The sequence below is a fragment of the Haemaphysalis longicornis genome, unplaced genomic scaffold, assembly GCF_048455015.1.
Source record: "Haemaphysalis longicornis isolate Haplotype H1 unplaced genomic scaffold, Haemaphysalis longicornis Haplotype H1 scaffold_4, whole genome shotgun sequence".
Taxonomy (NCBI): domain Eukaryota; kingdom Metazoa; phylum Arthropoda; class Arachnida; order Ixodida; family Ixodidae; genus Haemaphysalis; species Haemaphysalis longicornis.
In genome coordinates this window covers 40097304-40152156 of record NW_027526361.1, presented here as the reverse complement: position 1 = coordinate 40152156, position 54853 = coordinate 40097304, and the positions used below count along the sequence as shown (strand labels likewise).

Sequence of the window (54853 nt, the reverse complement as noted above, 5' to 3'; positions counted from 1 at the left end):
AATTTATTATACCACAAAGCTGGGAGAGGAGCTCTTTGGAGAGCCACTCATACAATTATTCCCATCTTCCTCCCGTATGATCTGGATTTATTTAGTGACCTTAGCTTCTGCGAGGAGGTCGTCCTCTGGATAATTAGCCTGGACGTGGCGCCTTCCCTATTAGACACCTGCAGCTAGCGCACAGAATACCACGCCTCCTTTTCAGACACCTATCCGGCTTCTGTTGCCCATTCCACGACTGAACAGTTGTTATAGACCAGTCCGGATGTGTGAAACCCTGACAACAAATGAGGCATTTTTTTTTTCGAATTGAGCCAGATCCGGAAGCCGAAACTAAATCGAATAAAACTGCAGAGACAAGAAAAACTGCGCAACTTTCCCCTAAAAAGGGGGTGGTAAGAAAATAGCGCAAATAATGCCCTGAAAACGTGTACGCATATCGTAGTTCGTATGGAAAATGAGCCAGATCCTGCTGTTTCACGGATCAAAATGAGCCAAATCCATTTGCCCAATGGGAGTTCGCTCTTGGCTTGACTGTTCAGACTGTTTTGTGGGTGTTTTCGGAAGTTTCTTTTTTCTGCTCTTCGGAGCTGGCTTATTACGAATTCAGCGGCAATTACATGAGCGAAAGATCTGCCCCCAGATGTCAACGACGAAGTGAACGGAAGCCGAAGTGAATGAAATGAAACTGAGACGGAAATGAAAAGAAACAATGACTTCATTTCGTCTTAGCCGTCCCTACGGAATAATTCTGTTTACCTAACTCCCTTTTTTATTGTTTCAGTACTTCACTAAATAGCTGCCGCTTACAAGCCCTCGCAAATCTCTCTCCCGCTCCCCCTTTCTGAGAGTACGAACCACTTCATTGAGGTGAAGAGGTGAAGAAGAAGATATGCGCTGTATATATGTTTTTCACGCAGTAAAAGTCACCATGTCGAAGTTCTTCGCCAGGTACAGACTTAGCACAATAACTGCAGGCGTTCAAAGTAGCTCCGAGCTGACGGCATTTGCCCCTGGAGGGGAGTCACCGAAACACGTTCTGAATGGCCAGTGACGGAGAAGGGAACCTGCCCGTGGAGCTCGCGCTTCTCCGGAACCTGAGGTCGAACTAAAGCTTGCTCTCTCTCTCTCTCTCTCTCTCTCTCTCTCTCTCTCTCTCTCTCTCTCTCTCTCTCTCTCTCTCTCTCTCTCTCTCCGACTTGCACGGCGCGCTAACGTGCGCAGGACTGCGTTCGCTGTGGATTTGTCTGCTACGCCCCCGCGCTGTCCCGCCATAAGCATAACGTGTTTTAAAACTAACCGCATAGGTATAGCAATACCCACAATTTTTTTAGAAGCTAACAAACTATGTGCGTGCTTGTGATGTTTCTGGAGTTAGCAAAATCTTTTTAGTTGAAAATACTGTTTTTACTCATAAAAATAGCGCGAAAGGACCACTTGCCTGTCCATTTATCATTCATATCGCATCTGCCACAAACAATCTTTTATAAATTCTTGACCACTTGCACTCCCGCGGGAAATATTCGCCGTATCTAGACGGGCCCGGCGCCACTTAAAGCATTTAGACACTCCCAAAAGCTAAACGGCCTAACTTGAGTTGTTCTACGCGCCGGTATAAACATTTAGTGCCACCTTTTCGTTCCTCGCTAAGAGAACTGAAACCAGCCTTGCTCATGTTAGCAAATATATCCGCACAAAGACCGGCCGTCGTCATCGCGAATTGCGAAAGCTAGCAAACTTCTCCTCTATTAAATAATAAAGTACATTATTTTTTTCATTAGGGAAATAACGTACTCACTTTTGTAGGGTTAAATTTAGTTTACCTGAAATTAAAATGTTATCAAGTGCACATGTTCCTGTTGAAACTACAAAATTGTAGTAGATAGGTATCTATTTCGTGTTTCAGTGCCTCATCTAGTTTCAGAAGCTACCATACGGTTGCAAATCGATTTTATTTCGATCCTTGATAAGCAGCAAAGTGATAGTAACTGAACAAATTCTCATAGCTGTCTGCCCATAAAAGCTAAGCAAAAGCCGTTTATGATTGATCGCTATCCACCTGTGCGCGGTTAGTTCCCGCCAAAAAGAAAAAAAAAAACGGGCTAACGGACAAGGCACCGGCTAACCAAAGCCGATTTTCAATATCACACAAGCAAACAGTTTTGTAAATCTGAACCTGCTTTTTTTTTTTTACTGGCCATGCCAAGGATTCCTACTCCAGGAGGCATTCTCAGGCAACAATAACTGACGACAGTCCATTTAATCTCGGCTGATAGCACCGCGAAGTCGGAATTGCACCTAACTTCATTAGCCTCGGCAGAATGTTAGTGGAAGTTATTCTGTTAAAATAACAGCGCAAAACGTGACCATACCCCGCACTTGAGGCTGCTGCAAGCGGCCGCCGACAGGGGTACGCCCGCTTCCGTTCCACCACCTACGTCACATCCGGCAGCCGGTAATGGCCGCCTTTTCTGTTACTTTAGGTTCCAAAAACACCAATGTTCACGAGCCGTTTGCGTCGCCCGCGTTCCCGTTTGAAACGCGGTGGCTTCCATTGCGCACTCTTTTTAATGTTTACTAATCGCTGACACTATTTTTGCGTCGGCGAAAATTTGAGTGAAGTTAGCCTTCCCTTAACAACCGTAATCCCAGGGGCGCCACGAGACTACTTTGGGTAAGCTGGTAGTCCTAAATGCCTCGTTTCAGGAGAAACAAAATCCCGCGCTTATCTGTGCCATTATTAAAGCGAGGCTTTCACTGCGTCACGTATGGCGTCGCAAAAGAGGGAACGCACTGCAGAAAAGCCAACTTTACACATTGGGCTTCACAAAAGAACGATGATGGGGATAAGCAAGGCCACGTCAAGCTCCCCAAGAAAAAGAAAACCTTTCGCGCGGTCGCAATCGAATCCGAGTGTTCAGCGTTATGAAGCCGACTTTTGGTGGTGTTACGAATCGGCCAGCGCCGCCTTACCTTCCCGCATCACTCCTCGGCTGTGCGGCGAAGCCATTGCGTGCGCCTTTCAGCCGTCAGGCGCCAGCATGTTCATTTAAGTTTCGACAAGCCGGGCCAGACGCCTCGCTTTCAACGCGCTTCAAACTTCGACGGTTGCCGGCCCGGTGGGGCACGTTTCAACGCGCTTCAAACTCCGGCGGTTGCCAGCGGCACGTCGAGACTTGTTCAAGGACACAGAGGCCCCGCGATCTCAGCGGAGTCCTCCTCTCTCCCCTCTCTCGGACTCAACGTGCGCCGAGGCTACCGACTGTCACGAACTTTGGAAAGAGCGTTGTGTGTGTCTGTGACGTTCGTGGCGTGTTGCCACTTGTTGGCGTTTTGACCGTTACGGCTTTTGGGTATAAATAGAAGCCGCCCAAGCGCTGTAATTCATTCCTGTTTGAGCAGCGAATCCATGCTGTCGCTCTGCTCGAGTCCTGTATTGTAACCTCGCCCGTCGGGGCATTGTTTTTTTTTTTTTTTTTGGCTTCGGCTCACCTCTCGCTATGAAGTAAACAGTTACGTTAGCCTACGGCTTTGGACTTCTTCACGGCTGCAACAGCGGCTGGCCGCTCGCATCAAACACGCTACCACTCGTATGTTGGAGGCCACGGAGCTCGGATCGGGGCCCGGTCGCAACAACTGGTGTCAGCGCTGGGATGACACGGTTCGCAACAGTGGAGAGAGCAGAAGACGCCGCCCGTGCCAATGGACTCCTGGAATGAAAGAGCCAGCCTGAAGACTCTTTTCTAGAAAACAATAAAAATGTTTCCCCTCTCTCTCTCTAACTATCTCCGATTGCGCCATTTCGTAATGGTCGAAGCAGTTTGAATTACAGACTTTGACTTCCATTCAGGTTGCATGAAAGAAAGCTTCGCGTTTTAATCCTTGTTCGCTTAAGAAAGGGGCTTTGATTTTTTCCTATGTGTAAAAAAAAGAAACGTGTCTGACACCGAGAAAAGTAGCTTACCCCGAGTTTTTTTTTTCGAATATGTCTAACATATTTGACTCCAGAGCTGCTGGACTAGACTATGGGAGCAATAATGAGAAGCGTCATTAGCTATACAAACATCTGAATAACGCTGCACGTACTTTCGCCTTATTGATGTGCTGGGTATAGAGATTCCTTGAGCGTCGACAACGGGTACGTGCGGCTGCATCCGGAGGTCTGCCATCTTGTGTTGTTTTGTAGGGGCATTTCGCTTTTAAGATATTTGCCTCATAACATGCTTCCAATACCAGCCATCGGGTGGTTTCGATAATCATCATTACAGTGACAACAGTCGTAAAATCCAGAAAACTGGTGCTGACTGCATATCGACTTTATAGACTTTTACGGTAAAAGTCGTTTGGCTAACATATCATGGAGATGTGTCCCGAAAAAGCCAGAGCGGGGGGGGGGGGGGGGGCGCACACGCTTGTGAGAAAGAGACGTCCTTCACACCTCATACGAAACCTCGAGTGCACTCCTGGCATTGGAATACGGAATCGTGAAAGGCATGGAAGTCGAAGAAAATTCTCATGCTCGCGGATTACAGGCGGTTTCATTGCCGACTCGTGAGGCTACGAGCAGGATTCGCCAGCAGGGGAGTGAATTCATATGTACGTTTGTACGTACTAGTTCTTCGCGAGGACATGTTATAATGCAAACTCGGCAAACAGGCGTACAAGTAGGAGTCCACACTGGCGGCGACACGTGCTAGAACTCGTCACAGACTCCGCCGAATAAAGCTTACGAACGTTTTACAAGAGGATGGCAGACCTTGATTTTTAAAGACGATAGTCTTTCTTGGGCTACTTAAACCCAGAAATTTTGGTCTGTCTGTATGTCTGTCTGCCTGTCCGTCTGTCTGTCTGTGACTCGATTCAGCCACCCGGCCAAAGTAAAACAATGCCTGCGCAATAGTCTTATATAGTCACAGATAAATGCACCCGTCTAAGTCCGGTGTAATGTTCATACTTGTCAATATTGTTGAAGAACAACAAGGCATTACGCATATATAAGACAAAAAATTAATACAGAAGTGATATTTGCAGCGTTCCTTTATAAAAAATCGTACAAGTTTGATTTTGGCGAGAGAAAATACTTCATCAAATGAAGAAAAAAATAACACTCCGCCGTCGCCTGCTGTCGCCCGCACCATATAGCTTCTGGCGGCATTTGAAGAAATCAAGTGGCAAGAGTTACGAAAGGTTCCACTAGATAGGTTCCACGTTCTGCTTGGAACGCACGTGGACTAGGGAAACACGGTTCTATAAACGTTGAAGTAGGGCGCCTCGATTCACACGCGTCATCGCCGTACGGCAGCGTTGGCATCGAGACACTCGGTTTGGAGCAGTGTAACGCGGGAAATTTAAAATGATTTAAGCAAACCTTTGGCGTCTTTACCTTGGGAGGAGCGCGACGCAACAGGAACAACATGAGAGGTGAGCGGGAAAGCGAAGGGAGGCAGTTACTTGGCAAAAGTCGATAAAGATATCGTCTTTTGACGACATTTGCAACGAAAGGAGCAGATACGCGGCCAATTTTTTCACTTCCCCTCCACGTTTCAAAGTTATGTGCAAGCATGTGTAACATACTTCACGAAACAAAAATGAATGTCAAAGTTTCGCTTCTTTGTTTCGTGGCATCGAACGTACTTTATCCTGTACTCATATGGCACTCGTTAGATTTGTCAACTGATGCGCATATTTTATTTCTAATTACGCATGAAAAAATAAAATCAATGCACCGAAGAATGTTCGGTTAGAGAGAGAGAGAGGGGAGGAAGCCTTTATTAGAAGAAAGGCGGGCTCTCAGACGGTTGTGGGGAGCGGGTTTAAGGATGCACAAAGATAACTGGTAAATAGTATGGATACCGCATTTAATTGTCGTGAAGCTGCTTAGAATTTCAGTTTCTTAGTGTTTCATATTATTGTGTATAATTGTGAGTCAATACACTATTTACAGGAGAGTTTCAGAAACATGAGTAAATATCTTTGTTCGGTGCCCATGGAAGACCCCATCAATCTACGTATTTCCACAAAAGCAGGGCTTGTCATAGAAGGTCAGACGATCGAATGAAACAACAGCAAGAACAAAAGGCTAAAGGGAGGATTCGTGTCAAACATTTATTCACAACATGCTTACACGCGCACACTCTTATGTATATTCTACTTTACACAGGCGCTTCTGAACTCGAAATATAAAAGTAAAAACACTGTATACCCGGGTACCCAGAGGCCTAGAGTGGTCTTACAAGAAGGAACGTATTTATAACAGTGCTCAGCAGGAACGGCAAGACAATGATAACACACATGCGCAAGTTTGAAAATCGGCCGCTCGGACGGTGGTAATTACATTGCCTAAAAGGAAACTCCGCTATTATTTCTTCCCCATATGTATCGAAGCGCAGGTTTTCACAAAGGATAAAAGTATGTACACTTGAATGATAACGTATCTTTAATCTTACAAATACATATGAATTCATTGTTCATGGTCTTATTTGAAATGGAAAGATAGCGGCGAGGCTGAAGGGACCAGAGACAATCTACTGGAACAGTTTTTTTTTACTTTCGAGAGATAAATAGGGAGAGCTCGAATAAACGGGTGTAAATTCCCTGTTCTTGCATACGTTTGTTGGTGTGGGGGTATAAATAAAAGCTGTGTTATGGTCCACTGGAATTGTGGCCGGTAAATACTTTGCCTTTTAATTATTTTATGTTCGTGCATGCAGGTTGAATTGATACACACTAAGATTTTTGTCAGACGAGAGTGAGGGAGAGATGTGGAGATAGAAGGGCGGAGAAAAATAAGGCTGACACATTGAAAGGCATCGTAATGAATTTTTAAACCTGATGACTGAAGAGGTATTAGTTTCATATTTTCATAGACAGTGCGACGCATGCGAGATGTGCCGCTTGGCGAAGGAAGTTATGCTCAATGCCAGTCGCATAAACCGCAGACAACACCAATTAATATAGTATTTTTGCGCGAATCGGGTAGAAAAACAAGTGGGCTCCGTCATTTATGCATACGGTTTTGTTCGCCCTCATTACTTTATTCCGCTGTTGCCATGAAGGCTGTACCTCGCCGAGTGGAAATGTTTGTTGCCCACCGCAAATAATCCAGGAAACCTTCCTCATTACTGCCCTCATCTTCCTCATCTCTTGTACGCTGCCAGGGCTAGATGCTCGGCCCTCATTGCTTTCTACACTGGTTTATCTCCTCCCAGTTATAAGCTGTCACCGACGGACTTCGCTAGTGTTGCGGAAAAGGCAGTTAAAAATTAGCCGTATCTCATTTATAGCTTCGAGATATATGTAACTTCAAGATATGTTAGCTTATTTGTACCTTCAAGATACCTATGAAGTGGGGATACCCATGAAAAGACCAGGATTGCTCATAGCATGCGAGCAAACTGTGCAAAGTGCCATTTTTAGGATTGAGACGTCTTCTTATGATATGTTCTTGAGACAATATCGTTACGTGGGTAATGCTAGTTTCGAGATATTTCCGACATACTGAGTTCTACAGAGAAACAATTTCGTTTGTACACCTCTTCCCCCTTCTCCCCTCACGCTCTCTCTCCTATCCAAAAAAAAATATCTGCCTCGCAGCGGAAGCTTCCTTAGGGACTTTTCTTTACAGTGGAAAGGAAATGTTAGGGAAAAAAATAGCGGAGCTCCTGTATGAGGGCGCAAGGGGGCAATGAAGTATGTACAAGTTGGCCTCGAGCCAGTGCATTGAATTGAAGAACAGTGCCCTGTAAAAATATTCTGCTTAGTGATCGGGGTCGAGGGTGTCGCAGAAGAGACGACTTGGCAACTGTTTAGTGTTGTGGCACTTCTTGACATTTCATGATAACGTTGGGAGCTGTGCTTACATACATACACCGTCGAGGTAAGTTTCACTACTCGGTCCTCTTTCACGTAGTTAGCTTCTTACTGCTCATATATGCAACTTATAGCTCAGAGAGTTATGCGCTGTTCTAACAACTTTAGAATTCGCATTTGATAGTAACGTGAGAAAAAAAGAGAAAACAAACCGGGTGAGAGATCGGTAAACCTTTACCAATAGGAGCTTCAATGCTGCAATGCAAACTTACGCAGCTAGTGTGGGTTACATTTTTGACTCTTGTACACAACTTGAAAAACTAAGTTCATGAAAAATACAAAAGCATACGTCATGCATGCCTAGATAAATTTGAGCGTTCTTTTTTCTTGTATTTTTGGAAGGCCGAATAAGATCGGATAGAACGTTCTAAAGGTTAAAAGCTGTCTTAAATGCTCCCAAAATTTTCGCGAAACTGCAGCCGATAGAGTTTATCGCTGGAGACAGTTCAAATCGTGCTGCGTTCCCCACATATTGGTGTTTAAAGTTCAAACATCAGCATCGAGCGGTGAAATAATCTGATTGTTTGCAGACAAGCTCATTTCTACACCCTTCTAGGCCTTTTTTCTTTCTGCAGCTGCCGCAGTGGTACCGGTGAGTGAGGTCATTTCCCATAATGCCGTTACGATCGAGCCGTTCCGAACATTTCCAAGCATCCATTCGGCCACAGGTCACGAAACTGTGCACGTTGACGATCCCTTTGTACGACCGGTGTCGTCAAAACCTGCAAATGAAATGAACAAGAAATGTGCAGTCAACAATAATACTTAAAATATGGCGTATACAGTTCTGCTGTTCTCAAGGCAATATTTGGATTGCGGCGGCAGGCGTCATTTAGAGAATTTCATTGCTTCGGTAAACAAGCTGACTTTCAGGACGAAATACAGCAGCAAGTTGGGTTAAAAGGAAGTGCTGTAAACAGTTTTATCCCCCCGAGAATCGGATTCTGTGCGAATAACCTGGATATAGCGAAATATTCCCTCACGATCTCTATTTTCTGTGTTTGGAAGAAGAAAGATGTTAGTCGCTTTTCTCTCCAAGTTTTACGCTTAAGTGGCTGGAAATAAGCTTTCAAATATACTCACGTCGTCTTCATGGCAATTTTGAACTTCACGAAGTTCGCACACTTGAGTATAGTGTGCCGGTGCTTACAACTATTCGCCGAACGCTAATACCACCAATAAGAGAACTACGTTGAGTGTAGCTCTTCTTAAGGCGTTTTTACAGCTTTAGAGCAACATGTTCAGTGTTATACACTCATAATTGCTTGCAAGTCCACCCTCAGGTGGCCGTCCATCAGGTGCGCATATTCAACCTTAGCGATGGGTTAAAAGTTCCTTCGTGGCATACTTTTTTGGTGAAGGAACGCAGATGACCGAGTGTTACGAATGTGAACACAAGAATACTTGCATAAAAATGACCATTTCTGGAAATTTGTAGCTGAACTTGGTCGCAGGCAAATAAACCCGCAGTTATCCGCACCGGATATGCCAGTTTCACAGAGAACTGAAAGCTTCTAATGCAAGGTGATCTGTGCTTTACGCATAACATTATGAAAGCTATCACGTCAACTTCAGCATACCCCAACTGTCGACGCAATATTTGCAATTATAAGGTTTTTGAATGGCACAAGGTTATTCCCCGAATGATGATATGAAGCCAAATATTTCTCTGGTTTTCGCGATTTGTTAATCAATCAGTGTATACTTTTGAGCAGAGATTATTAAGTGGTTCTGCCTTGCCTCTAAATCTCAGTCACTGTGGGGTCTTTAAAAGCTGAGGCGTAATGAACGAGTGCAACTGATGTCTCAGTAACGGCGGCAGCGAAAACCGAAACTGCGTCTAGGTTATTCACACGCCTCACCTTCCAGCTTGGAGATTATCTTTTCCCCCGCTTCTGCAGAGGAAACCAGGAGCAGGTCTTTGACAACGCTCACAGGCACGCGCTTCTGGTGATGTGCCTCCGCCGACTCAACCAGCCGCCTCAGGTTTTCCTGCAAAACCAAGTCACGCTCTTATACACATTTTGTTCTTATACGTCCCCTCTTTCTTTACTTATATGGGATCCTGACACTACAGGTAGTTTTGGCTGCAAAGTTTTTGTCGGTCGATTATTGGTCGTTGGTGAGCGTTCAGCAAATAGTAACAAACCATTGTCAACCCGATTCGGAAAAGTCGAGAAAATTTTATCTAAAGATGTTTACAACGAATTCATAGTGCTGCCTAACTTTGCTAAGAATTTGATGCGCCCTTATGCATAGAGTTTCATACTAATATATACTAAAGGAAAATCTGGCGCCACTGTCTGGGGGATCCGCGCTTTAGCGAGCGTTCCGTGAGAGTGTCAGGCACGTTCCACGTGTCCTTGGCATGGTTCACGAACAGGCTGAAAAGTTGCCTTTGGCTGCAGAAAAGCGACAATGTCACTGTAGAAGATAATTCAAATTTGTTTTGTTACTATAAAATTGAACCTCCAAAAAAGTTTATTTGTCAGGGATTGTTTAGAAGCTTCATGCAAGATGAACAAAAAAAAACGTTCTTTTTTGTTGATTTTGGCTTCGAAAGAAAAAAGAAGCCATATGCCTAGCTAAGCCAAGTAGGCGAGGAACGTCGCTATCTGCAATGGCGCCGCCCACGGCGGCCCGCGATGGCAGTGTCAGATTTCTTTCTAGTATCTGCTAGCATGAAACTTTATGTCGTCATGTACTTTCACACATTTTATGCTGCATTAAATAACCCAACAAGCACAGGAGATTTCGGGAGATTTTCTGGGAAAGTTGTGAGGAGTTTCCTTTAAAACGTGAATGTGGTTTCAATTGCAGATCCTCTTTGTTGCAGATCCTCTTTGAATTTGCACAGAGTGCAAATTCAAATTTAACCTTCCGCTTTTTCTGAAATCGAGAGTAATGAACGCAGCCTACAATTTGCGGGTGTTCAAGATTCGTTGACCGTACCAGTTTCTGGTTCTGGCGAGCCTGTTGTTTCTTCATGAGGAGTAGCTCGACGATGATGCTTTGCTTGTTCGGGTCGACGTTCTGTGCACATGAAAGAACGGAGGACAGTATTACTCCGGAGAAGAACCACCTTACACTCATTACATTCTCGCTACACGCTTAAGCCTGTAAGCTGGGCTAGTTTGTTGTTAGTACTGTAAATATAGGAAGCTCAAAATAAACAAGGACCAAGCGCAGAGAAGACACAGGACGACCGCTAAGAAGGATTAGCCCATATAATTGTACAGGTCAAAATGCACCAAAAAGCGTAACTTTAAAGGCGGAAAGCTGGGCTCGTTAGTTGCTAATTGTACTGCGAGGCAACGCCAACGGAGAGCAGGCCGGGTGCATCATACTCCCTTTTTTAATAATTGTGCTTCTTGTTCAAACAAAGGAGTAGGGTGCCACCGGTACAGAATTATTGCGTGATACAGCATCATTGCACAATACAGCAGTATTCCGCACGCACCACAATGATGCGCGATACGACGCAGCGTTCCCGATAGGGCATTTACAATGCGGTGTTTTTTCTACTAGTACGAACATAGTTTAGTTTTTGTGTGTAGTGAAGGGCTTCAAGACATTGCGGACGTGATGACAGATGCAAGTCCTCTCCTAAGCCTGACAGAGATGCGGGAAGAAGAGAGAAAAGTGTCCCAGCATCTATTACGTTCTGTTCTTTTGAAGTTGTTTTCTGATATTTGATAGATGGAAGTCCAACAGGCAATGCAGCCGGTCACTTAGCGCCCGATTAGCTTATCATTCCCCTTCGTCGAGGAGCGTTCCGAGATGGGCGCTTGTATATAGAGCGGTATGAAGCGTTACTAGCAACAGTGCTTATTCACCCATTATGCTGGGAGTGCGCCTAGAGGAGCGGGTTCTGCTAGGAATGCGCCCCCACCCTTCCGTTGATACGGAATCCATTCATGAGCACGTTGGTCTGGTTGAGGAGGTCCTCCTGGAAATTCTGCTTCAGCATCCTGCCCTTGGGGCGGATTCCCTCCGCAGGCACGGGCTCCACCTGGACGCCCCACACCGAGATGGCCACGTACGAATCCGACAGGTACTCCACCAGCTGGGCGTCGTGGAGGAGTAGAAAAGGAAAAGACTCCATTAACAAAGAAACAACGACTGCAACAACAACAACAACGACGATGACACCGACAACGACAACCATAACAACAACAATAACAACAGCAACAGCCATAACAAGAACCATGACAACAACAACCATAAAAACCATAATAAGAAAGACAGAAACAACAGCAACGACAACAACCATAACAACAACAGCAACAACAACAAACATAAATGTAATTGGAAAAGTATATTTATCAACAAAAAAAGGTGAACCTTATTGCAACCACGTTTATGCAAAGCACCCGTTTTTATCATTTAGTTTGCTTACCATTTAGTTGTTTATGCGGGTAAGTTACCATTTAGTTTGGTGATGCGGGTCAGATGTATCCAGTTTTATCTTCGGATCGTTCTTATTTCAAGAACGACGCTTTCATTTTGTGCGCTGTTTATATTTATCACATTATGTTAAAGCTCCCACAGCGGTAAAAGTGATCAGCAACATTCGGGGAACATTCAAAATGCAACAAGTAGAATTGAATTCATTATATAAAACTGTGTCAATGTCGCTTCCTTCACGGGGCCAAAACGTAGTGAGCAGGCTGTCGGGGTATGCTGGAGGACAGATGCCTTTCCATAAGGAATATTTATAAACACCGTTTAACTACTTCAGCTCCTTGAGGTCTTTATACCCCATGTAATGAATGTGGACTTCAACATGCATGCAATTAACACCTATGAGTAATCCTGCGCGTTGAGTGCACCCGTCTTCCCACCAACAAACTTTTCCATCACTACAGAGCGATAGGAGAGAAAGTTGGGCAGTTGCCAGCTCGAAGACAAAGAAGCCGTGGCCGCACACCGCTCGTAGTTCTTTGTCATCCCTCAGCCCCAATTTTTTTTTCTGAATAAACCTTTAAAATTACAATTGGCACACAGTAACCATTCGAACATAACTCATTTTTCGTTCTTGTCGCGAATCCAGGTGCGTGTTACATCTCACGACACTTAATCCAGTGAAGCCTAAGGGCGACGGGGACGAAAGATCGCACCCCAAATTTTTCTGCCATTCTTATTATTCAGCTATTGATTGTAGAGTGCGGCATGCACAACCTCCAAGAAAGGCAAAGGTTTTGAAGAAAGTTCCGTTGATCTCCGGGCCTACACTCAAGTTCTAGGTAATCGTAAAGGTGTCAACAAGCGATGGAATCTTTCATTAGCTTGCATACACTGCTGAATCAGTTGAATCAGCTTGAATCAGTGGAATCAGTGCTGAAATCAGAGCTTAGGCATGCGCAAAGCTCATTCTTCCGCGTCGTGCGACACACTGAGAGCTGCCCTTGGACGAAGCCGGTGTCTCGTGTTCCTCTGCCGCCAACCAGTCGAAAAATGCACGACACACCAAAATTCCCGCAGCTAAAGAGCTTGCGAACCATGTGCACAAATACAAACCAGATTGGACTACAGAAAAGAGACGACATTCACGCTCCTCTTATCCCTTTCGTAGCTCGCAGTCAAGCAGGGAAAAATTTAGGCCGATATATGGCGGAAGGATATTCCTTTCTCAGCAAAAATAAACTTGAATAAGACGACAAAAATAGCGCCTAATGTTATTATGAACCCATGTGGAGTCGCTGCTGTATACTATAGATAGTGCGTTTAGCGCTAAATACGCCCCGTATTGTTTTGTCTTTTCAACTCGAGCAATATACCATGGCTGTAAGCTTCTAATGCTTAATGAATTGACATTGATATACATAATTTTATTTGCACACCGTATCCGTTAAATAAACTTCAGTAAATTCCCTTTAGTACCCCTTTAACCTATATTTCGGGCCCTTCAGCGCATTCGTTTTCGTCATATTATCGAAAGAACAATGACTAGACCTTTCAGAATTTTTTTCTATAAATAACTACCTTGTCATAGCTACCTCAATAGTTTGTTTCTATTATTGTAGTGCGTACTTAAGACTTTGGCCTTACCTCAACAGTTGCCGGACGATAGGAAAATGTCTTTGTGTGATTGAAATCGGGGTCCGAGGTACCAGAAACAGCCTCTGTGACAGTGTCTTCTTTGTCCTTGAACATGCGATATTTGCACCTAATATCCTGAATAGGAAAGAAAATTGAAAAAGATTTAAAAAAATGCACCATTGCAAGAAGTCATGATACTAAATGCCAATAATCTGCTTGCAGAAAGCTGCAGCTTGAGGTCTCCCCTATGAAGACGTGTGAAATTATACATAAAGTCTCAACGAGTGACGATCTCACCGAACTTTACTTCAGAAGAATACAACTATACAGGAAAAAAACTTCCTAGTTTGTTATATTGTATGACACAAATATAAAACTGTTTATGTTTGGTACCTTAAGCCTGCTACCACAACATCAGAGCACTACGGCAATTATGAGAGAAAGACACGCGTGCTTGCATGTCTGCAGTACATCTGTCATTGACGTAAGGGAAAGCGTTTCGGTATCTTATTAACGGTATATTGTTATATTTACAGAATTTTATTCACCCTTCTCAACAGCATTAAAACTTTCCGTAAGAACAAACCCGATATGTGTAATGTCTCCGTTACACGTGCTCTAATGGATGAACGGAAAATAGAATGTAGCCTTATCTTCATAAATTCCGTGGCTAATTTGGTCATCCATCTAGGGGCCTCAAGAAACAACAATGTTGCTTCAGCTCATTAACCAAGTCAAGACCAGATATGTTTTGATTTGACCAATACTCTCGGGAAAACGGGTTTGGTAAAAACATCGTAACTTTAATTTTTGCCTAAACGTAATTGCAATTCTTAGTTTTTTCGGTTATGCCAAGTTGAGACAAAATGATAATTTATGACGCAAGCACGGTGCTTGAAGGGGTAAAGCGCTTCGGAATCGCCTGGTTAGATTCGTTAGCGCTGACCATCGTAGCTCACCGTAAATCTTTTTGGCAGAGAACGGCAGTGAAGGATGCGCACAACGAAGTTAAGGTCTCGTCCCACAAGTTCTCCGGGACTGTCTAAATAAACATTGTCTTCCTCCGTGTATTCACGTCCGGAATCCGAGCAGGGTATCATTTCAACCTGCGAACAAAACAAATGAAGAAAGAGGGTGGCGCCATTTTAAACGAGAAAAAGTATAGGCTGGTGTTGTGTAGCGATGTAACGGACACTATAAATAACATTTCAACTCGGTAACTGCCACTGTCCCACTTTGTCGACACAAGAGCTTAGCTGCATGATCTTCAGTAATTTCCTCCTATAATGTAATTCTCTTGCGTTTGTGTGTGTTCGGCTCGTTTCCCCCTTTTCAATAGTGCATCGCCACGTGACCCAACATTCAAAATTTTGCTCCTTACAAAACATAGCTTAGAGAAGCGAATGTGTCGCCAACAGAAGAAGGAAGCCACTGATAAGCACCAGTCTGCTTCGAAATGTCTGAAGCGTCTGAAAGAATACTCAGCCACGAAGTGTTCTTTTGCTGTAAACAGTTGTTTGCCCACTTGGCATGATCTATACAGTGTTGTTAGTCTGAACCATTGCTGGCGCTAAGCGTGGCATAGACGGGGAAGTACACAAACGATTGAAAAGCACTCTACCAACTGTTTTTTTCACTCACAACAACATAGCTTATATGGAAACATTCAGATGATGTGACAGAAAAGGGTAATCATCCTCGAAGAATAAAAAAAGCGGATATACAATATTCATCATTGCGCGTGCGTTGGTCTACGTACCGTCTAGTAATGCTATTTCCGTTGTCGTCAACGCAATCGATGACTCACTAGCACAGTCTTTTTCTTTTCGAATTGCCACCGATTGCATTGACGACAACGGAAATAGCATTGCTAGATGGTTTGTAGGCCAACGCACAGGCAATAATGAATATTCTATTTCTTTTATTTTGTTCTTCTAGAATAATTACCCCTTCCTGTCCGAATTTTTCGGTATAAGCTATGATGTTTATGTGAATAAAAAACCAGTTGGTTGTGTGCGCTTCACTCATTTGTGTACTTCTTCTCTGACCATATGTCCCGCTTAAAGCCAGCAATGGTTCAAGATAAAAACAAACTAGCCCCATTCCAAGCCCGTGTTGTTAGTGAGTGACATGTCGTCCTAGGCTCCAGTGTAATTACAAATATTTAACTTCGCGTAGGTTTCCATGCTTTATCACACTTCACGTGTCCAGGTTACTTCCTTTGGTAGTACAAAAAGAGCCCACTAGAAGTATTAGGTTCAGAAAATTACTCCAACCTAAAGAGAAAGGAGAACGTGCAAGAACTCAGCGCAACCCATCTTCAACCATAAAAGAAGAAAGACAAGCTCACGTTAAGGATTCCAGCTTCTTGTCCTTTGAAGTTGATGATTTCTAGCTGCTCCTTTAGATCCACCTGCGTTAAGTGCGGACTTGACTCGAAACAGTGCTTTCATTTTTACAAGCAGCCGCTGTAAGGTACAACGCTGCCGTACAAGAGGAAAGAAAGAAATTCTGCAAAAAATTGTATTGCTTACCATGTAAGCTAATGGCTGTAGGTAGACCTGAACTGTTCCTATTCTGACTTCGGAATTCGGATCTTCAAGGAAAGGGTCCCGATCCTGCAAGCATGTTGGTGTTAGTCTCAACAGGCATGACGTACGGTTTGCCCTTAGAACAAAGAATGGCGCAAAACGTATTTAATTCGATTTACCTCGTCAACTTCCCACTCTTCGCCGTTCTCGTGCTTGTTGTACATTTCCTTCATGGCGTATACGCGGCTCAGGAACTTTTCTTTCGTCCAGTCGAACTCCTGCTCTGACTTGAGGTTTCTGACTCTGACGTAAACCTTGAACAGTGTCACGAATGTACGTGAGGGTTAGGTGTCATTGCCCCATTAACGCCAACACGAATAAATACGTGAGGGGGGAACTACTTTAGAGCCGAGGGGCGGAAGCAGAGGGAAAATCAAGGAAAACTTAGAACTTCATGTTGGTGAACAAACAGACGCGAAAGGTGCAAATTTGAAATGTGAAAAAAAAAGCAGTGGAATTACGGGGAAGAGCGAGGAAACGAAGCTGGTGAAGTTGACAGCTTAAATTTTTTTTTTTTTTTGGGGGGGGGGGGGGGGGGGGGACTAGAGGCTGTATTATAATTGCGAAAAACCTTCCCCTTCCCGCCTTCCCCACCGAATGAATATATCCTTCTGACAGCTGCCCAGAAAGAGTGATCAACAACATCAATTATTATTTCTGCAAACGTATCTTTTACTTGCATTTAAGAAGGAGAAGCTCTGGAGATAATAACCGCCCTCCTCCACCAAAAAAAAAAAAAAAACAACCATTTCCAGCCTCCTCCCCGAAAAAAAGACTCTCGAAGTTCACTAAGAAAAGCGTGGAATACAAAGCAAGTGCTACCACAAGGCTTGCGTTTAAGACTTCCGCACAATCAAACGCATCCCTCGTTTCTGCCAAAAGGTATTACAGCCTACCTACAGTGGAATCTAGTTAAACCGCGCCCGCATAAGCCGTAGTTCCTTTTTATATGTAGTTAAGCCGAATACCTTCAGGTTTCCTTTTAACCTAATACGTTCGGATAAACCGTAGTGCCGGTTAGTGGGCACTTTCTTCGCGTCCCCGTCAGGAACGGTTTAACGAGGTTCCACTGAATATGCTATAAAAGATATTCGAAGCTGCCCCCCGACTTACCTCGGTCCTCCCGAGCTGCTTTCCAAGTAGCTGAGGGGAAACGAGCAAGACCTCAAAGTGTACTCCCCTGTCTAGTTCCGAACTCATTGCGTTTGCTTCGTCGATTTTCGGCAACACCTCGATCAGGTCCCGATTTAACAGTGCAGTTTCTGCGGGTGGGAAGAAAAAAAAAACATCGTCGACAGCGAACAACTGGAAACTGGCAAGATTTATGATGGCTGTGTTTTAAATTAATCAATCACATCGGGTTGTGTTACGTCAATTTATCTTTGGAACAGATCACACCGTACTGTTTACTAATAACACAGCTCAACAGTCTCCTACCTAGGGAGTCGTCCTCCTGTAGCTTGATTCCAGCCCTCAGAGCGATTTCTTCCTGGGCCATTTCGTATGTGACCTCAGGGTACTTCGAAGTGTCGCCTTTGTCGTGCTGCCTCGGGTTGACAAAGAGAAAAAGTTGGGTCTGGCCGAAAACTATCCTGAGTCAAGGAATAAAATGACAGCACCAACGATCATGTGTCACGTGATAGCATCAGTACGACAAATACCTATCTAGCGAAAAGATTTTCTTCTTGCTCAGTTTGGTGCCATGGGAAAAAAATAGGGAGAATAAATAACTGACCTGTCATTGTGATGGAGTGTGACCGGGGACGTAATTCTTGTGCCGTTAACGAGAATCTTCGCCTCCGGACAGCCTCTGTCAAGAGTGACTTCCGTGTCCGTCCTTCTGATGACAGCGTGCTTGTCTTGCATTCTGGTGAGTCAATTTACCAGCACAAAAGCACCAAATAAATCTTACGAAATAAAAATGGCAGCATCTCCACTCCGTGGATGATGGCGAGGGTGCGGAGTACAGGCACTCGAAATGGCATCCGATTGGCGCCCCGACCGTAATTCGGTTTGAGCCGTGAGTTGCACCTTGATTATTCCTTAAATGAAACTGCAACTCACGGCTCAAATCAAATCTCGCTTGATTTTCGCTTCGTGGTGGTCTGCGCACGGATGGATGCGGACGGACATTGTGAGGTCCTAAGGTACTCCGCACCGTTACAGGCGAGGAAGTAAGCCATTTGACTCTCGGGTGGTGCTAACTCATGGTCGTAGCCCAATGAGTAAGACGACTACTCTATGTCCGGTCTTCCAGGCGCAGGCTCGAATCCTGCCGGCGCCTGCGTGATTTTTTTCGATTGTAAATGCTATGCGCACGGACGCGGACGGACATTGGGCTGTCCTAAGGTACTCCGCCCCTAATATAACCGATACATCAGACCTTAAAAAGTGAAGTGCGCACAACGTGAATGAGTAAAAAGAATATATGAAAGTCTAGTAATACAAAACACTGAAATTAAAAAATAAAAACAAAATCATGAAGCCGCGACGGGTGTTTCGTTACTAGTTTAACTGCATTGCCTAAGTTCCGTTGCTCCATATTCTTCTTATTTAGAGTTGCAAAAGTGCAACTAAAACATGCGCTGAACGACATTTACAAAACAGGAAACACCCACGTGCAGAGCAAAGATATTTCAATACTTGAATAGAAGACGGATGGATGGTGGCAGAAAACAAACTTAGTTCACTTTTGTTGCGAGAAATGATATAAATCTTCCAGGAGATAACGTTATAGAGATCAATAGGGAGTGTTAATTTGTTGAAGTCCAAACTGTGTAACATGTTCTGGTCACCCGTAGTGGCGAGGGGGGGTTGCATATTGGGGTTTTTCACAACCACCGTATGGCGATGAGGATAGAATGAGCACCGAGTCACGAGGCAGGCCACATAAGTAATTTACACTAGTTTATTTATTATAAATGGTTGGCTAGACATGCCATATTTTACCTCGGTGTGCTGATATTTTCGAAAGCGATAGCTGTTAGTGTTAGTTTCTGAAGGAAAACCCTAATCAAATCATTTGCCCCTTTAAAAGACCAAAAATATTTAAGTTACATCAATTTAAAATAATAGAACACACACACGTGTTAGTGTATGTGCATGCGTGCGTGCGCGCGTCCCAGAGAGAGAGAGAGAAATAGAGAGAGAGAGATAAGGGGTATGCTCACCCTACTCCGAGCATAATGATGTCGGCATCGGCCTTGCCCACAGTCGCTGTGCCTTTCTGCAAGATGTGCACAATTCTGCCAGAGAGCAGCGGGTCGAGGTTCAAGTTGCTCAGATGCGGCGTTGTGTGCTTCTCTTCATCTGTTATCAATTTGTCAACGCCCTGTTCGCAGGAAGAAAACGAACACTTAAGCATGACCTCTAATGCGCTATGATATCCCGAAGAATCGTGTCATTCTGCCTGTTGACACGTCAGGTCAGCATATACGTTAGTCAATGCATTAATGCGGGGTAGTGGGTACTTGAACTGCAAAACATTTAAAAACAGCGTAGTACGGAGTGAAGTAAAGGCAGAGAAGACACAAGACCGCCGCTCGTCCGCTACATCCTCATATATTTAAGATCAGGGAATTAAGGACTGTACTAAAGGTAGCATCACAAATTTTGAATATATTCTTGCCGGAAACGGTGACTGCACGGACTTTCCGTAAGAACGGCAAGTGACTGCGCGTTTAGGATCAAAATCCAGTGCCCACTTTTGTCATCATTGTTGCGTTATCTGAAAAGTTCAATGTACTTAGAGAAACGTGGTAGTGGCATGTACTCGGTACTACAAGATAATTTTTTGCGTGGTATTTACTAGAGTAGCAATTAGGTGACTGGCAAAAACATGCTCCTGGTAATAGCGCATATGCAGGGCTGAAAAGGGCGATTTTCCAAGTCTCTCACTCATACTAACCGAAAGAGGAAAAAAACTTCATAAAGGGATAAGTACGATGATGATAATGTGAGGACGCATGCGTACTACTGTAGGAACCACGCCATTACTGGGCATAGAATGGACACGCTGCCTTCTATGCGACACTTGCTCTACCAACTTCATCGGCGCGCTGTATATGGCAATCTACTCTGAACCCTACACGTCAGTAGCAGCAGCAGCATCTGTGAAATATGGCGGCCCACATAATCCCTGGATATCCCTTCCTCAATTTAGCACTAATGCTTTCGCGCTCCCTACATCATACAGAGTGTTCAGGTACCCGAGAATGTTTACTAAAGGCACAGAAAAATGGCACAAAAGCATTCCGTAGTGCTAAAATACTCTCAATGTTTTGAAACTCTTTTTTTTTTTAACTGAACAATCACGCGTTTAGTAGCACTATGCGTTTTTGTTCCACAGCTATGAGGCCTTTTTGCTGAGAAGTTATTTAGGCGGGTATTTATTTCTGCTGTTTCTTTTAAATTTTTTTCGTGACGTTGAAGGCCTGCGACAAAGCAGCTAGAGCTAGCCGTGGCCTGGCTTTACTAAATCGTTGTCATCTTGGGGAAAGCCTGGTTTCAGTAGCATTCACTTGTTTCGAAAAGATTTAAAGCCAAACAGGAAAGGTCCTTTAAAAGTATTTTAGTATGGTAGGGTGCAGGTAAGCAGGTTATCTACATGCCTCTATATCTACATCTACATAAGTAGGCCTCTGCATGCCGCCCATGCCAGGGTGGGCTACCGCCTTTAGGGAAGTGTACAAAATACGCACAAAATTGGCCAGCAATGAAGTTTGCGGCCGCCTCTTCTCGTTAGCTAGATAATCCCTGAATTATGCCACTAAATGAATGCATATATGCCTAGGCTCTCGCGTTGCGTGTGCCTTCCGGCTCCGTTGTAAGGCGAAGAGAAACATTTCGCCGAAATTGAAATTGAAACAAAACCTTCCACTTGCGATGAGGCATCCTGTTTTATAATGTTTGCTAGCCGAAGTTTGTGTCTTCTGAAGTGCACGGTCTTCGCAAAAGTTCCCGCATACATTTAGTTTGCGTTTATTGTCCTTGTTTCAGTCCTGTTGTCAGGGAAACGCTTCGACACGCTTCGCCAGCCCGTTTCACAGTACATTCGCGATTCGTGATGTCACGATGTGTACATCACGTCGACACTGGCTGTTTCCATGCTTTTTGGCATTTTTTTGCAATAATAAGCAACGGCTGCTGGTGCTGCCATTGCAAGTTGTATATTTCTGTTCAGAACAATTAAACTTATCAAGATAGGCTACCTTGCTTTTTTACTTTAGTGTGCCCTTAAAAATGGGTAATGAAATGTGTTAAGAGCTTTCTTCGCGTACCATAGCTGCTCCTTCTGGCTCCCTACAGCGAGCACGCGGCCTGTATCTGTAAGTGAACAAATACAGAAATAACGATATTCTAAAATGAACTTGCGATCCTAAAATTGTTTTTACCAATTGACCTTTCCTATAACGACCACAATAGCATTTAGGAGAAAACTGACCATCTTTATCGCTCTTCTGATCCTATTTTTTTTTCAAATGTTTTTGTGTTGTCTTAGCAAATCCCTCTGACTTCCGATTCCAGGAGAAGTGGGATGCTGAGTCTGTTCCCTCCAACATTCCCTCGGGGATTCCCTTGAACAGAAATATGCAGTGCACTGTAGGGTTTCGTAGCACCACATACTGGTATGGTATTAACCATCTGGTACCTTTCACGTTCTCTGTTTGTTACGCGTTGTCAAATAGCACTGCCCACTTTCTTTCCTATTAATGTGGAAAGTCTTGTGATTAACGTACCCCTTTCGTTGCTGCCATCTTGAGCTTCTCTTCGTAGGATTGCCTCATGATGAGCACCTGCACCTCGTTTTCTTTGATAACAGCATTCATATCGTCTTCCCACTTTTTCTTCAGCTTATTCAGTTCTTGGGAATAGCACATGGAAAAGAAATAGGAACCGTTAGTATGGGACCTGAGGGGCGAGCTTTTTATTTGACCAAAGGTTGCACATGTTTGGGTCCAGGCAATAATGTGTTCGTGTCCGTACGCACAACATGACATCCCTATAGTCATCGTCATCGCAGCCATCGTTATTATAGTAAGGGGTCCTGGGTATTCCTTATCTTAAATTATGAAAACAAGGATTGTCCCCTGCTATGTCCTCTATACTTCAGTCCCACTTCTACGTTGACTTGAACTGACCCGCGAGTTTGAGTTAAAGGAGCCATGAAGACAAAACACACGTTTGTGTTATTCAAAAGATTTTGTGTTTTATAGTGCCCCCAGCGCTTGTCCGAATGCAAACGATGGTTTATTCACTGAGAAAAAATAATTAATTTAAGTAAATTTTTGATTTACCCGCTAAATCGTGTGTTTTCGTTGTCTGCAATGATATCGCAGGGCCTTGTTTACCGTTAGTGAACCTAGATGGCGCCACCACATCGCGGCAAACCGTATTCTGCCTTTGGTTTGTTTGTGAGCGTATTTTTTCCTGGCTTGTTTTGTTCATGGAGGCAATCGTTTCGTGAAACATGGTGCTCGCTCGACAGATACGGTCACGTAAGATATCGTCGCTTGCGTCAATCGGCCAGTGTCGTCTGAAACAACCCCAAAGCCCCGCAGTCCTGTGCAGCTAAACCAAGCATAGTGCGCGCAGTACCAACAGCAGCATACGCATCGGTACTTCTATGTTTTCGTGTGCTTTCGTAACTTCTACTGTTTGTCCCACCATTCTTAGGGCTTTCAAAAGAATGTGCCCTAAATTTAGGCGTAAATAGCTCGTTCGGCAAGCTTATAAGCTCTACCTAATTTGCGTTTGCTTTTGCCGCCCTCAGCCAATCGCAGAGCTGTCTGGTGTGACATCATAGGTTCTCGGGAAACGAGCTAGTGGGTCCCATGGTCATTCCCTTTCTTCCTAATAATGTAGCTTATTTGAGTGAAGTTTACGTTAAAAGTGGCGTCAGCATGATTCGAACGAGGCAATCTTTTGAATGAACCAAACTTGTGTTTTCTCTTCATGGCTCCTTTAAGTTACATGAGTTTAGTTAGCGCATTAAGGCAACGAACATCAGTTAGAATAAAATTATCCACGCTGGAGCTGCACTTAGTTTAAAAATTCGGCATGCCGGAACGGACAGTCACACATTAACTTACTGTCTGGCGGTTTTCAGCATGAGCTGTAATCTCATACGCACCTGCTTTTTCTCGTTTTTTTTCGCTTGGTAACAAAACAAACGAATGAATAAATGAAATAATTTATTTGTTTGTCTACGCTAAAACGAGTTGTTCTTCGTGTAGGGAGAATAATCGAATTCATTAATTCACGCTTGTGATTTCACGAATTTGTACCCAACGCGTTATCACCTATTCCACCTCAGCGGGCAAGCAAGCACGGTATCAGCAGAAAATCTTTGTCTAATTTCTCTCTGACGTAGCAGCACAAAATATAATCAAACCTCAAAAAATAAAACAAAAGCTGCGGAGACGTCACATAATATTAATAAAGCAGAAAATTGCAGTAAAATTTGTTTGCTTTGGAAAGTGCGATAAAGAAGCGGATCGCAAAGTGCGATAAGGAAGGGGGAGAGAGGGGGAGGAGAGGTGAGTTGATAGCTTGAACTTAACTGTCCACAGAAAGTACTACGTCAGAAATGCAAACTACATTTTTAGATAAAAAACCTGGTTGGTTACCCCCATTTGAAAAAAGGAACCTTTCTTCAAAGGCGATAAACCAGTTTCACCACTGCGGACAAAATTTCCGACACTGAGATTCCACTTCACTTCGCAAAATGCGTACAAGTTGAAAGTTCGGACCAGAATGTACTTGGGAAGGCATTTTCTTCGATGAGACATCCTACTTGATAGTCAACACGCTACAGAGCATGTTGAAATAACATGATTCAAAATGCGGAGTTCGCCAGCAAACATACCTTCTTCACTCAATCCAGCGGTGATGGCGTTGTCGACATTTCCTTTGGCCAGTTTTTTCTTGAGAGCCTCATTTTCTTGCCGAAGCTCCCGGATGAGCTTGTCCGTGGGATCTTCGTTTATGCGCACAAGGTTCTTGATCTCTTTCGTGCGCTCCGCTAGAAGGAAAACAGTCATTCGATCAGCGTGTTCTGACAAGGCGAAGAAATCAGGGCAAGTTGTCGCAAGGCAATTGTGTAGGTTACGTAAAACGTATGCAACGCAGACCTATGATAATACCATAAAAGCACATGTGTCTTAAACTATACGTAACTTGCAGTTTCCCCGTAACGTTAGATCGCATGGTACCTTAACACAATCCAAATCCATGCAATAAAATGTCGCGCTTATTCCCCAGAATGCAGTGCGTTCTAGCAATCGTGGCGTCCTCAGCAACGCCTAAAGCGCAAAGGTCAGCCAGCAGCGATGGTGTTTACAGCAACATCGCAAACAGTTAATTGGAGTGATTTCAACTTAAAGGAGCCATGAAGAGAAAATACAACTTCGTTTAATTTGAAAGAACTAGGATTTAGTATCTCACTCAGTTCCATTAGAGCCACAAAAGATGTTTTTTAACGAAAAAAAAGCACGAAGTATTTAAAAACTTTCAAATTTTGCGCCACAGTGACGTGTTATGAGCAAGGATGACGTCATACGGGCCAACAATAAAATATAATTTTCAGTGCGTTAACTGCACGTTAGCATTCAAGTGATGCGGTCAAATGGAACCAGATGCCCCATTACAGACGTCCAGTCATGTGTCGTCGCGACAGGCCAGTTAGGCGGCCGCCAATCGCACAAACAAGGTTCCATGACGTCATAGAAAAGTTCCGGGAAATTGGCTAGGGGGTCGCGACTGCTTCACACGCTTTCTTCAATATCTCCGTTATTTGTTCGAAGATTACGATGATATCGGTATCATTGTTATCGGGACTAAGCAGTCTTTCTAATAAACCCAACTTGTATTTTCTTTTCATGGCTCTTTTAAGCCTATGTAAGTATTTGTCTAACAAGGTATCTAGATACGGGTCTGTTTCAGTATTTAAGACATAAGATAAGAAGTTCATAATACACCCAGCCTAGATGAGTTCTCTGACTTGGGTTTCCGACTGGCAGTTAGTTAAGCTAACTGCCAGTTTAGTTTGAAAAGGATTTAAAGCAGCTGTGATGACCATGTGGTTCAGAGTCAAAGTACTGGCTCCAACGACATAAAAAAACCACCACATCAACGGGATTGGTGAAAACAAAATGAGCTTGGCCCCCGGAAGGAGCGGGAATTTGAGATTTCAAGGCATTGGACAGAAACAACGTTTGCCAAAGTTTTTCCACGAACCATAGCGCAGGGTTGAAAGGGTCTCCTCGTAGTGTACGTCCGAAGGGCTGATTGTAGCGAGCTGAAAAATAATAGCAATAAATAAATGGAATATACTTAAACGGAGATAACACCGAGGTATGTTTTCTACGAGGAACAACAAAGAGCATGTACAGTTTTAAAGGCAACTTTGACATCATACGCTCTGAAAACATGAATGACGTTGAAGCTTTACACGGAAAAGCCGAAAGAATGGACAGTTATAAATCATCGTCATGATTTTAATCAAAAAATCGTGCAATGCACATAGGTCAAACATTACCAACAAAATTTCAGGGTTGCCATCCAAGGTACGGCTCATTACTTTTGCGTACCACACCATGGACCTGGGCATTGAACGACATCATGAACTTCTAGTCCCAATTTGTTCGCTCGGAACTTACCATGATTGTTCTGCTGTTGCCACCCAAAGCCGTCATAAGCAATCGAGTGAGCGTTGATTCCCGGTAAGGCACTGGAAGGGGGGGGGGGGGGGGGTTAAGACGCCTAATCTAAGATTATGTAAAATACACCTATTTGCACGTAGAATGTAATGGCAGATGCTTGTTTTTTAATAGTCTAGAAATGACGATACAGTATCGAAATAATGACTACGCCCGAAGTGCTATTCTAACCATTCGCGAGTCACCTTGGGACATGTTTACAGCAATGAGAAAATACGACGGCCACGGAACCAAGTTCAGCATTCTCTCATGTGTCTTTCATGCGCGGGCTGAGTAACTGAACACGAACAGCCATCACCGACCTTAAATGAAAACTGTATTCTCAATTTCGGATCCAAAAAGAAAAGACGCGTAATCAATATGGCGGGGATGGTAAAGTATACAGAAGGCAGGCCTGGCAGCATTGTAACGTCTCAAATTGCACTCCGAAAGTTTGCGCGCGTTTCGGCATGCACCGACAGCGTGGGCCCTTGTTATCGTGTGCAACTTGATATATCCACCGACCTTTGAGATTTGTTCCCTTGGCTTTTTCCGCAAGCGCGTGGATGCAGTTTCCCAAACAGGAAAGCGACTGGTTAATGGCAATGCCTTCGCGAAGCCGATCACCCGATGTTTCCGCCATAGACTGCCTTTCGCTGAAAACGAAGGTCAAATGTCAAAACAGCTCCGACACCCGAAACCTTTGCCATGACAGCACCCAGCTCAGCACAAAACTACTGATAGCAGACCGGTAATGTCTACATTGCAAAAATTGATGCCCCCGCGTTATGTTTGAAGTTTGAACAGCCTGAAAGCAGTTCACTGTTTAGAATGTAAACATATTATTTAGAGCTATTGAACTTTTCAAGCACTTGCAAGACAAAACTTTATAAACAAAATTCTTTGCCGCCAGGCGGCTGGAGATTCGACAGCTGGTCTAGCTTCGTTATTTAATTTAATGTCCACATTCAATGGGCTTGTACTCAGACACGGCAGAAGCTTTTCGCAAACCATTCCGTCGAACAGTTATTGAAAACTGTCGACAGTTTTTTTTAACTAGATCCCGCCTTTTAAATTACCATTACTGGACAATTTTATGGCGTACGCATTCGTAGTGCTACCCGCTGTTTTCGTGTCAGCTCTCGTTACTATAGACTGTTGGGGTACGCTTTAACTCGAAGAGGTCGTTCAACCAGCACGGTACCTATGCCTGTAGTTCCAAAACTGTGACGTCACAGTTCACCTCGTCAGTTACTATAAAAATTAAGGAAATACAGGTTCAGGGGCACGCAGTGTTAACCGTTTCTTCTTCGCATCGAATTGAGAAACAACGACAAAAAATCAGGGTTTATTTTTCGGTCGAAGTGAACAATACAAAAATGGAATATTATAGCAGGGGATAGGTGTTCATTTTCGAGGTCGGAGATTACAATGGTAGTCCTACAGATGTAGAACGGCGTGTCCACATACGCTCGATTCTAATTCTGAACTGCCACTCACGACCAGTGTGGGAAGAGCAATGGGTCAGAATGAGCTCAGGACTGGTAATCAAAGATCCTCATGGTCGTTTATCATGGAGGGATATTTATCGAATTTATAATCGTATAACCCATGGCATATGGAAGCTATGCTCAAAATGCCCGTATCTCCCGCAGAGGAGGGGGGGGGGGGCGCATTGTGCCCGTTCCTGTTTTTAACATAGAATGGTTAATGGCTTACCTACCACTAACATTGCCTGCTGCTTCACCATAAAATTTCTTACACCGGCACAAGAAGTTACTATACTGGTACTATTACTGATTCTATCGCTATTAATGTTACTGATTCTATTACTATTACTGATTCTATTACTATACTGATACTATTACTATTGCTATTACTGATGTCAAACTGGACAAAATAACATTTACATTTATGCGCGCTGTGCAGAATGAAACTTAACATTAATAAATGGAAATCAGTGAGAGTGTCGTGGAATCACATGCTTTTCTGTAACACGTTCATTCACAACACGGCGCTAGAATTCTTAAGAATCTGAAAAAAGTACCTTGCTCTGGTATGCATATTACTAACGGCCATTCACGGAAGTATCTTATTGACCTCGCATGCTTCGTTACGTAAAGGGAAACCGTAACCTCGCGCCTTGATCCCTCAGATGATCCTTATAGATTACTTATGTCCTTTCGGACATCGAATATGCGTCACCAAGCAGGGATTTGTTCCTCAAAACTCTCGCGAAAAAATAGGAAAAGGCGCAAAATCGTTAAGCATGTTTCATACTTATCGACTGCCGTCGAACTGGAAGCGTACCTAATATAAGATCTATATTTCTCACGTCCTACGACTAGATGAAAACTATTCCAACTTTTTTTTTCACGATATTTACCATAACAATGACCTCTTCAGCACCTGGTTGTTTAAATCCACAAAATTTGCTTCATACCGTCTTGACCATCGCAACATGGTCCATGTATCTCCTGATCGTCGTCGTCGTCTCATGTCGTCGTAGTATCATGTAGTCACGGTGCTAAAACACTGGGACGCTCATTTTCCAGCGCTCCGCGCTAAAACGTACCGTGTGCTAAAAGAACGCACCGGGACACCCGTTTTCCAGCGGCCCGCGCTAGAACGTTTTATTTCCGTGGGAAAAACGCGTAACTCGTTTTCCAACGCATCGCGCAGGAACGCTTCGTGCTTCAAAGACACGAGACTTACAGCAAAGATGCGCACCTCTACCACCAATTGTTTCATATCCGTGAGCAAAAACGCAAAGGCGCCAAGATTACACTCACACGCGGCATGCTTCGCCCCTCCCCAGGTTTCAGGGTAGTGGAGATTGAAAGGAATTTTTTCCTGCCCAAAACCAGTTGTGAGTGGAACCATCTGCCACCCTAATCAGTAAGCAATTCCAACTATGATCATTTTCATTATATCCACGCTAAATTAAGGCGGGCAGTCAGAACTAGTTGGCAACGCCTATGTCAAGGCATGATTGTTAGCGAAACAATAACAAGGACAAAAAAAGAAGAAAAAGTGGTCTCCCGCAGCACCACGTCCCCCCCTTTTTTTTTTCAGAATAGCCCACGCTTTTAGAATGCAGTCACCATGTGCGTTCTATAGGTAACTAGAAAGGCAATAAGTATCGATTCCCAAACGTCCGTGCTCTACACGCACCAGATAACCTTGAAACTCTTTCAAAGGATTTTTTCTCTTTGACTTGGTCTGGACACTGTTTGCGTGTTTAGGTGACGTCCCTCAGGTCAAATTGCGGGTATTGTCCGGCTCCCTTTCAGCTCGAGCGAGAAACGAATTCAATAGCTGCGCAAAGAAAATCGCAACAAAAGCAAAGCAGAAAGTGAAGAGGCATCTGCTGTGACGAGCCTATCGCACAGCATCGCTGTGTGCTGGCGTTTGTCGGCAGTGTTCTGAGGTAACTTTGAACGCTTTTCAGTATTTTGCTTTCCCCGTTATTATTATTTCATCGCTGCTTGATGCTTCCATTCCCCTCCGTCTTAATACTCTACACTAGGTTTGTAGTGCTGGAGCATTCGCGGGCGCTGTACGGGTTCAGTTTTTTGTGGCACCACTTACCTTCCTGCCAGGTCTACAAGATGAACAACGGATGTTTTCGTGGTTTCTGGTCCAGGTGGCCTCTTTGTCCTTTGAATAAGCATCAGGGTTACTAAGGTATGGGCTCGACTGAAATGCAGAAGAAAGTAGGCAAAAGGAAGGAGAGAGTGAAAACGTGGAGGTGTTATGCGCTCGCCAACAGCGGGTATATCTAAATAATAAAGCATACTATCTAAAGGATCTATTCCCCCTACTTTTTCGTGCGATTTACAAATAAAATGTGAAGTAGGCGATGTATAAGTGTAAAAATAGGCGTAACAACTTTGAAGCGCGAAATACTCAGCGAACATGCTTTGCCTTAGCCTGAGAAATAGCTTGTTGACTTTGTTGTTCCGTTGAACTCGTCGCCGAGTAACCCCCCCTTGCGCACAGGGCAAGGCTGGCACACTTCGGATACGACGACCGAAAATCTGTTATGTTTTATATTGCACCTTTTTCGTCATTTAGATCCTCCGTTGCTATTAAGATTTGAATGGCATCATTCGGCGCTGGAAAATCGTTCCCGTCGTGGGCGGCATAAAAGAGTGTCGGTCACATTACTCATCACGATGTTTGCGCTACCAAACATAGGTTAGCGAGGTAAGATTATACTACCATGGCCCTTCCTTGGCCCTTCAAGGGACAACGTAAGAAATGCGCCCTGAACGTGCCGTGTAATGGTAGGATTCCCTGCTTCGTGCAGCAGCACACATTTTTTCCAGGGAATGCGTGAACCCGGATAATGTGTGAATACTTATATATTTGTGTTTTCCGAAATAAATCGTCAGTTGGAAGTCAACGCTTGTTCGTGTAGCCACTCTCTGTCGTCCTTCGTCTAATTGTTCGCGCTATTAGCATTAATTCAATGGGGTGCCAACTCGCCCAAAGTCTCACGTTATTTAGTTGCATACAAAGGGCCGATGACTTATTATAGGACGTGCACCAGCAAGGTCTTTCAGAGGGCGTGGAAGTTTTGTTGCCTTTTTTTTCGCCGATCAGTGCGTCAACTAATCCGTCGTGCCTTGTCCCTCATCAGTTGTTGGTCGTGAAAAATTAAAGACGCCCACCCCGCCTGTTCGTGGGTCTGCCCACTCTGCCTTCGCTATATGTCCTCTCGTAAATGTAGTTGTCAGTATTAACCACAGAGATGTTTAACCTGTAGGTTCCGCCGTTCAGAGTTACCAGAAAAAATATGCTGTTGTTGTTGAAAACGTTTATTAAGAAGAGAGGGGGAGGGAGTTGGGTTAAAAAGTGGAGCACCGGGTGGCCATCCTATTCCGGCAGGCCGCGGGCTGTGGCTGCAGTCTTCGCCCGGAGAATCAGGGCTTGCTGTTCTTCGAACTGGCTGCAGCGCAGCGCGCGCTCCCAATGCTCAGGAGAGGGGGAGAGAGGGGTGGGGAGGGGGGATTGGACGGACATGTCCAAACAAGAAATAATATCGAGCGCACGTGAGCTTGCGCCTCGTCGGGAGCGCCCGGCGTCGGCAAGCTCGCCCTCGAAAAAACACTCTCTGCAGCGTTCCTGGGGTGATCCCTCGCGTGTTGTTCTTCTCGCTAGTTCACAGGCGCTCGCTCCTGAACTGGGGAGCACAGACGCAGAGTTCGCGAAGCCGGTTGCCGCGTGTTCTAGCGCGTGCTAACGCGGTCCACTTTGGGAGAGATGTGAAGGGCTGCGGACAAAACGATCCGGACCTGCCAGTCTTGGAGAACTTTCAGCACGAAGTCCGGAAATCCATACGAGGTGCAAAAGCCGGGTCTCCGACGAAGGGAGAAGGGCCCCGCCAGCTCTGCTGTTTCTCCAGCCTTGCACCACTAGTGCAAGCTCCGCTAATTATTTTTACTTGGTTCAATTTCATCCCTTCGTGAATGCGAGTGTCTCACCTGCTGGTTGCGTTGGTGTTGGTCGATGCTATGCAGCGATTCGTCGTTCCTTCTTCTATCCTTGCGAGCACGTCTCGTAAATTTGTCACCAGGCAGTGAGTGAGTCCCTCAGCTGGTTATCAAAAGAAGTCACTCTTTAGTCACACGTGGAAGAAGACAAACAGCAGAGTAAGAAAACTGGGTAGTCAAATAGGGTAGCCAAACAGTAGCTACGGCGTGCAATCCAAACAGCCCCTTTTATCTACAGGGAGGTAACAGGAGGCGCTTACCGAAGAAGCCCTTTTTGGGGTGCTCTCGAACCTTGAGCCCTTTTCTGTGTTTTGCATCCGACACGAGTAGGTCAAACACGGTCTCATTGTATATTTCCAACATGCTAAGCTCAATCTGGAAATAAAAAAAAGCTTTCACGCAAGGCGATCAAAGATAACAATTACGCGACAGTTTTTCTAAATCTTATGCGGCTTTGAAGATGTCGTTGGCGATGATTGTAGCAGCTTCCTTTCTGTGATTATATATAGCTGTTCCTTCCCCCTCCCACTCTTCCGAAGAAATTCTATAAACTTTTCTTTGGGGTACCTTAGTGCGAGTTTTTGTAACTAGAGGGATACCGAGCTCTTTTTTTTCTTATGCAGATTGTGCCCTATGCGCTGATCCCACGATGTTGTTATTGTAATTTTTTGGAGCCTTCTAAAACCAATAAATGAACTTTTTGTATATTAAAAATTTGCGCATTGCATTGGTAGCCCCATTTATCTCAAACCCCCTTTAGCGGTTGTTGTTAATATATTACTCCTATTTCTGGTATTAGTGTTAGATATAACACGAAAAAAACAGCGCACACTCACCTCGAACTCTACGTGTTTTCCAACGCTTCGCCTCTTTTCCATTTCCTGAAAGAGATCCTCGCACAATCGAGGCACTATACCTGTATGAGAACAAAATACTACCATTACTGAGCCCATTAAGATTTCACTGGCAATTCTACACAGTTGCCAAAGTTAACGAACCTCTTCAACATAGAAATGTGATGGTTTAGGTTATCACAGAAGACAATATTGAGCAGACAGCCCTGGGGCCAAAAAAGTCGTGAATACTAGATTTTGTCAACGATGGGACCAAGTAAAAACGTTCTGAGGCCTCTTAATTACGGATATCTTATATGCATTTCTTGCTGAAGAATGCAGTACAGATTCGCTTACGTCGGCGTCCGCAGCATTGCGTCGAAACGACAAGAAGGTTGGTTTATTAGTCCGTCTATCGCTGTCTTTTTTTTATTATTTCACGGTTGTGTTGAAGATATTCGTGAATTTTAAAGAGCAAGCGGAAAGATAGTTGCGCGGGTGAAATTGCTAGCGATGGTATATTCTCGACACCAAAGAGGCCACTTTATAGATATTCACAGCCCTGACAAAAACCAACCCATTTCCTAGCAGACTTACGAAACCAATTTCGGGACATAAAAATAATGTTGAACCCACTTTCCCTCTTAGCAATACGTTTACTCATTCGTTTAGCAATACGCTTCCTATGGTTTTCAAGCATACGCCATACGCAGCAAATTTGGTGAAGGCATTAATTCCTTTCTGTGGCCTAACTTCGAGTTAAATTAAGTAGTTCATTTGTAATAAAAATAAGGGCCCCTAAGCCTCCTCTCGTGGCCCAATGCGTGGTGAGAATCACTTACTCGCTGACTTAGGTGGCCGAGTTACATCACAGGGTTTCATTTCACGGAGTTAGTGCCGCTGAGTGTATTATGTCACGCAACACGCACGAACTCAACCATATAATAGGTACATCTTGTCTGTAGCATGAAATTCTGGAAAAGCCAGCTCTTGAAAGATCCAGCCATAAAAGAAGTCCTAATGAAGCTGGATTTACTACTTTACGCAAATGCATGGCTGAAAGACGCTTAATAGGCAGCAAAATAAGCCGTCTGTTATAAAAATGATGGCCATAGAATGCTTTTAATCAACCCTAGGACTTCTGTTCAAATTGCACACCAGGAAAACTTTTTCCAATATGTTTTGGCTCCACTTTTTTTTGTCGACTTGTCGACCGGTTCCGGCCACGTTCATTTGCCACGCGGCCGGGAAACGCCGCATTTTCCGCAAACGGAGCCAAGTAAACCGCGATGTTCACGCATTAAATAAGCAAATGCAATACACACGCCGAAGGAGGTATCCAGATCGAAAACGTATGCAGGCTCTCCCCCATATGCAATTCACAAAACTTGCGTTTCTTCAGTCGTAGGTGTCGGCACATGGCACATTCATAGCTGTTTTGCAAATTTAGAACAGTATATGGTAATCGAATGATTCATTAGGAAGCTGCACAAAAAGGTACACATTCAGCTGAGTGGCTGCATCTAATGCAGATGATATATCCAGTTCATTCTATTTCGGTAGCAAAGTTACTTGAACTAACCTGTGTTTGCTCCGTAGCCAACCATGGAGTAGGATTTTCCGGAACCAGATTGTCCGTAGGCTAAGAGAGCCGCGTTGTAGCCCTGCCAGGCGTTCTTCACCACTTCGCTGCCGAGCTCCTTATACACGCGCTCCTGTAGAGGAAAGAGAGAGAGAGAGAGAGAGAGAGAGAGAGAGAGAGAAAACCTTCCTTCTGGATATTTATGCGCGGAAGTGGTGTCTCAGTCCAGAACTCCTAGGGTCCGATCTGCAGCCAAATATACCCGTTTCAATTTCGATGTCTATTTCAAGGCCTGCTTCTCCCGCGAGCAATGACTTTTTGCGTGCGTGAGCTTCTACCGGGTATGTGACGGTCTTCATATTTTAGTCGGGTGTTGCCTCAACAAAAGGCAGATTAGTCTGCGTTTACGCAAGCTCAATGCTACATTCACGTGAAATTAATAGGTTCTATGTTGTGTGTTGAAGACTGTGATGCCAGCAGCAAGAATACTCATCACTTATTTTTACGTGGAAATACGGCCTGATTCGCTGTGGTTTTCGCAGTATAGCTTTTCGCTCCAACGACCGTTCACTAAGCAATAAAGCAAAGCTTTCTTTGGTTCTTCTCCTGGTTTTCTGGGGCTGCTGCTGCATTCTTACCGGTGCGCCGCTGTATACCTCACAACCGGTAACGCTTGTCGGTGTCAATAAAGTTATACCGTTCTTACGTGTAGAAAAAGACGAATGTCATCTATGTAGGCTCGGGGATCGCGAGTTAACTTACGCAGTTACTTGCTTTTTCAGTTGCAGCATAGTCAGCAAGTGTCGTTGTTTACTGAGAGTTCTTACCGGTAACATAAAAATACACGTATTCGACGTTTGTGTACAGAAAATCCCAAGAAATTGTTGATTGCAAGCCTAATGAAACGCACGAAGCGTAAATGCATTCAAAGAAAAATGTTAAGTGGCCTAACGCATGCCCATGTCCTTTCGAGGTCCGCTGATTGGGAAAGGGTGGACATTTGGGCAAGTTAGTATTGGTTTAACATCTTCAAGGCAGCGTGGCAGACGAATGCACGAGAAAAGAAGGCGTCGTCCTGACTTCTTTTCTTGTGCGTTCGTCTACTACGATGCATTCTAAATGTTAAACCGGTGACTGTGCGCAGGTGGTACTAGACTTCTGACAGACATCACCCGTTCAACTTTCAGAGAGCAAAGGCTGGAGTCATGAGCAGACCGGAGGCCACATGCTTCCAAGTCAACTTTGAACATTGGCTTGCAAGGAAACGAATGAGTACTCTACAGCCGGATAACAGCCAGTTGTCCTGTGTACTCCGGATGGCGGGAATACAGCAATCGTTTGGCGGCCGGATTCATGCTGCTCATTTTTGAAGGTTGGCCTCCAAACAACAAACGAGTGCTCGGTGGCTGGAAGCCTGCCGCACCTCTCTAGATCAACGTTGCTCAAGCAAGCGCCTTACCGTGGCAGTGGGGTGATCTTCCAGATGAATTTTGAGCAACTCCCGCCGGGGGAAAAAGCAAAACAAACATGATAACGGATAACAGGGGAAAGCCGACCGACCTATAAACATTAGCTGCCAAAAACGTGCAGAGATGGAGGTGCCCGCATTCGTACCATTCATCTTATGACCAACTCCCGACAATTCTTTGGCGATGACCGAGCATTCCGCAGAACACTCATAGGTTGGCCAGCCAGCGAACAGAATTTCTGTTTAAAGGAGTTTCAGAACTAAAGTAACCATTCTGCGATTGGATCAAAGCCATACTGCACTGCTTTTGGTGTTAAGCACGCAAATTGTTCACCGTGCTGGGGTCCTTCCGAGAGAGTCAAAATAAAATTTCATTGATATTCTTTAAAACGAAGTGCAATCGCCCTTTGAAATTTGAACGTCATTGTAGTCAGGGGTATTGCTACGGAGACCAGTTGAAGTGGCCAATCGTTGTTTGCAAATGCTTGATCCTTCAACCCAACATCTACAGGATGTTTATAAAAATTGGCCGCGTATCTGCTCCTTTCGTTGCAACTGCCGTCTTTTTATCGGCTTTTGCGAAGTAAATGCCTCCCTTCGCTTTCACGCTCACCTCTCATGTTGTTCCTCTTGCGTCGCGCTCCTCCCAAGATAAAGACGCCAAAGGTTTCCTTAAATCATTTTAAATTTCCCGCGTTCCACTGCTCCAAACCGGGTGTCTCGATGCGAACGCTGCCGTACGGCGAAGACGAGCGTTAATCGAGGCGCCCTACTTCAACGTTTATAGAACCGCGTTTCTCTACTCCACGTGCGTTTCAAGCAGAAACGTGGAACCTATCTAGTGGAACCTTGCGTAACTGTTGCCGGTTGATTTCTTAAAATGGCGCAAGAAGCTATAGTGGCGCGGGTGACAGCAGGCGACGGCGGAGTGAATTCTTTTTCTGCAGTTGATGAAGTATTTAATTTCGCAAAAGTCAAGCATGTTTGATTTTTTACAAAGGAACACTGCAAATATCACTTGTGTATTGATTTGTTGTCTCATATTTGCGTAATGTCTTGTTCTTCTTCAACAATGTTGACAAGTATGAACATTACACCGGACATAGACGGGTAGATTTAGCTATGACTTTATAAGACTATTGCGCAGGCATTGTTTTGCTTTGGCCGGGTGGCTGAATCGAGTCACAGACAGACAGACGGACAGACATACAGACAGACCAAAATTTCTGGGTTTAAGTAGCCCAAGAAAGACTATCGTCTTTAATATTCCAATGACCGTTGCACATCAGAGTCCAGTGCGTCGAGGATAAACAGGGGTGCCGACCGGTCGCCTGTCAGCAGGTGCGTCTCGTAAGAGGTACGCTTTTCGCCACTGAGATAGGAACACCGGCCGAGGTCATGCTGGTGCCCGACCGATTTAACGGCATCTTAGATAATTTTTTTAACAGCGAAGCTGTTTAGCAATTGGTTGATACTGGCGTTTCACAACTCCCAATTACTGGACTGCACTGGAAAAGCTCTACTTCACACAGTTGGGCGGCACTCTACCGGGGTCTTGTGCCGTGTGCTACAGGTCGCGACGGGGTTCAGCAGGAGTTAAAGGTTGCCACTGTCATTTTCATTCTCATAACCATCATCATCGTCGTCGTCGTCGTCATTGCCGCCGCCATTGCCGCCGACGTCGCCCTTATAGTCATCGTCATCGTTCATCACAATCAGGGCTTCGTGCTGGAGCGGGCATAAAAATCCTGAAGGATTATGATGATAACGGTGATTGCAATGACGACGATGACGAGGATGATATTGCCAAATGATGGTGTTGATGCGTTTTATTCATTACTAGTTGATGCCCAGTTAAACCAGAGAAGAACCGAGCACATGAACCGAGCACCTAACGTGCAACTGGGCACACGAAAGCGCCGTCGCGACCGACATTAGTAATAACATGCATTACTCGGCTGCCATGAACTAGAGTCTGGAAGGTCTCATTAAACGAGACACAGATAAAGGCTGCATCTTATATTTTGGCAGTTGCGTGAACCGAGCTGTTGGGAGTCACTTGAATGCAAAAGAAATAAAAAAGGAGCAAAAGACGCCTATACAGTGTCCTACTAGAAATGAAGGGCAGCAAGCTGGGCATCCCTAACTGAGCGTAAATGCTGCCAGCATAATTCTTTCCCGATTGGACACAGATCACGCAAAAGTGAAACCAGGGAAAGGGCTGCATAATAACACTAAATACGGCGCGATGTCCCGTTACGTAGCGTTAAGGCGAAATGTTCGCTTATGCGTAGGGGGACAATGCCGGATAGACATACCTGGTCGGCGTATTGCGCGCCCCTTTCGTGTTCCGGGTCTGGCGCACAGTAGCCGTCGTCGAGGCGCAGAAAGCCGTCGTGCGACCAGAAGCAGCGGTCAAAGGTGAAGCTCCGTGGTTCCGAAATCTGGCTCTGGCCGGGGCTCCAGAGCTGCGTCTGCTGCTCACGCATGCGTACCAGGCACTTGCCTCCCCGCTGTCGCTCTCGCTCGCTGTGCTTCCACGTTCGTCAAGGCGTCAAAAACGCATTGATGGAAAACTATCAAAACAGCACATGCGCATTCCTTTCCCTTGGGACCTCTGGTAGCCATGTTTCGGGAATATAGTGAGAGCTACAAGGAAACTGACAGCCTACTTAACGCCACTGTGTTGGCTGAGACGAGAGCCAAGTCATACCATTTGGTCACAAAAATACAATGAATCCACACGAATTCTATTCCCGTAATGAGGCGGGTTGAGGTTTGGACTACATGAAGTAGTATTGGTGATTCCTACACCTTAAGTATACAAGAATTAGTCTATATCTATTGACATAATAGTAATTACTGTTATAATGATTGTTTTGCTTCGTTGCGCTGCTGCTAAAGAAACTGCTGCCCTTGTTTGCGCAACATATGCTTATGCATACAACCGTACAGGGTTTCCATTACAACCATGCTAGTGAACCCAACGTTAAGTGAATTCAAATGAATTTGAATTTTCCCGCCCAAGTTACCCGTTCGATCTGAGATTGCACCCTAGTGGATGGCTCCTAATAATAGAATCACCTAGGAAGTTTTAACGTTCGGCGAAGCCCCGACACATACGTAAAGACACATGCTTCGTTCTTGCATCAGAATACAGACCGACGCGGCCGAGATTTAATCCCCGTTCGAACGTATTTAGAGCCAGCCGTAAGGCAAGTGAATGCAGAGATAACAACTGTGTCTTTCGTAATCACAAGTGATTTTTTACCGACCACACCCCGCCATTTCTTACAAGCTGAAAATTTTGAAACGAATTCTTTACGTATCTATAAAGTATCGCAGGGCCGGTTTTCACGCAAGAAGAGACAGCCGGAGGCCCGAGAAGGGTCACATAATGTCCCTGGATAAGATACAGAGTACCCTCACTGAGCAACGCAAGTGAGTAACAGCAGCCATTTTGATGTTTATCAGTGTTTCCGGATTGCTGCATTTGCGGCTTTGCCGCTAACCGCGAACTTTGATGAGGTCGTTTGACACTGCCGAAGAGGCGGCAAAATGGCATCCTCGGACACACTTCTGCAGCTGAAATGCTGCGAAGCGCGGTATCTTTGATTCGCGTTAGGAGCGACGTCGTCGCACGCTGCCGCACGGCAAGGCAAGGTAAGATTATCGCAGTTGGCTGGCCAAAAACGCATGAACAACAAAATGGCGGCGACCATGAACCGCCGCAGTGTAAACAAATATCACGTGATGCGAAATGATCCATTGTTGTTGTTGTTAACTTTATTAGAAAGTAAGGCCAAAGGCCAGGGAATGGGGAGGGCGGAGCACAGTCCTTATGACGTCGTCTTCAACGGATCTCTTCAGAATTCGTACAGCCACTGCTAAATTGCCCGTACTAGGCCGCTTTTTGTGGCATAAATGATGAATTCGAAGAGTGTGTCGCGTGAGAGGGATGTTAGGTCGATGTAAGTTGAGGTGTCGTGGTAAGGGGGAGTGAATGTACGGAAGCGAGAAAACTTGGGGCAGTGCCAGATGAAGTGGTGGAGATCGGCTGCGATGGAGTACGTGGCAGTAGGGACATCGGGGGGCGTGCTGTGGATAATAACATGGTGCCGTGCAGGTGTTGGTCAGGAACTTGTTCAAGAAGATTTCTTGTGGTCGGGTCAGGGATGATCAAGGCGGCGGCACAGAACCATAGGAGAAAAGAGTGATGATACTCTGTAACCTTATCTAGTGACACTAGATAAGCTGTCCTGTATGTTCGCATGGACAATCAGAATACGCAACGCTGAAATGACTGTAAAATAATTTTTGTAGGTAAGCACTTTAGTCTCTTGGAAAGAAATAGAGGCGGTAAGTGACTTGGCCTTGTGGTGATTCCTGCAAACTAAGTGTTAAAATACACGATGTTTTTTCAGACCTATAGAAGCGCCCACGTCGCTGATCGCTTACGTGAAATGTGAACAATTCTCGGAATATTCACGACGAGGGTCCCTGCACTTCTTCTGTTTCCAAATATTTTTTGCGCACTTTCTACTGTGCAAAGTTTATGTCGAAAAATTCACGGAAGCTTGCACTCACGCGCAAGGCTTGAATGGCAAAGCTGTTGTAGGTGAGCAGTGCTCGACACATGGTTAAGTTTCAGTATCATTGTTTATTTGCATAGTTGCGTTGCTAGTAATCGTCGTTGTATGCATCGAAGAGGTCGTCGTCTTCTTCGCGGCGAGTGGTGGAGGCAAAGTCATCCTCAGCATTGCAGACTTCTAGCAGCTCTTCGTCATCGACTCGAGGCAGCGGTGGCGGATGTGCAAGTCGTCTCAGGAAGGCTTGGCACACTCGTAGCCATGTCTCCAATTATCCATAATGGCTCCTAGAGAATGCGGCGGCCGCCGTGACCTCTCCCGAGCAGGATCTTTTCATCTTTAGCATTAGCACTCGAGTTTATTTTTTTTTACATGCGTGGAAGCGCTTGACAACCACGGTGGAGTTTTTGTTGTTGTTGTTGTTGCTAAAGCCACTGCGCGAGCTGGATACTCAGAGGTCGCCGCGAGGCACGCGCTCACGAACGCTGGGAATGTTCTCGCTCCTCAGGGTTTTTTGCCAGTTTTTTTTTGTTTTTTGGATAAAGCCACTGCGCGAGTAGCGAAAGCTCAGTGGTCGCCGCGGGGAACGCGCTCACGAGCGCTCGGCATTTTCTTGGTGTTTTTAAGTGCAGAGGAGGAGGAGGAGGAGAAAACTTTATTGCAGAGCACTTTATGTGCGCGCTTTCTCGTCTTAGCTCGCTAACGGTCGATGCGACTGCCGCAATCAGGCGGCGATGCGACATAATGGACATAAGTACAGTTTTCTGCTATGGTTTTCTGTACTGGCGTCAGGGAGTCACGCTTAGGCTTCGACAAACCACGCGGTTTAAATAGCCATAACCGTTCGAACCTCGTGAAGCACTGGCGCTTGTCATACATCTCCCCGTTGTTTAGCGCAAAGAAAACTTCAGGTACCTTTTAGGCAAAATCTGTGTATATAACCGGCAGCCTACACGTTCATTTAGTTAGGAACGCTCGTTGGGTTGGCCGCGCAAGAAAAAAATTGCGCGTTCGAAATGACGCAGAAAGGCTCCAGCCGTGCCAGAAAACATTACGCGTTCTAAATGACGCAAAACAACTCCAATATACGAGATTAAAGCAAGCACAAAAAGAACAGACTTTCTGCTGGCGCAGTTTCAAGCGGGGGGCGCAGGAGAACTGCGAAGGCGGGAAATTTGAAATGCATTGGATGGCAGCAATGAGCGGATAACGGAGCTACAGCCCATTATGGCGAATCACTGCTCTGCACTTCCGACAGCTCTCACATTGAGTGGAACGGTTTTAATTTTTTCCTGCAATGACGAACTTACGGCTTGTGCAATAGCTCGGCTTTTAAAGGGACACTGAAGTGAATTTGTCAAGCTACCGTTTTTGCTTGCACTGTGTAGACTGGCTCAAATTAGCACACTTTTCATCGTTTATCCGGTTGACAAATCGGTAATTATTTTACAAAGCGCGAAAGAAGAAAAACTACCATGCGCGGTTTGCGGCGGCCGCACAAACTAAGCTGTGACGTTGGGAGGAGGGGGCGCCGTGATTGGACGATGCCCAAGGTTAGCAATCAAACAAGTTTCGGTTTCGGTTTCGGTCTGTAAAACAACATGTTTGACATTCGATGGCATCGTTGGATGGGCCTTCTCGATATCTCAGTAATCGCCGTACCGCCCTTCTGCCATATTGTCGGCTGTAAAATGCCTGAGATAAGCCTCCCAGGACGGCTTGGAATCGTAGCATTCACTATCTGAGGCCTACGCAGTGCATGAACGCCCTCCGCGTCCCCGCAGACGCTCAAAGGCATGCGCTTTTCCCCCATATTTGGAGCTTGCCTCACTCATGCCTGTACCGTAAAAAGCGTGTTCGCACCAGGCCAAGGGTCTGTTGATTCTGGCCTGTGCCCACTGCCCGCAAGCAGTCGGTGCTTATGGCAGCAGCACGCCAACGAGAACTCGCTAGCGCGGCAGTGCCAGCCTGCGCGAGTTCTGTGGACTAGTTCGTGGAGCAATGAACGTTGCGGCGCAAAAAAAGGTGAACTCAGTATAGAAAACATCGGCGAAAAACAAAAAAAGTTAACTCATAAGAAAAAAAGCATGTACCCGCGGCGATTCGAACTTGTGACTGGCAAAACACTTGCAATGACATACCTAGCACCCCAGACGACTAGGCCGCAAGGGGCCGCCGGCGGCGAGGGAAAAGATAAGGTATATAATGTATAACCAGTTTACACTTTTATTTAGTTTTAGTATTTCAAGCATCTTAGGTGACTATTTGTTGTATTGCGCTCGTGCAGTAAGCGTCCCCCGAGTTTCCACAATAGCTCACGTCTAGCAATTGCATTTCGTAGACGGGAAAGCGTTCGCAGATGCGTAGTCGTGCTGCTGACCGCTCTGCTTGTTCGCCCAGCGCAAAAAATTTGCTTCCCGCACCCTAGTTTTACGCTGTACGGTAAAAATATCAGTTGATTTTATTTCCTTAGTACCTATATTGACTTCGCTCACTCTTCTCCCCCTTCAAGAGGCCTTATATTTTCCTACTGGCGTACCAGTCAGCGAAGCGTCGCATGTGCGCTTGTGCAGCGCTTGTGTGAAGCGACCTTGACTTGGAGCTAGATACAGTGTACAAATTAACGAAGGAAATAAAGGCGCATTCTTCCATTCCCAAACGTGTTGTGGCTTAGTTTCAACTGATCGAGCGAATTGCGACGACCCGTTGGCGGCCGGCGGACTAAACGGTGGGCCGACTGGCTCGGTCGCGGAAGGTCGGCGAGCCGTGCAGTAGCGCAGCCAATTGTCAGCTCCTCTCCTGCTGACGTCACACGAAAACGCCACAGAAAATGGGCGAGCGTAAAGAGAGGAGGACAGCATTTTCGAATTGATTTTTCTACTAAATAAATTCGCGTAAACGCGCACAGAGTGGTCGAAACAGGGCCCAAGGACTCCGGACTACAGTTTGCGCTCGTAATCCCGCATTGTTTACAAATCACTTCAGTGTCCCTTTAAAATGAACCAAGGGCACGAAACACAAGCTCAGAAACTATAATGAGACAAAAATAGGTTATGTCACGCTATAGTTACAGTTTCTAGAATATTTACGGCCAAAAAAATAATAAAAATAAGAAAGCTTTCTGGTCAATACAATGACTTGTTGAGTTCACAGCGCAACAAACAAGGATAAGAGAGGAAAACGATACACACACCACCTGTATCTTCTTCTCCTGCTCCCTCTCCTCCTCTTCTGTCTGACTGAATTCAAGAATATGGAAAACGAACTTTCACAAGCATCAACCTTAAGAGGGTAATGTCGTAAACGATACGGTCATTATTGACCAATCAGAATCTATAACATTAGTGGGAACTTGCCATTTTTTTCACTTTTGCATGGGAGTTTGTAAATGCTTATTTTTACGAGAGAAATTCTAGATAACGATCCTTCGCTCCTACTAAAGGCATTGCTAAACAAGTGTTCAGTGTTTTTATTGCCGGCTAGACCAGTTTCAAAAGCGCGTTGAGTTAAATAAAAGCTCTTTAGAACAAACTATGCCCCCAACTTTGCCCCCTCTGCCTTTAGATTTGGGGGTGCTCCGTAGCCCTTTCACTTACTCGCATCCCAATTGCGACGCCGGAGCTTGTGGGAGGGCGTTCTGGCGAGCTCAGATACATACGGCCAACTGGAGCTTATCATAGGGACTTCTGTAGTGAGACTCACACGTCACTGATGCTGGACCGAGACTCCTGGTATTCTCAATTCCTCCTCCACTCGAGCCGGAAGTTGAGGAGATCCTTGGAAGAGATATTTGCATTTAAAAGCACTGCGGCATCCTCCACTTAGCCGAGTCAAGGAAACACATGGAGTGGTATACAGAATAAGAATACGGCCGTTAGACATTTAGGGGCAAAGCCCCTTAGAGGCTGGGGCTGTGGACGTCTCCTGTCGTCGTCATCGTCATCGTCGCAATCGTCGTATCATGTAGTCACTTTACTAAAAAACGGGGAAACTCGTTTACGCTTCGCGCTAGAACGTAACGCGTACTAAAAAAACACCGGGCAGTGGTCTACGCCTCGCGCTGGAGCGCTTCGTAACGCGTACTAAAAAAACACCGGGACACTCGTTACGCCTCGCGCTAGAGAGCTTCGTGTTTCAAAGAGACTTTTACAGCAGAGCTTTTTTGCAGAACCGTTGGTCTTTACCAAACTAACGGTTTCATCTCTGTTTTCAAAAACACCAAGGCGCCAATAATACACTTATACACTACATGCTTCGCCCCTCCCCAGGCTTCACGTTAGTGGAGATGGCCCGGGATTTTATGACCACCCAAGGACCTGTGGACTGAAAACACTTCTCACCGCCATAACATCCGCGTACAAATTCTTGGTTAACATAAAGTTTATTCGTCGTCCTCTTCTTTGTGCACCTCCTCCCCCTCGTCGAGACTAAATTTGCGCAAAAGAGATGAATATGTAAATACAAAGAAGAAATTCCCAATCGAATGCAGCCTTTGTCTTAACCTTTCCTTTCAACCCAAGCGATGAAAGTATCCATGGAAACGAAGAGCCGACACAGACGTGTCGATTTACTTTGATGTCTGTCCTTTTCGCGGCAGAATTGTGTTGACTTTTTGGCCCGACAACTGCGATCGATTGACGTCTTGTTTCTGCGCAGTTTAATTTATGCAGGCTTAACCTTGGCCGTCCTTGAGTACTTTGATCGATTTCGGGCTCTGATTTCGACCCCGCGTCTTTCATCGAGTAGAATAACGTTCCGTTAACTGGCAACTTAGCGCTTTCTTCAACCTGTCAGGCGAAGTTGCGTATTTTTTGTTTCCAGCCTCCAGTTTCTTCGCAAGAAATTTTCTCGTACACCGCAAGCACGTTTGAAGTGGAACTACGTTGAAATCTAAAGAACAGCTCATGCTTGTATACTCCAAATAAAAGTTCGGTCCATTGCAGGCTCCCAGCAAAAAATTGCCCTGCATTGGTGCGCAATTCCGAACTACTCATGGACTGGTCTGGACTGGTTATAGACGTTATTTATAGGTCTTATTTGCGTATAGGATCTTCTGAATTTATAGGACCTTTCGTATTTAAGGGATATTTTGAATGACGGAGGAGATTTTGTGCTGGAAAAGCTTGCTGTACGATTTTCTGAGTGCTTATAGACTCAAAAACGTACCCATAGCCTGGAAAAATGCCAAAATTATTTTGATTCATCCCAAAGGAACATCCCAAAGGCCTAAAAAATTACAGACCCATAAGCCTACTCAGTTGTTAACCAGCTGTTTACCAAAGTTACAGTTAGCCACATAGTTGACGGCCTCGATTCCTGGCAACCCAGAGAGCAGGTTGGTTTTAGGAAAGAGCACTTAACCATGGATCGCATCCATGTCGTCAATCAAGTGATAGAAAAATCAGCAGAATACAATAAAACCCTTTACATGGCATTTACAGATAATGAGAAAGTGTTTCATTCCGTACTCGTCGCAACCGGGCTACAAGCACTAAATGGCTAGGGAATGGGGGAAACCTTCATAGGACTTCTGGAAGACATATATAGGGAATTCATGGGCAGGAAAAGCCCCCACAAGCAAAGCGATAAATTTCCGATCCGAAAGGGAGTAAAGCAGGAAGATACCATCTCGCCAAAACTATTCACAACATGTATTGAGGGGGTATTTAGAACGTTTGACTGGAAAACCATAGGATTAAGTATAAACGGGGAATACTTGAGCCTTTCGCGGTTTACGGACGACATAGTCCTGCTGAGGGAGACTGCAGAACCCATGCAAAACTACAATCACAATGCACGGCCGTGGGGCTAAAAATAAATATGAACAAATATAAAGTATGGAGAAATGAGCATACCAAAAAGGTGCACAGGAAACGAAACGCCAGAAAAAGTGAAGAAAATATAACTACCTCGGACAGATGGTTACAACCACGAGAAAGAAACGCGGCGCATAGGTGTGTATGGTTTGGGGAGAACTCGCCAAGCGCTCCCAAATAATCAAGAGTAAGCTACCTCGTTCACTGAAAGAAAAATTTACAACCAGTGCATACTGCTAGTGATGAAATACGGAGCTGAAAATAGGCACGTTACTAAGTAACTAGTAAGCAAACTTAGGTCGGCTCAACGGGCCATGAAACAAGCTACCTGGATCAGAGAAGAAACTAGAGTAGAAGATTTCATTGTTCCAATAAATAAAAAGAAATAAAAGTACTTGGGCTGGTCATGCAATGAGACGAACCGACAACCGGCAGACGATTAGGGCAACAGAATGGATACCAAGAGATGGGTCTAGAAGAAGGGGATGGCGATTAACCCAATGGAGGGATGAAATAGAGAAATTCTGAAGTAAACTGTGGACTCGAGCAGCGGAGGACAGAAGCGGTTGAAGGTCAACGGGAGAGGCCTTCGCCCTTCAGTGGAACTGAGTACGCTGCTGCTGCTGCTGCTGCTGCTGCTGCTGATGATGATGAATTGCGTGGTTTGGCGGCACTCCACCGGGGTGTTGTGCCATGTGCTATAGCTCCCACCGGGGTTCAGAACCGACTACTGTTTTTTTTTCATTTCTATTTTTTCTCTCATAATCATCGTCATCATCATCATCATATACAGCAACAACAACAACACCCAACAATAAGAACTCCATGATCAGCATCATCTTGCGCTGAGCTTACAGGAATCATCGTCCGCCTGAAAAGTTTGACCTTGGGGAACATTATTTCGTCTTGAAATGTGGAAGGGGTGGCGCTCGGCATATAAAATGGTAAATAAAACCCAGCAAATGTGGTACCTACCTAAACGGCTGAGTGAATACTTGTACAGGGCGGGAAGAAACGTTATTACATCACTTTTGGGTGGATGTGATGTTGATGTATTCGTTACTGCGAGAAGAGAGTTGTGTATTGCTCGGTTGTTATATGGCGAAGTCGTGTGACAATAATAGCCGTGTCATGATAATTCATTTCTGTGAATATTAAGCAATAATTTTTTTTTATTTCTATGAGCATCATCTCGGCCTGTCTGCTCTCCCTTCCAAAAGCAGCCAATTCATCTAGAAAATTTTTCTATGGTACCAAACCAAACGAAAATACAACTCCAGAATACACCGTTCTATATCGTGATGCCAAACAAGCGTGACATACCAATCGCAATTACGCTTTTAAATGCGAATGCATTTATTAGCCGGGGGTTGTCTTGCTCCGTCGGCCGGCGTGCGCCTGCATTCCTCCAGCGCGAGCGCACGTGAGCGCGTGCCTCGTAGTTCTGCCTTCGTCGTCGTCGTCGTCGTAAATGCGAATGCATTTCTTAGTCGGGGGTTCACACAATGCAACGTGAGCATTACGCCTCTCCCTGGCGGTGACGTCACTGCAGTTGCTTCCACGTCATCATCATCGGTTGGAGAAGAAGAAGAAGATAAGTCTGCGAAGCGAAGAGCGCGTAATGCCGAACGCGTTACGCGCTCGGGAACATCAAGAAGGAGTCTAGTCGTTTGAACGCGCTTCTGGTTCTTTGGAACGAGTTTGGAAGAGGAGGTGATGAGAACGGTGACGCCATGCAGACCAGGCACTCTATGCATTGTCTCTCTGCCGGCTTCGACACGTGCCCCACTACCATTCACAGGAGTTGCATTGATCTGGTCTTTACGCGAAACTGTGACGCGCGTATGCTTCTCAAAGACCCTTTGACCGTGCACTTTAGCGATCACAAGGCAGTGATTGTGGCCGTCAGGTACAACGATAACACAAACAGGTGCTGATGAATAAATGATTACGTTCACACTCTCGTCATTAATTACGCCATTACTCGCAACACACTCATCGGTGCACCCAATGCATTCGCATTTCTGCACGATTCCCTTTGGGGAGGTGCGGGGGAATTTTTTTTGATCTAGCATGAGAAATGCATTGCATGCCCCTGTGGCACGACCTTTATAGGTTCCTTCCCAGTTGTGGCAATAGACGAAAAATAGAAACGACACTTCGAGCAAGCAGAGAGCTGAGAGGATGCACTCGTTTCCCCGGTGCGAAGCCGAGTAATGTCCACAGCGCCTGATCCGCTCTGCCCGCGAACTCCACGTTCCCCATAAGCCTGACTATAGCCGAGTGTCACTTGGGAGCACCTAGCGGAAGCTCCATTAGCTGGGAGGGTCGACCTACAGCTTCATATATGTCGAAAGTTGTTGAGGGCTATCTTTCCCGTGCATAGATGGAAGGAAAGCTGGTTAGATTATCATACGGGTTAAGTGGTATATCGAAGGGAAACATCGCTGGCACCTTTGATATAACCTACGAATTAGGTCACAGAGTAAACAAAATTTGCTCAGAAAGAAAAACAACTGCGCCTACAAAAAAATGCAGCCAAATACAGAGATAAGAAAATGATATCATGGAAAGAATTATCTAGTCGAGGGGGGGGGGGGGTCAAATCCATAACAACCGCCGTAGTATACATGTTAGAAGCGCGAAGAAGAAGAATTCGAAAATCTGCTGATCCTTAGTGCTAGTTATTTTTTATTTTTGTATACAAACAGCGCAAAAAAAAAAAAAACCCAGCCGTACGAAAATGAGCAGGAACCAGGACAAGGTGATCCTCTGGTTCCTCCTTTTTTCTCATCCCGTGCCTTTTCGTGACATTTATAATGTCACGGTACACATAAGAGGACAATGTCCCATACTGCTATGGCTCCAGACAGAAGACCAAGAGGACGATGAAGAAGTGGCTGTGCCCTTGGGCGCGCTGTATTATGGCCGCCATGTACATTCTGTAAATACGTCCACCGCATGTCTTCGTAAATAGACCACTTCCGATTAACCATGGATCGCCTCATCACTTCTGTGCGACGTAACATTAACGCGAATATCTACTACGCGACGACTTACACGACTGCTATTTACACGACAATAATTATAAGTAGCAAACAACTTACCAGGTTTACACGAATGCTTCAATACCGCTTTTGCAATGACCAGCATGGAGGGTGAAACTGACAGCTTCAACCATGACGCTGTTCGTGAATCTTCCATAATGGTAGTGGAGTTGGTCTGTGATTGCAAGCGCATGAATTGGTTCTGCGAAATTTTCGAACAGCCGTATATCTTCTCTGCAGCCAGTCGGCTACAGTACGGTGGAACCTTTTCTTTTTTTTCCATTTTAGGCTTTCCTTCCAACTGGGGCCGTCCCCTGAACCACCTTGAAACTGTTGACACCTGGCTTTCCTTTATTTGTAGCGAAACAAAAGTCCGAAAACTTACGACTCATTAGCAATGTCAATAATTGCTAACTACACAGACGGCCTAAAACATAAGGATATGGCAAGGAAAGGGAAAAGGAGGGCGGGTTCATAGGACTGAGATAGCTGTGCAGAATGATTTCTATGCTGTACAAGAATGTCGATATCCTTGAGGCTTATTGCTGGGAAGCACCCGTTTCCTCTTCTCTAGATCCCCGAACGTAGGTTAAAAGGGAGGATAACGAATATCCGGTGTAGAACTTTTGGCTGACGGACGGATAGGTATACCAGAGCGGAAGAAAGAAAGCGGCCTCCGTTTCGCGTCCATCGCCCTCACCAACCTCTTCCTCCTACAAGCTCTTCCTGGTTGCAACCAACTAAATGGTTATTCATCATCATTGCCGGCACCACTACCGCCACCGCCACAACAAAGGCCTCTCCCAGAGGCTTCCAGCCAAGTCTATCGTGACCTGCCGAATCCCTTCTTTATCCCGAATTTTCATAGTTCACCCCCTCCATCAAGTACTTGGACTGCCTCCATTTCATTTCCGGTCTATTGGCAGCCACTAGTCCGTTAAACGAGAGGTGCACTTGCTGTGCCACATACGCCTGACGTGTCTTGCCCAGGCCCACTCCTTCCTTCAAAGTTGGGCTAGAACATCCCCCACACGAGTATGTTTCCTATTCGACGTTGCTGTTTGTCTATCTCAAGTGTGGCCTCCTTTATTCTAAACAAAGATAAGGATAGATATGTGCGCATACAGCAAAACTGGTACGGTCCGAACGAAGTTGGAATTCCCACACACCATTGATCACATGCACTATTTCTGCCCAAGTGGAGCAAAGTGGCCTGCCTGGAAAAGGGGTGCAGGATTTTGCAAGAAGGGAGGATGAGCTTTAGTCTGCACTAATGGTGTTGGAAGAAGGCTACAACCCCGCCCCCTTCTCTGACTTGCATTTTGTCTGCAGTTCCAACCTTGCACACACGCCCCGTGTCATTATCGCAATCAAATCTCGGGCGACTTGTACCCTGGCTTCATCGTGGAATTTAGCCTCTCGCACTTCTCGGCAACGCATGGTGCCTCTGCGCGTATTTCGCACGAAACTGCGGGATTCGTTACATGCACGATGACCACAGCGGTTTCGCACGAAGCGGGAAAATCCCCGCAGCGCAGCGCGAGTGACGACACCGTTGCCACAGTCCAGTGCGCTTGAGCGGAGTGCACTCATTGATTGGCCAGAATTGGGCCCGAGCGCCAGTTCGCCCTTTCCCGGGGTTCCCGTAGTCCCGGACATTTACCCGGTGGAGTGTCCTGCTTTTCTTTCGCATTCCTGCTGCGCGCCTGACCGCTCCACGCTCGAACCCTGATGTCGAAAGGGTGGTGGCAGTCAGCTTATGCGGCGCGCCGCGTGTATGCATCACTGACTCACTTCCAGATAAACTCGTGAGAGAATACTCATGTTCCTGCAACACTTCGTTGAACTTCGCTTAATCAGATGACAATCCAACTCCGGGGGCAAAACCACGGAAGAAGCGAGCCCTACACGCTGCCGGAGAAGCCAAACTCTTTACGGTATGAGTTCGCGGTGTGCAAGGTAAACTAACTTTAGTTTTGCTTGTTTCGTTTGGAGCCGTGGAGCGGCAAGCCGAACAGTGAGGCGTTATGCGCTCGCATAAGCAGATACACAATACAATAAACTTATACACGTGCGGATACGCATTACCACCACGTGTGCACATATAAACTTTATCATAGTCGCAGATGAACATGTCTTTTTTATAACGCCATACCAATAGCGCGTGCGGCTACGCTCTGTTTAGCCTCTTTTATCGATGTCGCTTCTGGAACATGATATCTATGCTTCCGCGTACTTGTTTCTCCATCGCTAGTATATCGGCTACTTGTGTGTGTGGCCTATCGTATTATCGCTGCAGCGTGAAGTCAATTCGCGCTGATGGCCCTTCGTGAAACACTTGTTTTTTGGGCGTGTTTTGCCCTGACTCAACGAAGCATGGTTGCTGGATTTGAACTCATGTGAGGGAAACATCTAAGTGGTATATTTTTACACGAACAGAACTTTAATGGCTGAGGCAGCAGGGTACATCGCCGCCATGCGCCGGTGAAGGCGCAAAAGGCAATAGTGCTAAAGGTGCGTTTAAGGCAGTACAACTTCTTTTTTTGTGTTGTGCGCGAGGGTAAATGCCCCAGTTTGGCGAACACCGTCGTGGGTGTATGAGCCGTTATGTGCTTCGGCGTCTTCGGAAAAGAGAAATGAGAATCGGAGAGCAGGTCTTTCTCATGATCGACAGGCTTAACGGTGGGCTAGAATGACTAAGACGCAGCAGGTACAACATTGATTGATTGATTGATTGATTGATTGATTGATTGATTGATTGATTGATTGATTGATTGATTGATTGATTGATTGATTGATTGATTGATTGATTGATTGATTGATTGATTGATTGATTGATTGATTGATTACGATGTTTAGCGCACCGACACTACACAGGTGACGAGGCGCACCGTAGTGGAGGGCTCCGGATTAATTATGACCACTTAGGGATCATTAACGTGCGCCGAAATCTCCAACACACGCGCGTTTTCGCTTTCCGCCTCAATCATTAAAGCGGCCGTTGCTGCCGGGAATCGAACCCGCGTCCTTGAACTCCAATAGTACAGCAGCAGCGGATCCTGGTAAACGAAATGTGAAATGAATAGTTATTTATTAACAAACCCACTTGTGCCGTTTTGGAGTGGGCTCAAAAATAAGATTATAGAAACAATAACATCACACAGTAATGATCCCACCTTTCCCAGTTTTTTAACGTTTGTTCAACAACACAACGGTTTGTTTGCTGGTATATAAATTATTGAATCTGGCTTTTCTCTCTCCGTTCTCCCATGCCTTTTTTTTCGTGACGAGAATAGACACGTCACAGAGTGCACCGTACTTCCTCCGTGGAGCTGAGAAAGCACCGAACGAACCCTGAGCCAGCCCCACACGAGCTCCGGGCTAGCCTAAAAAGGAATAGGACCCGCGCGGCGATGCCGCCTAGATGGACGTGTAGAAAACACTTCAAAAATGCAGTGGTAATGCCGACGGCAAATCTCATCCCGCAGCTGATCGGGCTAATAATCTCTGACTCTTGCACCTGGCTGCCGTTCATCAATGTATGCTGCAATAAAGAAATCGCTGTAACTATCCTGTAACCATCCGTATAGATAGTTTGATCGCACTTGTACACCACTGCAAACAGCTCACCGAAATTGAAACCGACATACGGTTTACTACCTGAGTTAAAACGTAGAGCGCTGAAGCTTACAAGAGAAACACTAAATAAAGGGACAAACAGAACGGTTGATGCACAGACTAGCAGCTCAAATTTTTAGTGAACGCAATAGGGTATATGCGCACCCTTTGTCAAAATTTTCTAGGCCATTCCTAAGCCTTCTCGACCACAAAGAAGAATTCATAGAATAAGCTTTACCTCTAAATGTGAAAAAAATATTTGATGACAGTAAGAAAGAAAGTTTTCTCTAGCTTTCCCGCATAAAAAGTTTTAGCCAGGCTAGGGACATAAGCTTGTACGAATTGTATATTGAATTTTTTGCGGCCTGTATGTTTCCGGCTCGACCTAGAAAATGTTGACAAATACTGTACATATGTCACCACTTTGCCCGTCACTGTACGCACGCGCTTCTCATCCAACCTTGTTTCATAGAAACTCGGCCTTTCTTTCAAGCAACGAAACGAGGGGAATGTCGACGCACTCACCCTTTAGGCCCGAAACCACACAGAATGCTTCCCAGTTTCCCTTGATCACTTTTATATGTGGTCTTGAAAACTTCAGCGCTTCACGTTTTAGCATGCTCGAATACCAACCAGCCCAACACCAAGCTTTACACCTGTGGTTGTGAGGCGCCCCTTTGTCCTTATCAAACGGACACTCTTAAATAAGTTTCCAGATACGCCTATTTTACATATAAATGTCCCTATCTTGGTATTGTTTTCATAAAAATGCTTAGACGAGCCCCGCCAATCCAGTTTCACCATTCCCGATTCATGACGCCACAAAACCCACTGCAGAGAAGCGCACGGCGATACCCATTTTCAGGCTTTTAGAATTTTCTGAATTTTATAAGCATGTAGGCTTCTCCAGCGAGGGGCATATGTATTTGTCCTCCCGCGCCATAATTAACTGTTGCACGTCAATTTGGTTTCACTCTTCAGTGTGTTTTTAATGACTGCAAGGGATGTTTCACTGCAAGTATATCCATAACAACGCGGAGACAATTTTTGATGGAAAACATGATGGTTCTGATTGCAAATCAAATGCAGGCTCTAAGAGATCATTCAAACACTTAAATCGTCACAGAACATACACTTCGCGAAGCGCATAGCCCTGCAGAGGGTTGGCGAATAGGCTCAAGGTGAATTTAACCGCGATTTCTATAAGGATATTTAAACACAGAAGCTCGTGTTAATGTAGTAATATGGAAACCCTGCCGCGATGTCTGCAGCGGTGTGTGAAGACAGCTTCGTGTAAGCTACATTCAATGGAAATATTAACAAGAAACCTATAGTAACCAGGTTTACGAAACGGACAATTGCGCCCTCGTGAAGACCTAGCAGAATCCCAGCTTTGCGAGGCGCGCACGAAAGGACGTTGGGAGACCCACCTACGACGAAGAACGGTTGAACATAACAACTGTTACCTGCATTCACATTGCCTAATATATCGAATAACATATTGTTATCTACATTTCTACAGCTCACGCAGTTCGCGTACGAATGTGCCGGATTCGGAAAGCAGTAGATGACATTGCAAGCGCGTACCATGATTCCTGTGCTGTCTGCAGTTTTCAAGTCGATTTTGTGTAGCGTTCTGCAAATTCAAGGCTGTAATTTGGTGCCGACGAAGGGCGTGCTGAAGCAGCTCTTGACACATATGTACTTTGTGTGCGCTGTATGGTGTGAGGGTTTAGTTGAGCCGAAACCTGTGGCTTTACGCCCCGAAGCCACAACTGGGCTGTCAGGCGCACCGTAGCTGAACTACAGGCCATTTGGGCCACGTGTGAATCTTTACTGTGCGCCGAAATACCGTAAGTACGTTCGCGTACAGGCGCCTCTAAAACATCTCTTCAAACCTTTGTTTCCAATTTCCTGCTCCTTTTGGTGCTTCACTGCGTCGCGGAAGACACAACACTCGTATTTATCATCATCACCACCAGCCTAATTAAGTTCACTGCAGAACGAATGCCTCTTTCTGGACGCTATGAACTTGAAATCTCCTAATGCAGGATTGCGGTAAATAAATGCAAAAGCTCAAGTGGGGTATTGTGCACTTGCAACTATATATTTGTGAACTTTGTAACTACAATTGAGCCGAAGCACTAACTGAATGAAACCCCAAGCAACCACTATGTCCGTGCGTTCCACCGTGGCCAGAAA

At 45.2% G+C, this 54853-nt stretch overlaps 1 protein-coding gene across 1 annotated transcript; it reads right to left on the bottom strand.

Moving 5' to 3' along the window:
- Positions 1-6115: 6115 nt before the first annotated feature.
- LOC144178536 (kinesin-like protein KIF28) lies at positions 6116-38101 on the bottom strand. The gene is made up of 24 exons (XM_077706467.1): positions 37900-38101; positions 34114-34246; positions 32535-32614; positions 31959-32073; positions 31690-31801; positions 29792-29899; positions 26726-26856; positions 26162-26232; positions 25740-25800; positions 24370-24525; positions 22241-22365; positions 19673-19833; positions 18238-18369; positions 17940-18094; positions 17616-17764; positions 16622-16756; positions 16446-16529; positions 16262-16324; positions 14871-15017; positions 13921-14046; positions 11762-11935; positions 10822-10902; positions 9732-9861; positions 6116-8591 (listed from the first exon to the last, which is right to left on the bottom strand). Exons 1-24 carry the CDS (start codon positions 38068-38070, stop codon positions 8539-8541), a joined length of 2853 nt encoding a protein of 950 aa, XP_077562593.1. The 5' UTR covers positions 38071-38101; the 3' UTR covers positions 6116-8538.
- Positions 38102-54853: the final 16752 nt, after the last annotated feature.

Bases quoted from the DNA above. Each gene is read 5' to 3' on its own strand.
- LOC144178536 (XM_077706467.1), bottom strand. From the start codon at position 38,070: ATGCGTGAGCAGCAGACGCAGCTCTGGAGCCCCGGCCAGAGCCAGATT. The intron at 34,247-37,899 runs GTATGTCTATCC...TTTCCTCTACAG, and splicing joins GCGCGCAATACGCCGACCAG to GAGCGCGTGTATAAGGAGCT. The intron at 18,370-19,672 runs GTGAGCATACCC...TTGACTCACCAG, and splicing joins ATCATTATGCTCGGAGTAGG to AATGCAAGACAAGCACGCTG.